The sequence below is a fragment of the Malus domestica genome, chromosome 03, assembly GCF_042453785.1.
Source record: "Malus domestica chromosome 03, GDT2T_hap1".
In the NCBI taxonomy this organism is placed as follows: domain Eukaryota; kingdom Viridiplantae; phylum Streptophyta; class Magnoliopsida; order Rosales; family Rosaceae; genus Malus; species Malus domestica.
The window spans coordinates 13,483,617-13,550,007 of NC_091663.1; the positions used below are offsets into that span (position 1 = coordinate 13,483,617).

At 37.0% G+C, this 66,391-nt stretch overlaps 6 protein-coding genes and 2 long non-coding RNA genes across 11 annotated transcripts; 2 read left to right on the forward strand and 6 right to left on the reverse strand.

The window, feature by feature from the left end:
• Window positions 1–1,240: 1,240 nt before the first annotated feature.
• Window positions 1,241–1,902, reverse strand: LOC103424054 (stress-response A/B barrel domain-containing protein At5g22580-like). Its single transcript, XM_070819567.1, has 2 exons — window positions 1,751–1,902; window positions 1,241–1,484 (listed from the first exon to the last, which is right to left on the reverse strand). The coding sequence occupies exons 1-2, from the start codon at window positions 1,900–1,902 to the stop codon at window positions 1,241–1,243; spliced, it is 396 nt and encodes a 131-aa protein (XP_070675668.1).
• A 4,007-nt stretch (window positions 1,903–5,909) lies between these two features.
• On the reverse strand, window positions 5,910–12,731 carry IPT (tRNA dimethylallyltransferase 2). Its single transcript, XM_008362142.4, has 10 exons — window positions 12,311–12,731; window positions 12,121–12,200; window positions 11,125–11,193; window positions 9,484–9,556; window positions 9,200–9,321; window positions 8,445–8,519; window positions 7,564–7,983; window positions 6,949–7,024; window positions 6,658–6,821; window positions 5,910–6,511 (listed from the first exon to the last, which is right to left on the reverse strand). The coding sequence occupies exons 1-10, from the start codon at window positions 12,537–12,539 to the stop codon at window positions 6,359–6,361; spliced, it is 1,461 nt and encodes a 486-aa protein (XP_008360364.3). The 5' UTR covers window positions 12,540–12,731; the 3' UTR covers window positions 5,910–6,358.
• A 1,124-nt stretch (window positions 12,732–13,855) lies between these two features.
• Window positions 13,856–15,277, reverse strand: LOC103424343 (two-component response regulator ARR17-like). The gene is made up of 5 exons (XM_008362435.4): window positions 15,130–15,277; window positions 14,650–14,726; window positions 14,466–14,543; window positions 14,114–14,184; window positions 13,856–13,985 (listed from the first exon to the last, which is right to left on the reverse strand). The coding sequence occupies exons 1-5, from the start codon at window positions 15,275–15,277 to the stop codon at window positions 13,856–13,858; spliced, it is 504 nt and encodes a 167-aa protein (XP_008360657.3).
• A 2,172-nt stretch (window positions 15,278–17,449) lies between these two features.
• LOC103424074 (uncharacterized) lies at window positions 17,450–19,004 on the reverse strand. The gene is made up of 4 exons (XM_008362151.4): window positions 18,603–19,004; window positions 18,142–18,252; window positions 17,831–17,911; window positions 17,450–17,740 (listed from the first exon to the last, which is right to left on the reverse strand). Exons 1-4 carry the CDS (start codon window positions 18,852–18,854, stop codon window positions 17,666–17,668), a joined length of 519 nt encoding a protein of 172 aa, XP_008360373.1. The 5' UTR covers window positions 18,855–19,004; the 3' UTR covers window positions 17,450–17,665.
• Window positions 19,005–30,975: 11,971 nt separating this feature from the next.
• LOC139194070 (uncharacterized) lies at window positions 30,976–32,676 on the forward strand. Its single transcript, XR_011578787.1, has 2 exons — window positions 30,976–31,604; window positions 31,807–32,676. It is a non-coding gene; the product is annotated as an uncharacterized lncRNA (long non-coding RNA).
• A 1,637-nt stretch (window positions 32,677–34,313) lies between these two features.
• On the reverse strand, window positions 34,314–47,581 carry LOC103424084 (chromatin-remodeling ATPase INO80-like). Of its 4 annotated transcripts, none has more exons than XM_070818325.1 (23): window positions 47,199–47,581; window positions 46,919–46,997; window positions 46,348–46,732; window positions 45,798–46,230; window positions 45,485–45,685; window positions 45,218–45,328; window positions 44,426–44,847; window positions 44,201–44,309; window positions 43,995–44,075; window positions 43,750–43,922; window positions 42,172–42,297; window positions 41,442–41,603; window positions 41,302–41,359; window positions 40,492–40,722; window positions 40,181–40,327; window positions 38,386–38,937; window positions 37,978–38,235; window positions 37,749–37,856; window positions 37,241–37,335; window positions 36,978–37,134; window positions 35,292–35,489; window positions 35,012–35,170; window positions 34,314–34,924 (listed from the first exon to the last, which is right to left on the reverse strand). In XM_070818325.1, exons 1-23 carry the CDS (start codon window positions 47,256–47,258, stop codon window positions 34,697–34,699), a joined length of 4,533 nt encoding a protein of 1,510 aa, XP_070674426.1. In that variant the 5' UTR covers window positions 47,259–47,581; the 3' UTR covers window positions 34,314–34,696. The 4 variants fall into 4 exon arrangements, with proteins under 4 accessions (XP_070674426.1, XP_070674428.1, XP_008360382.3 ...); XM_070818327.1 differs by having other exon boundaries at window positions 46,884–46,997; XM_008362160.4 differs by having other exon boundaries at window positions 46,910–46,997; window positions 47,199–47,470.
• A 3,859-nt stretch (window positions 47,582–51,440) lies between these two features.
• Window positions 51,441–53,121, forward strand: LOC139194197 (uncharacterized). The gene is made up of 2 exons (XM_070818582.1): window positions 51,441–51,857; window positions 52,304–53,121. The coding sequence occupies exons 1-2, from the start codon at window positions 51,576–51,578 to the stop codon at window positions 53,036–53,038; spliced, it is 1,017 nt and encodes a 338-aa protein (XP_070674683.1). The 5' UTR covers window positions 51,441–51,575; the 3' UTR covers window positions 53,039–53,121.
• Window positions 53,122–61,112: 7,991 nt separating this feature from the next.
• On the reverse strand, window positions 61,113–63,420 carry LOC139194071 (uncharacterized). The gene is made up of 4 exons (XR_011578788.1): window positions 63,189–63,420; window positions 62,875–63,012; window positions 62,198–62,255; window positions 61,113–61,306 (listed from the first exon to the last, which is right to left on the reverse strand). It is a non-coding gene; the product is annotated as an uncharacterized lncRNA (long non-coding RNA).
• Between the last annotated feature and the right edge of the window lie 2,971 nt (window positions 63,421–66,391).

Consider the following 66,391-nt stretch of genomic DNA (forward strand, 5'->3'; position numbering starts at 1 on the left):
TGCAAACAAAAATGCGGTTTAGCCGAGAAAACGCGGTTGAATTTGGCTTCGAAATAGGTGTTTGAGTGTTGAGTTTGTCACAAATAATTGTTGAAGCATTTTGAGAAATTGAAGTTGTTAACCAGAAATGGAGAACTAGAAGGACAGGATGCAGGAGGCAGATTTTCTTGAATGCCTGCATATCCAAATGCACTGCACTGTTAGATTGTTTTCAACTTTTCAATAGAGTTATAAGGAAGCAAAGAAGATCAAGATAACAGAGAATCTACTTTGCAATCTTTTGAAGAATATTACTTTGTGATTTCAAATTTTCTTGTGGACTTTTGGCAGGAATATGTATGTAGTTTTTCAATTGCAATCGCACTTTTCCGTGGCCCAATGGAATGCGACACTTCTCCATCCTTTATAGATTCTGCTGCCTGATTTCCTCCTTTTCCACCCACTACTGTTGGCGATGGTATGCTTTTTGATGGATCATCAGAGCTCTATGTTTGGTCGCTGTTTTGTTTAATGTTAAAACATGGCTTTTTACTGAATACTATAATTAATCACATACGTTCGATCATGGAAAATTACAAGTCACGATTTGTAGATGGTTATACATATTTGAAGTTTACCTTAAGATTTTATAATAAAATGGCACTCTGATGAGTTCTGAGTAGGGTTTTTCTTTTGGCCATTATTTTCCTCAATATCTATCCAATTTTTTAATCTTTAATTTTCTGTTTCTCGCAGACAAATTGTTTGCATGGGACCGTGAAGCATTGCTAGTAATTCCCTTTCTTGAGCCACGACAACTAAAAGCAACAAAGTCAAAAGTACATATATCATCTTTTGCTTTTTCATGGACAAAATTTTAAGTGCAACAAGTATATATATGTTTGTGCTTATCTCCTTTCTTAAGATGCTTGTATCTTTTTTTTATGTACTTGAGGATAGAGATAAGCATGTACACCCGATTTTAGCTAAGTTTATCTCTTTTTCAAAACGATGTTAAGTGTAATAATAAACAAAATCCCTTCAGTTAAGCTACATGTCCATTCGTGAATCCTCAGGTGAGGCAAAATGACCATAACATAGTTTCACACAAGTTGAAATTACATTAAAAACCATTGACATCGCCATAATTAAACAGAACCCATAATTTAATAGAAAAAAAAACTAAAAACTACACGCAAGCAGAAGCAGCATACTTCATCATATTCCGTTCCATTGGGTACATAGTTTTGCAATTTTTAAGTTACTTCTGATCATTCAGGGTAGCTGGTGGTTCCTCCGCCGGTGCCTTGGGTGGTGGCTTGACAAGAGTAGCCGGGAAATCAAGCAGCACAATCTTTTCTAGAACTGTTGAAAATGTTGCTGAAAATTCTTGATGTTTAGGGTGGCCAACAAACACAGTATAATCTTCCTTCTTGTCGAATGTCGTCAAGAAGGCATGGGTAAACCCTTGCCTAAGCATCTCTGGGCTTTCCAAGTCCTGTCCCCTAAGAGAAAGAATAAAGCACACCGGCGAGGATCGAACATATGTTCGCGATCAGTAACATTGTTTTGTCAAGTGACTTTTAATGATCTTATTTTACAGTTATAAAGCATCATATAATTTATTGTTTTGATTTTAAATGGGGTGCCCATGGGGAAAAAACTGTTTTGCTTTTAGTTTATGTGTGGGAATGTTCACTTAAATGACAGCCTGACAACATAAACGTATTAAATATCAAATATTTAATAAGAAAAGTAGAGAATTAATTACCATTCAAAGGACTTAACAGCATCAATCTCAGCGACCATTTTCTCCAGATCTTTCAAAATCCCCTCCACCACGACATCTTCCTTGAACTTAACAATCACCAAATGCTTGAACTCCCCCATAATATTTTTTGCTAGTTCTACTGCACTGCCCATGAAGCTGAAAAATGAGTCCCCGGAGTCCACAATTTATAATACCCTACATAACCGTTGTTTGTGTGTCAACCTCCACAGTCCTATTCCTACCTGTCCACTGTCACACCCAATGACCCTGTTTGGAGGATATCAATCAGGCTTCATTCTTGGGACAACAATATCTCTTACCCAATATTTCTATGGGGCTATAGTCCCACTAGTCAGCAACCTAGTCGCTTAACCTCACAGTATAATTTTGTCCAGTTCTATTGTCACAACTTTGCTTTTGCGCATGAATATGATGATTGTGTTCCTTTATGCCCATTTTGTTTGAAATTGCACGACTCTTGTGGGACTTGGTATGTTGAGGGACTATTATCACTTTGCAGAACTACTGTGACTATTCTAAAATGTATATTAAACATCATTATTTCCTCCTTGTAAGGTATATTTTTATACATAATATATATATGTATATATATTTCCTAGTTCTATATTTCATTTTTTTTCTTACTGCTGGACTTTTCTCCATGTCCTAGCCATATGCTCCAGGGTGTATTATTGGAACCTAATATGCATGGATGATATGTCACATACTCATCTTTAAGGAATCCTATAAAGGTGATATAAAGTGTATTTGTCAATCCAATGAATGATTAATTCTTATATCTAGATACAATTTTCGGGAAAATGAAAAGGAGGGGTATTGTAATACGGTGACGTTGTAGTTTTCTCTGCATTCAAATCATGTGCAATTGTGTGGGTTATATAAAAAATTGTAAGTTAAAAAAGTCGTTGGGCTTATTGCAAGTGGCTGACAAACACGTCAGCGCTAGGTCCTCGCAACTGACATTTTGTTGCGTGGCATGTGGTGCATGCATCGGAACGTTGTGCGTGGGCACAAATTTGTTGCGTCCACGCTCACCGATGAGACTCACCTTTATCCCAAGCTCAATTTATGGGAAGAATCTTGGCCGAAACGAATTTTTTTCCTCTAAGGATAATTTTAGCCCAATTATTAAAATGGTTTGGGGGCCGACCATTCGAGGTTTGGAGAAATTTTTTTCCAAATTCCCGGAACACCATCTCAACATTTTACCGCTAATGTACTAGAAACATCGAAAAAATCTTATTAAGATTAGAGAAGTGTTTTGTGATAGTTTAGAGGTAATGATTCCTTTTCAATTATATTAAAGGCTTTAGTGTAGTACACATAGGGTGCGTTTGGTACGTGGGACGGGACGGGACGGAACGGGACGAGGCGTTCCGTCCCGCGTTTGGTACGCCAAAAATGGGTGGAACGGGCTGTTCCACGGAACAGATTTTGGGTGTTTTTGCGTCCCACCTCCCCCCCTGGAACGGGTTTGTTCCACGTCTGTGGAACACACTGTTTTACCATTTTAAGACAAATATACCCCATGTATTTTTCAAAAATTACACATTCGTTCCGTCCCGTCCCGTCCCGTCCCGTCCCGTCCCGTTCCGTCCCGTCTCGTCCCGTCCCGTTCCGTCCTGTCTGCGTACCAAACGCACCCCCGATTAAGAGCATTTGAAGAATAATAAATTCTTTAATGTTACTTTGACGTTGGAACATTTATCTCGAAACTTGTCTTAAGACCATAATATCAAACATTTGTCTTGACCCATTTCAGATTTTTCCAACCCTTAATCATTTGCATTTGGCATTGTCTATGATCGTTCATATGCATTATATCTGTGTAATTAATTGGATGACTATTTATGAACTTTTGTTGTGATTAATGTAGCAGTTGGCTCTACCTTATTTTTCCAACATACATTCATTCCGGAAAATAATGCTGTTTTCTTTAATGGATGGATGCATAAGGCCACTGGGGACGGATACACTCAATTTTTTGACATAAATGTACATGTAGATTACATGTTTATCAATTAATGATAAAAGGACTACGCGGTGAAGCTACTAGATGGTCTCCAATAAAATAAAATAAAAAACAAACAAAAACAAAAAACATCCCACGTTCCCTACTCTGCATCCACTCTTTTAACATGTGGTGGCGTGCAAATCAAATATTAAGACTTGATCTCGTAATTATTGAGTCCACACTACCCTCCCCATGTCTAAGGTATTGCATAATTACTTCATTAATTTGTTTTACCCCATGTAACGCTTTCAAATTCATTACTTCAATGGCGCAACTAAGAATTGTCAGGGCGGTTTTGTTCAAAGTTAACTTAATTTACACTATTTACTATGTAAAACTACTAATTTACCCTTCAAAGTTAACCAAGTTAACTCTATACGTTATTTCTTTATAGAAAACTATCAATCTACCCTTCAAGGTGTATCATATGTAATTAATGAGTGTTCATTTAAGTATACAACAAGTCCCTAATAATTTATTGTAAAAAATGAAATGCAAAATGAAAGTTATCTATTTTCTATCTAAGTGGGTCGTAACGTAGGCGGTCTAAGCGGACATCTTAGCAAGTCTAGATGTTTTTTCTTAATTTTCAAACTCCTAGGCATTAATCGGGATGGTGGTCAGCCACCTAACACCTAGGCGGTGCTAAGCGAGAATTTTTATAATAATGTTGAGGTGATAATTCAGAAATTAAATTGACAGTTCACCATATTACATTCTTAAAATAGATCATAATTTCCAAATTTTCATATCATCAGACCAAAAAGATAGCTTCCATTTTGATTGAACAAAAGTAGAAGTAGAGGCAGCCCCTCGTGCATGGCTAGTCTTTAAAGGAAATCAGCTGCCTTGCTTTCTTTGTTGAACAACTGCTCCTTTTGAACAGAAAAGGAGGGCAAATGCATTCCAGACTGTCTGCACCACCGACACTGTAATGACCATTACCTACTATAACTATAAAGTTATAGGTTTCTTAGCTTCAATAATTTTCGGCCCGCTGTGATCACCATTCAACAGGTCATGGTTTTTTTCTGTGTTTTTATTTATGTTGTTTCTTACGTTTCATAATTTAGATTCCTGCACCGCAAATTCAAGATCTCTGCATCGCACATTCCGAAATTAAAGTGTGGAGTGTTTTAGATCTACAGAGTATTGCTCAAAGCATGCCGCAAAAGTGACCATATCACATATACCAACTGTAACTTTGCCTGCAAGGATAGGTGTGACTTGCTTGCATTGAAACACACCATGGAAGAACGAGCCACCCTCGAGCAACGGTCGGCCGCACATATTGCACGGCCTGGTACATCGATGTCTAGCCAATCATCTGCTCCTATCTTGAAGCGTGGCAGACCCATTGGTTTAAAGAATTCACAACTCAGGAAAAAGAAAACCACGACAGACACTAATGAACCTGGTTCAAATCCTACCATCACTAAATTGTCCATTCTAACGCATGAGGTTATTTTAGATTATGGAAGTGTCCTAGAAGAGAGGAATCCTCCTACCATGGGTTTTACCATAACTAGGTTTTGTGAGGTTTACTTCTATATGCATTATTCTGCTAGTTTTGAGACTCATTAGCTAATTGTGCCGACTAATTGAGACGACTTCATCAACTTGGTCTACATCATCGATGAAGATCTGATAGGACAACCACTTGAGTATTTACACACTCAAGGAGTACTGTGATATTAATTACAGTACATGTGTGATTGTGTAAATTATAAGTAAATTGTCTATAGGATTCCTACGTAATATAGAAGATCTTATTCCTCTAGATATTTGTTACTTGCAAGGCAAGTAGGCTTACTAAGTTTACTACAAATGAAGGCACGTAGTGATGGGAAACATCATCACAAAAATTACGTAACCCTCTTTGTTCTCTCTGCCGACGCTCTCTCTCTCTCTCTCCTCCCCACTCCCTTTTCAGTAAAATAGGTCACAACAATATATTTTTATGTGTAAGAACATTTTATACATATATCAATATATAGTGACCCACTAAGAGATCGTATTCTACAAGAACTTCCTAACGGTTTTCCACATTTTTAGTCATGATCAAATCTAACAACTAAAATACTTTCTACGTAGCAAATGTTATTCTGTAACAACCACTCAACATAGACAATGATCAAAACTTTTAATAATAACGGGTGATATAAAAATTTTGATTTACCCACTTCCTCTCTCTCCAGTGTCTCCACACTCTTCTCTCTGCATCTCTCTCCACTCTCCTACAGTAACTCACATCACTAACTTTTATCTCTGCATCTCTCTCTACTCTCCTCAGTAACTCGCATGCATAACTGCAATAGTCCTCATGGAGGCCTTCTTATTTCCACCTCATAAACTCCTAATCCATCTAATTTCCCTTAAACCCTAGCAAGGTTGAGTTGTAATTTCACCTTCTGGACTCCACCTTTCTTCCTCGAGGATTCGATTCTTCTGAACTCAATTGCATCGAGATAGTTCAGCGTTTGCGCTGGCATAGTGACACAAATGAGAAACCATAATATAGGCCTTCATTTTCTTTTCCTCCCCTTTATGTCGAAAACTAGGTGAACAACTCTTTAACTACGATCTATATGTTGAGGCAGCTGATGCTGCTCCGGTGAGAGAAACCCTTGAGACTTTTTAAGCTGACAAACTCGTTTGCGATGGACACGACCCTGCCTGTGTTGTTCCCACTCGTGTGCTCCCCTCAGGATCTTGTCACCACAGGCCTAGCAATGGAAAGTCATTTGCACACCAACTTAGCCCAAGTCAACTAAACGACGCATCTATATAAGCACCACAAATAAACTACAATGCGGGATGGAGAAATTAAGCAAACAAAAACAGTGCCCCTGGGCAGTCAACCAGTCCTAACCTTGCATGTATACTGAGTCCACAAGTCCCGCTGCATCGTATTCACTCCAGTGGTATCTGGGGTATCTGAATCAGGAACCAAACTTGAATCCTGATTGAGGAAAGATCTAATCATTTCCACAGCAGGTCCTACCACTTCTGTAGCCCATGTATTATCCGCTTTGCCTATATGTATCAGAAACGAGAAAAGAAAAAAAACGAGTAGAAGAACATTACGCCAAGTCCCACTGAAAAACAAGAGAAACAAACGAATAAAAAGAAACTAGGAAAAAGATAAGACACAGAAGCATACAGGATATGGATTCTGTTGCATCCAGTAAATGTATGTTCCATCCAAACAGTGTCTTCAGTCTATTTATCCTTCGTTTCTGTGAAACAATATAATTGCATTACAAATGTTCTCACTTTTGCTTTCGAAACAGTTTAAGATTGTAGATATATAATCATTCAGAATATAGATTAGCTAAATGAAATATAGAGTGGGGTCCTCCCTTCACCGCCCCCATGGAGATGGTCTACAGGGTTCGTTGCCAATACGCTCCATAAAATGTTTGAGGGAGGAAAGAAATTCAATCAAGAGGAAAGACCTTTGAAGTGCAAGGGATAACGTACACCTCAAACAATCTAGAATTGGTTGTTAAAACACTCTCACAATATCAAGGGCATCATATTCATTAAAGGATTTCCACCGATGAATAACAGCAGAAAAAGTGATCAGATAAATAAGTTCTGTTCATAACTTGGGGAGTATTTTTATGAAAATGTACACTGGCCAGAAGTTATGAGAGTTAAGTCAGACTACCAGAGGCATGCTTCTATGGTGCAAACAAACATTAAAAAAGTGAGAAAAATATCACCAGAAATTCATGCATAAAGAATTCAGGTAAATGTGACAAAATCAATTTACCTGACGACGAACTAGTCTTCGGGTGTTCATTTTCATTTTATCAATAGCTTCTTTTAACACAATTTTGGGTTGGCTGTCACTGAAGGACTTCAAGATTTCCCTCATGTTCTCCATCAATTTCTTATCAGCCAGGTCTACTGATTTCAAGGACGTGGACTTATCTATCAAATGATTTCCTTCATCACTGGATTCAACAATGTAAGCTCTCAAAAAGTTTTCAAACTCCCGAACCCCAATGGCCTGCCGCAAACCACGAGTATAATCTGCATTTGGGTTGAAAATTTCATCGACTTCATTAAGCAACCCAGCGTCTATCATGCAATCTACTCTTTGGTCCACATATTGGTCCAGCACAGGGAGGGAAGCATCCACACATATAAAACGGCAATTGTATCTGAAATTATCAACTCGCCCCCAGTTCTGCCAGCCACATGCAAAAATTAAAGATCATGTTGTTTTCATCTTATTAATTTTATTCTATATAAAATATGTAAGGAACATAGGGAAGTCCAATCTCATCAAAGCAATTACACTTCCAACTTCAAGTGTGGAAAGAAAGTGAATTTTTATAAAAAACAAAAAAAAATAAAAATAAAAAGAAGAGGAAAGCTAATATATGAGCAACCAGGAACTTGGAAGTTGTACACAAAATAAAGGGCAACAGAAATGGTCCATTATGCTCAAGCTAGAATAATATCTCATTATCTTTAAAAAATGTCGAAAGAAAATCATAATGCATTGATTAATGAAGATGTCCTATGATCTGAGGTAAAAAAATAGCTCCTCCGTGAAGGAAACAGATATATGTATCACATTGCATATAACTAGAATACTGAATACCACAGAATATATGAAAAAATAGGAAAACAAAGCTTACGCACTTTGGCAGCATTTCCCTGAAGAAGTTGGCTAGGAAGAACACCATGGTGAGCATACAGACTAAGGTACTGACTAATCTGCAAAAGATTCAACATAAGATGTGGAACTGAAATACACCTGTTCTGCCACAGGGTATCAGATACACGATACTTAAGAATAAACACCACATAAAAGCAATTGAAAAATGTATGTTTGCATGACTCATTGCATCGAATATGGGACTCTTAAATAAGACTTTAGGACAAATAAAAGAATTTCTACTGGAGTGTAAAATAATTTATAACATTTATCCCAAAGTATAAATTTGAGAATATAAAAAGAAAAAATAAAACTAACAATCCTAAAATTCTGGACATGTAACGAAGTAATTGTTTCAAAAACAATCTAATTTGAAGGCACCTGTACTTCCCTATTTGATCATCTATTGAATAAAATCCTCGTATGAAAATAAGGTTGACAATTGGAGTCACCCTAAAGACATGAAAATAATCTAAATTTGACTATCATAACAATGGTTCTAGGAAAAATGGTAAACTGTGTCTCAAATCTGCAAAATGTGGCATATCCTTAGAGCTTGAATGGTTACCATGAGTATTTCTTATTTTTTTTTGGAAGAAAAAAATAATGCCTGCAGTAGAAGGACTAACCCATTATTTCTTTCACCGTAAGGATACTAGATTACCTAGTAAAAGATTTTAAAATCATCACATACTATATATTCAGCAAGACGACAGTACATATTATGCCACAAACTTACTTTTCTATGGTTCTTTGGATGGATTCTGTTTGCTGCAACTGGATCAATGGCTTTAAGATAGTCATAGTCATAACTGGAATTGTCTACTTCAATAACCAGCTCAGCCTGTGGTTGTCCATCTCCTGGGAGCAAAACAAGAGATAAATAAAATAAAAGGTCAATATAAGTGTATATTTTCCTGTATAACCCATTTCCTTAGAAAAGCAAATATATAATAAATAAATAAATATGAGATTTTCTTAATGGTGAAAATACAATTTTGAAGTACAAAAGTTGCTATTTACCTGGATAATCACCTAAACAGCATTCATCAATATCTTCTACTGTTTCGTCTAAAAGGAATGGACTAACAAGAGCCTGGAATTGTAATATGAAAACAGAAAACAAGACAAAAAGCAGAACAAGTGAGCTGGGAAACACATAAGTTAAATGTTAAAATTTTGATTCATTATTTTAAAAGAAATTCCATGTCACCACTGAGATTAGTCCACCATAAATTACACACTCATAAGGTCACACAACCCTTCTCTTCATGTGGAAAAGCAAGTGGTCAGTGCTTAAGCCCCGTTTGGTTCCAGAAAAGTAATCAGTGTTCAGCTTTCATTTTCACTATTAACTAAACAAGGATCTATTGGGAAACATGTTGGAACTCTTATCAAGAGGGATTCTGGCTTATTTTATGAAGCCAGCTACCAACAAATACCTGTGCAGCACCAGCTCAAAGTCGAAGACATGGCCCGCCCTAAATACTTTGTGCATGGCCTTGACTGTTGCATCATCATCAAAATCCTGAGAACCATGTTCAGGAAATCTGGAAAGATTCAGATGTGCAAGGCCGTCACTAATTATAATTTTGGGTGGAAGAAGTGAAGGTCTTGTGCTTTGTGTGATAATAGAAGATTGGTTTTTAACTGTTTATCAAACCGATTAAGTTGAGGGACTTTGTTTTGGTGTTGGCAAACATTTTTCAGAAATCAAAAATAAAAAAGGATGCTATTATTAGCACTTCAAAAAACTAATTGCGCACTCCACATAAGTGTATTTTTCTTTCTAAATATAGAAAGTTTGGAGTGCACAACGAGTTTTTTGGAGTGCCAATAACAGCACCCATTAAAAGAAATTTGAAAGCCAAAATTTGTAAAAATCCGTAATAAAGTCATCTATATTGTGAACATATAAGATATATAGTATTACAAGTTCTAGCACTTACTCTACTTAGCATGGTATAGTTATTGAAACCCCTTCACTTATGTTTGACTCATAATTAGCACAGAGTTCTTATATTAATTTTAGAAAAATTCTGAAATCGTTTACAATAAGTATATGATTCTATTGGTCTAGTAATCGTTGAAGTGTACTTAAAAACCGAATTTTGGTTCGGTAATAGATAGCCATTTACAAAAAATATGTTTTGGTTTGAATACCAAAAGCCAAGCAAAACCAAACCAACTAATTGACCTAGTCCTTGGAGAAAACAAGAAGAATATGGTAAGAATGATGATGATGATGAGCGAACATGTTATTCTACCAATCAGCAGCTCTTTTAAAAATTTCAGAAACAACAAATGAAGGCAGTTTTGGTTCACTCTTCTGGATAATGAAAACGGATTTCACCCTATGAACCAAACGAGGCCTTAGCTTTCTCTGCGTTGTATCAATTTTTAATTCTTGAATTCCTGAGTATACTTCTTGGGTCTACAATTGGCATTTTTCAAAAATAGGATAGTAAACTTCAGATCAGGCCAAATGTCGGTATACTCTAGAATAAAGAATATGCACCAAAGAGATGGCTGCAACCATATTTTGCGCCAATCAACTAAAAGTCTTGAACCTAACAAAAATTGAATATTATCGTGAGCACGATCTATTTACAATAAAAATAGCCATAAAGTACTAGTCACTGACAAAATGAAACAGTTCTCTACCTGGATATAGTAATTGGTACCACCAACTATGACCGGCAAGCAGTTGCGAGATAATATGTCATTGATGAGCTGTAAACCCATATGCGGAGTTGGTTTAAACAAATACAGACAGAAATATAAATGAATATTTGAAACATGAAAATAGAACCGAAAGAGTGCAATGAAACAGAAAACACAGGATGGTACAACGAAATCCAAAAAGAAATTCAACATGGTATCCAACAATCAAAGAAATTCAACATGTAATCAAACAATCAGAATCTGCTTTTGCAGTTCTTTCAAAGAGGAAAAAACTGACCACAGTCAGATATAATCCATATCCTTGGACAGTAGGTTCCTAGCGAAAATAAAGTCTTGGATATTGAAAATTTAGACCATTTGCTAAGTCAAAGAAAATGGACATGATGAACTTAACCAACCCAGAATCACTATATTCAAAGAAAACAGCTCAAAATGACCTAAAGTTGGTCTGCGCATAAGTTTGGAAAGATTGGATTCTACGAGATTGGGTTCTAATAACTATTCGTGCAGTGTTTTTTATTTAACTTTCATGCGATTCATGATTAAGACATAATATCATAATATCAAAACAATAAACCAACTGGAACTTAACAACACAATGTAGACAAAACCAAACCTACATTGTAGACTTCCTAGAAAGTACTCGTAGCTCACAACCCAGTTGGTACCTCGCACCTAACACAAAATATCAACTCTTTCCTCTCCTTCCTGGATCTTAGGGACCACGGAATTGTTCTAAAGAAATCTCCAACACTACACTAATAGCAAGAACCAATGTCAATCCTTCAGCAACATAAATTTGGCAAGTGCCTTGATTTCGAATGAAAACCAATCTTCTGGCAAAGACACCTTTTTCATCAAGATTGGACTCTAAAGTGTAACAATTTATTACATACAACGGGTATCTAAATACACATGCATGAAACAACAGCAAAAACCACCATAAATACAAAAACCAGAATTGGATTTGCTTACAGGAATGGCAGAGTCCCGAAACTCTTTCGCTGTGAACTCAACATTCGGGCTTACAGTTCCCAGCAGATGATGAGCCACTCCTACATTTTATATGCACCAACCCATTTCCACAATCAAAATTCCCAATTCAAATTTAGTTTCTTTTTCAAAAACAAGATAAAAAAGTGAGTGGGTGGAAGACGGTGAGGACCTTTTTGTTCGTGCAGAGGGACCTTGTTGGTGAGAACATCCAAGCCACTGTAGACCTGCATAGAATCAGCGTTGATGACCTCCACGGGGAAGTGGGATGCCAAATCAATGGCCAGCTTTGACTTCCCTGAGCCTGTGGGTCCCATTATCACCACCACCTTCGGCTTCTCTTCAATGGGTTCATGGTTTTGGGGTCTCTGGGTTTCAATGGCAGCGTCACTGCTTTCCATCTCTCCCTCTTCTCTCCGTCTTCCCAGACATCGCCCTCCGCAGTCAGGTGCAAACAAATTTAGACCATTTTGAGTCTTGACTCTGGAATAGTAGAATTGCTTTTGGGCCCAACTCTAATTTCAAATATTCCAAAATTTACCCCTATTTTTGTAACCATCCCGGAAAGATTTTGAACCAGTGATTTTCAGTGTGGAAGGACTTGAAAAACAAAACTTATCTCCACTTATATACTGTGGTGCACCGTTCTGTTTTTTAGACACATTGAAAAATCTCTCTTATGAAAAACGAGACAGTACATCACATATTATTATCTAATGTAGGAACATTTGAGCAAAAAAATTTCTCCAACTGAATAATAACATGTAGTGTATCACCACGTGTTTTAGCCACACTAAAAAACCTCTTACCGTTCAATCTTATTTATATTACAATTCATCACATCATACACTACGCTACATAAAACAACATTAATATAACAAGAGTAAAGTTGCATTTAACACATAGCCGATCAAATCAAACAAAACAGTTTAAAAGCCGATTCGAACAGATTTATTTTGGTTTGATTTGGTTTTGATACTTCTGAACTTGACCAAACTAAACCTTACTGACCATATATTTTTAATTATTTATTTTATTTACTTTTACATGTCAACATATTATGAGTTATTTGAAGTCTTACAATACAAATATTATAAGTGTCACCATAATTTAAGTTTAATGACGGTTAACAGTTTAGAAAATTTGTTTGCTACATGAGATTTTATTTAATTGAAACTTAGTCCTTGTTAACTTGACAAACTTAAATCTTTTCATCAATGTGTGAGATGTGTGGTTGCTCATCAAATTAAAACTCTTGAAATTTGACTGTTTTCATTAATGTGTTGGAAAACAAAACCGTTTAACAATGATTTGGTTCGATTTCAACCGTTGTGTTGGTCAAAACCAAACCAAACTGAATTGTTGAAAGCTAGTTGGTTCACTTATATTTTTGGTATAGAACAAAACTAAACCAAACCGTGTCTATTGTCTACCCTTGCATATATACGTTGATCTCAAGTTGTGTGACATGTTAAGAATTGCCGGCCCAACCAGAAAAAGATTGGCTTTACTTTTGTACAGTAGGGGATGATCGAAATCGAGAGCACGAGTGCAGAGATGAATACTCTATGTTAAGATGGTACTGAAGGAGGCAGGAAGGCAGCTGCAAGCCATGACAGAGTTGCATTGCATCTAATAACAAGTTTAAACTAAGCCTTCTGACATTCTTTTCTTGTATAAAAAATCTCTGTAATTTGTATGGCGAAATATAATATCATCATCTTCCCAAACAAATTCTCCCTTCGTCATTAGGGTTTCGAAACTCGCTTAAATGACATTTCAGTTTCTTGACATCTGCTTGCCGGAGCGGCTTCAGCAAGAACTCCTCAGCCCCTTCCTCAAGGCACCTATGATCTCACATGGAAAATTTTAAAGGATCAATAAACTTGATATTCCCTGAGATATTTTGTTCTATAAAAAAACAAGAAAGAACAAGAGAGAAAAAAATATGAGATTTCTAGTGCAAGTGGCTTACTTCTCGATTCGACTAGGAATGTTCTCAGATGATACAACAACTACTGGTATCTCCTTCCCTTTTGGCGATTCCTGTTTGATTACAAGGACATATTGGCAGGGTTAGATTAGTTTTATTATTATTAAGAGGATGAGTAAATGGTCGAAACTATTACAATAATTTAAGGAATAAAGAGTTTCGAACTCGAGACATATGGGTGGAAACTTAACACCATATCCACTAGGATATTAGACCACATGCAAAAATCGACCAGTTTTCTATTTATGCAATATCTGGTTCTAATTTCTAATTGTATGGAAGATTTTCATTGCAATTAGATTTAATCCTAATTAAATTTAAGAATTAACATTACCTTAACTCTTTTTAGTAGCTCATACCCTGTCATTCCCGGCATACAGTAATCAGTGATTATCATGTTTACGTTTGAAACCTGCAACATATAATATCAATTCCCAATATGTAAAAATTGAAAAATAAAATAAAAAGTAAAGGTATCTGAGATTGATAAAAATTGTACATGAATTTAATTGACTTACGGTGTTGGCGAAGTTCTGTTGCCCATCTGCCAAACCCAACAGCTCCAGTGCTCCATGTCCATCCTCTGCAGTAGTCACTGCCATCAGAGGAACCCAAATATTGCTAAAATTGTTAATGCTCGTATAAAATAAAAAATAGATCTTCTAGAAAATAATATGGCAAAGTTCAGATCGTATCTCAAACAATACTCGTTAGTTTGATTTAAAGTATTTATCCATGCGCCCAAGATTCTAAATTAAACCCGCTAACCTACTAAATTGTTCCCAAATTTGTCACCTTGATCAACCATTAACATAGACTCATATTAACTTAAAGAAGGTATCCCTTTTGTGAGTTTAAAATGTTGTGGTATAATTCTCTATGAATGCAAAGAGTCATATACATATATATATATACACACACACACACAAAATTATATATAAACTGTAAAATAGTTTGATGAAAAAAAGGTTATGAAAGGGCAGATGATGGTAGTTTACCTTTGCATGCAGACTTGATGAGTAACTTCTCAATGATTTTACGGTCCACAAAACTATCATCAACAGCCAAAACATGTGGTACTTTTTCATGTTCAAAATCCAACCCCATTGATGCCGCAGAAGATGAAGAAGAAGATGCAGCGGCCATCTCGAAGATCTCTCAATTCAATCTCAAAACCTGCCCGTGAAATTAACCCCGACTCGAAAAACAAACGATGCACTAGTACTATAGCAGAATAACATTGTTTGGGTGCATTTATATGGCAAAAGGAGGCATACAAAATCAGGGAAATATCAAATTGTCACAGATATTTAGTCATCTTTTTAGGTGTTTGTGATATGATACGATATCAACAACGAAGGAAGGAGTTTAGTTATAATCCTTTTGAGATTCACTGCTTATTCGAGTTTATGCTGATAATCCACTCCAGCTCATCCAGATTTTCCACACACAAAAAAAAGAAAAAAAAATATATATATATTTAATCTAAAGTTTGGGATTTTATATCCTAAATTACACTCAATATGTATATTGAGGAGAGAAAACGAGGATTCATTGCCCTTATGTTAATCGTGGTACGCAGAGGAAAAATCCACAAGGATACTGAGAGATCTAGCATCATTAATTAATTATTAATCCTAGTCTTTTCCTGGCGAAGTTAGGACCAAAATTAGGGTCCAAGCAAGAGAAAAATAAAATCAAGCAAAATTTTAAATTAGAAAACAAAGACATTATTCTTTTAGACTTTAATTAGCACAATGTGATGGATTTTAGGCAAAAAATAGATATAAAACGAGATGTTCATAAGCCTAAAAGACGGAAATGAATCATCGCGAAAAAACATATGGTTGTTCGGTCAATTTGTTTTTTGAACTTGTACTCTATTACCAATATTTTACCTCCTGAACTTCATATTTTAGCTAACTTTACCCTTGATACATGACCAAAAATTTCCCTAAACAATTGTAATGGTCAATTTAGGCACAATCCATTCAATTCTTTTTGTTAAAATTGATACATTTTAAGGGAGTACATCTAACAAATAAAATTACTAAAGAAAAATAATAATTAGGGTTCCGAGTCAGACATAAAATTGAATGAAATGTGGGCAAACATAATAGTAGGGGAAAATTGATTACTTACAAGTTTTAGGAGCAAATCGGCAATTAGGTACAAGATTAGGAGCAAATTAGGAAAATAGTAAAAAAAAATAGTTAACAATTTTTCCTAGAACAATTATCAAACCCAATTGTTCGGTTTCACTTGGGGTTTTGGTCGACCAAATCGTTCTTGTAAAAGGTTCAACTGCAATTTGGATGTATAAATAATTGAACCAAACCGGACCATGACAATTCCTACAAATTACAATAAAAATGATGTTCCTTGAGCATGGCTGTCATGAGGGAATGCATGGAAAGAGGCTGAGGATGGGTAAGGACTTAATCAAGAGAATTCTGCCAACAGGCGTGTGGGATTGATGTTGCTGGGGAAAGCCACTGTATGGTTTCATCTTCGTTTGTGTTTGATGTACGATTATTTTCATATTGCAAGCATCAAACATGACAAACGATCGATGATGATCCTATGTTCTCCAATGGGGCAGGAGAAAAAAACATCACAGGACAAAAGCAGGTTAATAACATGATTCTGAATTCCGTCGGCAACATCAAAATCGGAACAAAAGGGGTGTATGTATCCTTCTTCACTATCTTCAACTAACCAATTTGTTTCTCATTAGTTTGGAAAATGTTGTTTAGCTTCTCAATTTATTTCGTCCGCAACATCAAATACGCTTCATTCAACTGTTAATAAGGAAATCTAGGATAGCTTCAGATTTGTAATCAGCTTTAAGTATCAACAGTTTTCTCTTAAGCTAACAATCTCTTAATTATTTTGTTTCTTAACTAGCTGCTGTTTACCCTGCTCCTACTGCTCTCTTCTTTCTAATGATAGAGCAAACGAATGGTGGAAAAAGAGCTACAAATAGGTTAGTATAACAAGGGCAATAGAGGACCAACCAACTTCTAGTCTCATAGTACTTCTCTTCCCAATGTCGGCAGAGGTCCGAAGTTTGAATTCCATCTCCCACAATATCACTTGTATAAAGAAGAAAAAACATGGCCAGAGACAGAAGAGCGACAGAACTGCATGGATCATATTAGTCACGTTGGTTTTGGCTATGCTTAGTTGCAGAAAACTGAAGTTTTTTGTTTTTTGAAACAACATCCGGTAAGATACCAATATTCTTGATGAAACATCACTTTTGTGATTAAGATGAATGGCTGAAAAATTAGCATAAGCAGACAAGGAAAACCTCCCTTTTCAATCCACAATTTGATTTAGCAGACAGACATTTCTCATAATTCTATGGCAAGCAACATCGTTGGGGGTACTTCTGTCCATAACAGAGAACCATTCTTGATAATAACCGGTGAAACGAAGAGACAGAAATCATAATTTGTATCAGAATGTAAGCACAAAGATCCTAATTACAGCACACATGCACAGTCCATCTTAATGCTTAATCAGCATATCTTAACGCAGATTTTCAACATGTTTGTTCAGCTCCTCCAGCTTCTTTATCCTCATTCTCTCACTTTCACCCACAAGCTGATATAAAGCACGCAGATAAGCAATTAATTGATGTATGGTAACAGTAACAGTCATTAGAAATTAATTTATGAAGAATGAAATGCTCACCTCCATCAATTTGGAAACTAGTTGAGATTTCTCTCTGCTCTTCTCGTTTAAAGCCTCGAGAGCTTCCTTGTATTCTTTCTCCTGTGACCATTGAACATTATATAGAAACATGAAAGGACTTAGTCTTGCATAAGTAATCTCATTCGGACGTGTTCAACATAATACCCCAAACAAAGTTGTGTCATACGATGAGGAAAAAGTAAAATGCAACCACAGAATCAGAATCTCCATTTTCTTCTTTAACATTAGTTTTTTTTTCCGTACTGTATAAGCAGCTGGAAGAACAAGTAAAATTGTCACAAAGTTTTTACCTTCCTCTGGCAGCTCTGACCTAGCGGCTTTAACTCTTTGTTAATGATGTCTATCCTCTTGCGAATAATTGCAACTTCCTTTCTCATTGGATCTATCAGCGTTTCAAGCTCCTATAAGATAGATATAATAGTTTTGAAGCAACCTCTATATGTCATGATCAACTAGTTTGAGATGAACAAATTAATAAATTGAGAAAGATCATAACATTACATTCTCGAACAATCTATGTTCATTGCTTGGAAGTGGAGAAGATAGAACTTGTAATTCACAAGGTAAACCATTTTATCGATGTCCCCAGAGGGACGCAAGGTAAACCATTTGAATTCTAGTTAGTTATACAGTTCAAAAAATTTCATTTCAGTCATTAAATGGATCATTCTGAGAAAAAAAAATTCTTTTAATTTAAAACCATAACTTTAGTTTATATAAGATTCAGTGGCAATTGTAATTCATCACTTACTTCCTGAATCTCAGACAAGCGCTTAGTTGCTTCCTCGACGCGTCCCAGCTGAGCCTGAACCTTGTCTTTCACCTCCAACTTCTTCCTCTCAATCTCTTCCTCCTTTGCCCTGAACAAAGCCAATGCAGACCTTGACATCTCTTCTTCCTTGTCATCAGCTACCGGACTCCCATTGTAACTGACGATACCGGAGTTCTTCACTAGCTGCACCTGCAATTGCTGCTGCTCCCACATCTGTTTCGGCGTCGCCATTGGTTCCTCTGCAGCTGCAACACCCTTACTTCTCTCCCTCTTTTTTTTTTTTTTTTTTCTCTCTGTCTTTTTCTCTTCAAATGATTGCTATCTTTCTCTCCTGTTGGAGTTGGTTCGAGCAAAGCTGGCTTTAAAGGTATCCAAACCCCCCAACTTACTTTACAACATGAATTATTACAATGACCTCAAATGACCATAATGCCTACCTTATAATCATAAAAGTTAAAGAGCGGATTTACCTTTGTTGAACGAAGACTTACTACTTATTAACCTCTAATCTTCTTTCCACCTTTACTCAAAACCCTACTTGATAACACCATCTAAATCCTTGCAGTGAATAAAATTGTACTGTAGGAAAATTATGCCTAAGGCATCATATTGTTCTTACCCACGAGCTACAGTTTTTACTTTTAGAGGACATGTTATTAACGTCAAAAATATTTATATGATGCTCTAGCTAGCCTGTCTACGCTCAGGTCTGCAACACTAATTCTTTTTCAATAGGAAAACTATTTGTAGTGTACCATATTGTTCTTAACTACACACTACACTCATCACTTTTATAGAGCGTTGTTATTAGTAGTCCAATATATTTAGGAGTAAAATTCTCCTCTCCTATTTTCATCCACTTGCCTCCCCTTCTCTCACAGATTGCTTTTATCATCTGCTATAGCTAATTTGATTTTACTCATGTCGCAATCACAAATTCACTTTCAATAAATAAACTATAATATTCATGTTTTGGTAAGGCAGCTATTTTCTTAAGTTGGTATACTGGCAGCTTCAGCTAACCAACTTCAGTTCTCATTCCTTTATGTATAAAATTACAAATTGTATATATTTCTGCTAATATTATATTGGCCAACTGCCCACTTCTTTACGTACGAAGAAATGCAGTATAGTGTATGTAAGAAGAGAGTTACTAAATTATTACGGCTATTTATAGTAATACTAAAAATGATTTCCTTGTACTAGATATGATTTGAATAAGTGAAAATTGGTTGAAGGGTCTAAAGTATTATTTGTAATTATTATTTGTCTCTCAAGAGTGGTGCTTGGGGTGGAAGTATTGTTTTGAGGAGTAGGCTGTAAGGTCTCACCTACGCCCACACAGCAAAAACTGATGAGAAGCCTTAGGGGACAAGACAGATTAGGAGAGATTCCGAGCAGCTAAGCTGTAGTTAATTATCCTTCCAGCTTGGGCATACAAGAAAGAACAAAGTCATTTGCAACTGCTAATTATATTAAGATTTAGTTGAGGTGAAACAAGAATGTTTAGAAAAACTACACATAATACGTTTGGTGTACTGCGTCAAACTGATAAGAATATGCGAAACCATTATTATATGATTAATTCTCGCACGATTGTTAACAGAGCCTGATACAGTATATTACAAGTGTAAAAGTTTGTTAAGAAAATTTGATTGTGAATTTGTAATTATCATTCTTGGTTTCCAACTTGATTCTGAAGAGGCATTTCCAGGCACATATATCTGATCTTGCTTTAAATTTCAAAGAGGATAAATTTAAATTTAAAGCATTTCCACTGTTTTTTTATCCCATGGTTAGTAGGTAGGATTTGGGACCATTATGATGAACACTTGGGTGTGAGTACACGTCATGCTGAAGACTTTCCGTCGGACATTTCCATGGTGATGAACTGCTGATTGTTAATTAAATCAAATATTATCAAACCTTTTCTTCTTTTGTTTTCTACACATGTGGACTATATGATTAGTAGTAGAAGATCAACTTTTATGGTTTTTAAAATGTTTTGAGTCAATCTAGCAATATTGTGTAATACTGAAAATACTATCAGGTGACATGATCAATTAACTTAAAATAATATTATATAGACATATATTGTTATAAAATATAAACTTAGTGTCAATTCATGTTATAACATATGGATTAGTTAACGTAAACCGATGAGTATTTGGTGGTAGCGGGACTAAAGTTTGAACTTTGGCAAAATGTCTGCTCGTATTGGCTGGTGATTTTCTTGCTGCTTCCCATTAAGAATACAAAATAAGCTCTTTTTTGCCGGGACAGGGTGATAGTGAGCAGTTGAACCCAGCAAGGTCCAAATGGACTGCAGGTGTACCCAACACAAGAGAAAGTGGAACCTGCTCCATGGCCACCTTTTATTTTATTTTTCATTAATGGAAATTTCAAATACGGAAAATTTTCCAATATTGCCAACATGATGATAGAATTAATCAAAATCTAGTTACTGGTGAACTAGATGTTTTATGCCATTAATTCAATTTAATTAAAAAAATTGATGATCACTGTACTAAAATTCAAATTGAAATAGAGTTCAACATCAAATCTTAAAAGTTAATTTGGATTTCTTAAGATACATTCAATTTGCTATGTATTGTCTATGAAGAAAAAAATTGTGTTATATGTATTTTGTTTGAAACATTCATTTCAATTTAGGGTTAAAGAGGTTAAACTGCCTTAAATATCTACTAGAAACCATATTGTATGGTTAGAATAATACTTGGTTACTCAACAATGAGGATGAATCCCTTCTCAAAAGGATTCATAGCCAATTCACAAAATTTTGTATTTATGATCGATATCGTAAATTTATCAATCATTTTGTGAAGATCTATCTCTGTAAAAAAATCAATAAAATGTGAGATTGTTTGATCATCAAACTGTATAAAAACAGATGGACAAATTCAGTTAAAGCATTACGGAAACAACCATAGTTTTGATTTATTTTTTGCAAAAATGATTTTTACATAGTGATTTATAATATTAAAGATACCCCTTATAACCATTAACTTTCGTACATTGGTCACATAGATTTTAAGTCCCAACAACTCCTCGTCCTTTGAGTAGCCAAATTAATTTTGTATTGCATATTCTATAGTATTACTGCAACTGGTCCCTAAAGTTGACTCAAGTCATTAAAATGGTCTCTCACTTTCAAAATCAATTAATTTTCACCGGCAAGCAGCTCCCATATGGTCGAACCCGTGCTAACTACAACATCCAGAAAGAGCATGATAAGGATCTGCAGAGGAGTTACTGAACCTTGTTTGATGTCTTTGGCTCACAAGTACAAACAGGACAAAGAAATATGGCAATGGTCCCTCAATTTTAACCAAATTGGAGTAATGACCCCTCAACTAAAAATCTATGACCATTGATCCTTAACTCATCAAAATATGTAGCTTTGGTCCTTTTCGTCAACTTCGTTAAAACTTCCGTCAAAATTAGTCACGTGCCACGCACGTTAGGTCAAAATCAAGGGCCAAATATGGGAAACTAAATGAAAAAATTATAGAAATTGTCCATCAACTTTAACCCAATTGGAGAAATAATCCCTCAACTTTAACCCAATTGGAGCAATGGTCCCTCAATTTTAACCCAATTGTAGCAATAATTCTTTCAACATGACTCGTTTTGATGGAAGTTCTAACAGAGTTGAAAAAAATGACCATAAATGCACATTTTAAGGAGTTAAATGACCATTGGTCATGGATTTTTAATTAAGTGACCATTGCTCAAATTGACCATTGCTACAATTTCCTCTTACATTTAAGGGCAGTGAATAGCAGGAAGAACAAGGACAAGTAGGGGTGGGCACTTAAAACCGAAAATCGAAATCGAGACACCAACCAAATCTGACCACACCAAATGGCTTGTCTTTGCGGTTTTGAAACCGAACCATAAAATAGGAAACGGTTTGGTTTCGGTTTTGGCTTTTGAAAACCTCACCAAAACCGAAATCGAACCGCACCATAAATATTAATAAGCATTTAATTAAATGTCCATATTAGATGTCATGTTTTAATAGGTTGTTTGTTATATTCCATACATTTAGTATGAATCCAACCACACTAGAATATCATCAGTCATCACTTTCTTTCTCTTCGACATAATATCACCACTCATGAGTAGGGGTGGGCACTTGAATGCATTGTCCTACATTGAATATGTGACCAACGGGTAAATGTTCCACACAAAGAACGTTGAGAAATCGAAATTGTAAGGGAAATAATGCACAGCTTCCTCAGAGATTTGAGGGTGCAACCATGCAAGTCTGTTTGCTGGGCAATTATAATATACATCTGCCATGAGTCCATGACATTGGATCATTGATACATGTTATCTACTGCACTAAATATGCATGTAAAGTTGCAAATTGTTCATGCATTTCATCTTCCCTAGCCTTAAAATTTTTGTGTGGCAATTGGTACCTAGCTAGCTAATAAGGTTGCCTTGTGAGGACTTTTTACTGGTTTTTAATGAGGGATTAGTTTCATTTTATACACTAATTATGACATTTTGTAGCGGTTCGATTAGCTAGTGCTTATGTTTAATTTGCACCCTTTAGGAGCACTCTGTATGATGTCTAGATTGGGAAATGCTTATATGTTCTAATGTATGATGTCTTTCATTTCAAGTTCTGATTTATGATCTTACTAGAAACTACTTTTCTTCTAGATAAGTTTTTTTTTTTTTTAAAGTTCTTTGTTGATTGCATTCATGTAAAGCTAACAAACGTCTTTTGTATTTTAAGTTGTCTATTTTTTTCCTTAAAAACCGAACCAAAACCGTTTGAAACCGCACCAAACTGAACCAAACGATTTGATTTCATTTCGGTTTTGGTTTCAAAACTACACCAAGCAAAACCGCAAAAAGTTTCAGTTTCATTCAAAACCGCACAGAATTGTACCCACCCATAAGGACAAGCATATGAACCAATATCCTCTTGCATTTAAGGGCAGTGAACAGCAGGAAGAACAAGGAGAAGCATATGAACCAATACTTGATGAAGCATATGAACCAATGAACCAATACTTGATGAAGCAAATGAACCAACATTCTTACTCTTTCGAACTCTAGACGCCGCTGCTCCCATTCGCCAATTCCAACGAGCAGAAAATATAACAGATTTTGACGGCAAGGACTACATTGATGTCCGGGACTTAATATGAGAGACGGCATTAATCGATTTTGAAAGTGGAAATGTTATAACTGATCAACTTGATTAGATATAAGTTCCATCAGCATCAGGACAACACAAAATCTTTGTTTGGAATTTAAGTTGACCCAATAGATTATGCGACAGAGAACTGCAAGTTGATTTCATACACAATTCCCCTTGGTCGAGGACCTCGGCCGGAGATGTGTAGACGTTCCGGGGACAGGGTTCACTGACAAATACACCTACCCTTTATACAGCTAAAAACCAGAAAGAGTAATACACTTTGTTGATGCACAAAACCGGAGGTCTTGGTACAACGTAAATCCGACCGTGAATCTGCAGAAATGTAAATAACAGAAGATGTATCGTGGTTCACCCCAAGGTTTGGGCTACGTCCATACTGATTGTATTATATTTCTCTGAGAGGATAGAGAGGATAGAGAGGGAGAGGGTGAGAGCTTCTGAGAGCTTCTGAGGGTGAGAGAGGGGATCTCAGGCCTAGGAATTGGCATCCCCTAATTGTGAGGGTGAGGGGTCCTTTTATAGAATAAGGACTCCTCACTTATTACATATTTGTCCCCTCCTTTATTACATAATTACATTTAAGTCCCTCGAGTATTTGTACGAGATCTAAATACGAGGCCCTAAATATGGTATAAACAGTAGTCCCCCAAGTCTTCAGTCAAAAGAGTCTTTTGGCTGGAGACTTGAAATTCAGTCCATGTGTGGGCCGAAGTAACTAGATGTTGTCTTGAACTGATGCTCAATATGAGGCAGTGCTCAATCTGAAATGATGCTCAACTAGAAGTAGCACACGCTGCGAGGTTGCTCAGCTCGGGGCTTATATTGCCTTGATTGGCTCGGCTTGCAGTGTTTGAAGGTGAGGGAGTCCCTTTTATAGAATAAGGGCTCGCTCCTCAATACAGGAATGATGGGCTAGAGTTGATGCTCTCTAATGATGGTGAGGGAGTCCCTTTTATAGAATAAGAGCTCGTTCCTCGATACATAAATGATGGGCTAGAGTTGATGCTCGCGACGAGGCGGTTGCTCAGCTGGCGGCGTTGCTCTCTAATGATGGTGAGGGAGTCCCTTTTATAAAATAAGGGCTCGCTCCTCAGTACATGAATAATGGGCTAGAGTTGATGCTGCTCTAATGATGGTGAGGGAGTCCCTTTTATAAAATAAGGGATCGCTTCTCAATACATAAATAATGGGCTAGAGTCCCCCAAGTATTTTTCATGAGGCCCAGTTGAGGCCCAATATATGGTACATAATGTAGTCCCCCAAGTCTTCGGTCAATAAAGTCTGTTGGCTGGAGATTTCAAATTGAATCCATGTATGGGCCGAAGTGGCGGTTGTTCGGAGGTGGTATTTGTATACCCTGCATTAAAGCTTTGTAAGTGAAGCTTTGAAGTTGGAGCTCTGTAAATGAAGCTTTTGAAGCTAGAGCTTTTGTAAATGAAGCTTTTGAAGCTATAGCTCTGTAAATAAAGCTTTCGAAACTAGAGCTTTTGTAAATGAAGCTTTCGAAGCTGATTGACATGAGTGATGCTCATGAATGTTTAATTGACATGAGTGATGCTCATGGATGTTGATATGAGTGATGCTCATGAATGTTGACATGAGTGATGCTCATGAATGTTTATGTATGATTGATATGAGTGATGTTCATGAATGTTTGTGTATGATTGACATGAGTAATACTCATGTATAATATGAAATACTGGGCGTACTTTTAATCACCTGGTTGGTGGCATGAAGGAGAGTACGGGTTATACATTTCATCACCTGGTTGGTGGCATGAATGGCTAGTTGCCAAATGATATTAGAGTACGGGTTGTACATTTCGTCACCTGGTTGGTGGTAATAGCGGCAGGTTGCCGAATAATTGTGGATTACTGGGCGTACTTTTAATCGCCTGGTTGGAGCTATTTTGGGCTTATGGGTCTTTGCCCTCGACACAACATTCCAGCCCATTTATTTTGGGCTTTTGACTTTCTTTGTTTTTTTTTTTTTTTTGCCCTCTGATGGGGTTTATACAGATGTCTTTGAAAAATAAATAAATTACATCATACAAAAACAAAAAAAGTAAATCACATCATTATGGTGGGATGTTTATTTCTTGCTTTTGCTTTCTCTTTCTCTTCTCTCTTTTGGCAGATGGCAGATGGCAGACAAGGAAATCACGTAGAGTGTCTATTTTCCCCTTCTGCTTTTGCCGATAAAATCAGTGGAGTCTTTAGATTGCTTACTTTCTCTTTTCACTTTCTCATAAATCAAAGAATGATTTCATATGCATGAAACATTTTCTCCTTTTGCTTTCTCAGAAATCAGAGAATGATTTCACATGCCTGAAACACTTTCTCCTTTTGCTTTCTCAGAAATCAGAAAATGATGGCTTTTTCCTTTTTGCTTTCTCAAACACATGATTTCACACGGTACCCCCTCATGACAGTACGCATAGTAGAACTCAAAATCAACGGCAAGCATAATTGCATTGTTAATCAGATAAATTCAATGAATATACCTGACCCAAAAGGGCAGCAACATCATCTCGGTCTTCGTCTGAATGCAGAAAATGCCTGATCTACGTCACCTTAAACTGAGAAAGCACCTTAGCTCCTCCTTGTATCTCTTCTCGGCTGCGCGAACTGGTCGGAGGATGTGAACGGCGACCACCGATTGGACGCAAACAACGCAACTTTTATGGGAAATTTGGGGTTGGAGATTGAGAGAAGATGGAGACGCTCAGTCAGTCACTCTCTTCCTTCTGCTGTTTCTTTGCTTCACCTTCATCTTTATCTTATTCTTCCTTAGTCCTCAGATGGACAAAACAAATCGCCTATGATCAATCAAAACCCATTAAACAAAGATTGATCAACGATCAGAAACGATCGAAAATAAGACCTAGAAAAACCCCAACTCATGCACATCTGTCGTACGCCTGAGAAGCAAGCCGCCGATCGGAACGCTGCGTCGGTTTGGAGAGAGAGAAGACTCAGAGCCCGACCAACTGAAAAGTGAGTCTGTCATTTCAACGTATTTGCACTGGCGCAAGGAGTCATTTGTCTTCTTAGAGACGGGCAGCTGCTCGAATTTGGTTGCACCGGTGTAGGGAGAATATAGGGTGTTACCGAGACGGCCGACGGGGGAGTCAGAGGGCAAGGCGGGGAGGGACATGGGGTCGGAGCCACAATCGGGTTTCTGGGTCCGAGAAGGTTTCCTCACTCGGGAAATTAAGGGAGCACTACCCCAACCTACATGCTTCACTCACAAAGCTTCAACATACAAGCTTCAACAAAAGGAAAAATTCAAAGAACTTAGTGAAGAAAGCCTTGGTGTATTTAACACAAAACGTTGAAATGAAGCAAGGCTTGTTTATTGATATCTTCGATAAGTTACAAATATGTACATATACATGAATCAAAATAAACAAACAAGAGGGAGCATTCTCAAAGGTTGCTTAGAAGAAGTCTCAACAGTCGGTAGAGCCTCAGAAAGAGGAGGCAGCAGAGGGTAATTATTCGGAGCCTCAGTACTAGGCACAACCCCAGAAGGAGAAGGCACCGAAGGTTGATCATTTGAAGCTTCATTACGCAGTACGGCCCTAGAAGACGAAGGCAATAAATGCCTTTGGAACAAACCCACAAACCTCTGATGATCAAGTAAAATCTAACCATCAAATTCCTGCAGCTGGTTGAGCTTCATTTTCATGTTTGTAGCATAGTCATGTGCGAGTCTGTGCAACTGTTTATTCTCATGCTTGAGCCCTCTGATCTCCTGTTTGAGACTTATCACTTCAGCCGCCAATGATTCAACTTGGCAGGTTTGAGCAAATAGGCGTTGGGCCATATTAGACACAGAACCTGCACATTGAACACTGAGAGCCAGAGAATCCTTAACAGCCAACTCATCAGACAGTTTGGAAAGTAGTCTGTTATCTTTGGGAGTGAGAAGGTTCCTGGCCACCACCGCTGCGGTCATATCATTCTTCATCATAGAGTCCCCAACGGTAAGAGAACCAGTAGGGGATAAGAAGGATGGGCGCCATATGTTGTCTTAAGAAGGCATGGCTGCCTCTTCACCAAAGTTTAAGTCAAAATGACAGTCGGATGGGCCAGACATTCTCAGAATTGATGAAAGAGAAATGAGGTGCAATAAATTAAGGGGAAAATTCCTACAAGCAATAACTCTCTGAATGTACTTCTTGCACACAATTGGTGCCCTTATAAAAGAAAGGGCAACATGGTCGTTGGTTCAAAAATCGAAAAGGCACCACTTTCCGGATTCCGAAGAGGCACCACTTTCCACATGCAACATCAGCTCCTCGGGTACCTCAGATAACTTTGCCAAAGATCTCTGACAAAGTTTAGACACATAAATTTTGAAGGTCCAACTACCCTACTATTACCCACAAGGGTAAAGGAACAGCATCACTGCTTGATAACAAAAAAGTCGCAATGTGTGTCAACCTCCGTGCTCCATGGCAGGGCAGACTGGCAAAAATGCCCAACTTTTACTCACATTCGAGAAAACACTCCCAACAAGATTGCTTGCTCAAAAATCGAAGAGGAATCACTCTCCGAATCTCGAGAGCCAGACTCCCAACAAGATTACTTTCTCAAAAATCGAAGAGACACTGCTCTTCGAATCTCAAGAGTCAGACTCCCAACAGGATTGCTTCTCAAAAATCGAAGAGGCACCGTTCTTTGAATCTCGAGAGCCAGATCCCCGACAGGATTGCTTGTTCGAAAACCGAAGAGGCACCGCTCTCCGAACTTCGAGAACCAGATTTCCTTGGATAAAGCTTGTCTACAATCTTCACACGCAACATCAGCTTTCCAAATACCACATACCACTTTTCCAAAGCGCTCTGACAAAGTTAAAACATGTGAAGCTTGCAGCTCCCACTACATTGCTACGACCAAGAAGAGTAAAGGAATAACACTACTACTTGTTGTTAGGGAGACTCATATATATGTCGACCTCCATCCTCCACAACCAGGCAGACCTGCAAATAAAAAAAAATGCTCAACTTTTCTTCACATCCGAGAGGGCACTCTCAGCAGAGTCTCTCGAAATACTCAGCTTCTTTTCCTCCCGATAATACCTTTGCAAACAAGCCACACCAGAGCAAGAGTATCTCATATCATCAGGGTTAAAAGCAAGAGTATCCCATATCATGTTTTTTCCCTGTCTTTTCCTTTGGCCTTGTTCTTACCTACAAGACAATGAGAAAGAGAGCAATTAGTCAGCACTTGGAATTAAGTTTCCAGTCAGGAACTGACTGCCTGGAACCTTTTGCCTGATTACTTACTTGGCATTGCTTGCGAGTACTCATCTTCAACATCTTATGCTTCCAGAGAAGATACCACATCTGCCTGAGAAACAGATAGGGCAAGTGAGAAGGATACAAGAAGCATATGGAGACAAGCGCAACAGAACACGTGCCGATTCATCTATTACTTCGTCAACAACAAAAGTATCCCATATCATCAAGGTCGAACGCACTCTTGATTTGATGGACTTGTTTTGACCCTTAAATTCTTGAGTCGGCCTTATACTCTAGAGGAAACCAGAAAACCCTCTAGCCCAGTTCAAGAATAAGCATGTGGAAAGTTACTTCTTCAAAAGCAAAAGTATCTCATATCATCTCTTCTCCGTTTGCTTCTCCTTATCCTTGTTGTTGTTTACGACACAAGAAGAATGAGAACAATCAACCGGAAGCCGAAGTCGAACCTCCGATCCAGGTTGCTTGCTTGGAAGTCTGATTGCTTACCTTGTCTGTTACCTCTTTCGGCAAATCTCCTAGCTCGGCGACTTGGGGAACTCCTACTATAGGGTTTTGTATCGCACTTGACCAAGCCCGAAACTACAAGTAAGCTTCAAGTGAAATTGATGCATTACCTTGTGCATCTTCATCGGTTAAAGATACCACCCCTGGATGGAGGAAAAGTACTTCAAGATAAGATGCCACATCTACGTACGAGACATATAAGGTAAGTGAAAATGATACCACACTTCGGTACTTAGAAGTTTCGTGATTACTCAATGGCTGAGATCTTGCAAGTCCCCAACCGAGAAGCTTCCCTTACTAGGGAACTCAGGGGAGCACTGTTTGTACCATACTTGACCAATCCTGAAACTACTGAGCACCGGTCAACGTTATACCGTCAAGGACCCAGAAGAGTTTCCCTCAAACCAAGAGGCCAATCACATCGCGACACGTGTTGACATCAGAAGCCAATCATAGCGCGACACGTGTCAACATCAGAAGCCAATCACAACACGACACGTGTCAATGTCAGAATGAAACTAGAAACTCTATTCTATAAATAGAGATCATTCTCTCACAATATTTTCTAATGTCATTTGTACTAAATCATTCACTAGTACTCATAAAAGGAGAGCTTGAACCTATGTACTTATGTAAGCCCTTCACAATTAATGAGAACTCCTCTACTCCGTGGACGTAGCCAATCTGGGTGAACCAAGTACATTTTGTGTTTGTTTCCCTGTCTCTATCCATTTGCATACTTATCCACACTAGTGACCGAAGCAATCTAGCGAAGGTCACAAACTTAACACTTTCTGTAGTACCAAAGTCCTCACTGATTTTGTGCATCAACATTTACTGTTTATACCATATTTAGGGCCTCATATTTAGACCTTGTATAAATACTCGAGGGACTTAAATGTAATTATGTAATAAAGGAAAGGGGCAAATATGTAATAAGTGAGGAGTCTTTATTCTATAAAATGACCCCTCACCCTCACAATTAGGGGAGGCCAATTCCTAGGCCTAAGATCCCCTCTCACCCTCAGAAGCTCTCACCCTCTCCTTCTTTATCCTCTCAGAGAAATACAAAACAATCAGTGTGGACGTAGCCCAAACCTTAGGGTGAACCACGATACATCTTATGTTATTTACATTTCTGCAGATTCACGGTCGGATTTACGTTGTACCAAGACCTCCAGTTTTGTGCATCAACATTTGGCGCCGTCTGTGGGAAACAACACGAAACGTTATGTCGGTTCTCTCTCAATTTTTCATCTCACCACCGTGAAATCTTCACAACCTCACCACTGTCCACCGTGGATCTGCAAAACCCACCCAGAAACACAAAATCAGCTGACTCACTTCCTGCTTCAGTCCCATCTCATTTCTCTCTCTACAAAATACACAGATTTAAACAAAAAAACCCAATTGGTACCACCACGACTTTCACATCCTGATTTCCAGATTTCAACAGATTCGAAAAATCCTTCTCCGGGCGAAGTTCTCAGACCCAGTTCCTGGAGTTCCACGCGGTGTGAACCTGGTGAGACTACAAAAAGTTTGAAAACTCCTCAAGCTGAAAAAATTCCACCAATCCCGTGATTCCCGCCTCATAAGGATGCAAATCCCAGTTCTTATCTTCCGGAGAACCATTCAAGTTCAGATGCTTGAAGGAAGAGTAGGAATAAAACCGGAGTTTCGATCGTGTCCCCTAACAAAGCATTCCTCTGTCTCCCGCATACTTCTCTGTCGCCAAAGATTCGATCTTTTTTCTAAGTTTTTTTCAACGCAGCCGGATCCAGCCGCAGTGAGAAAACCCAGATCGAAGTACTTTCGCAAGCAAAAGGACCTCTCGGACCCAGAAACCCGATTGTGGCTCCGACCCCATGTCTCTCCCCGCCTTGTCCTCCAACGCCCCCGTCGGTCGTCTCGGTAACACCCTCTATTCTCCCTACGCCGGCGCCACCAGATTCGAGTAGCTGCCCGTCTCTAAGAAGACAAATGATGCCCTGCGCCAGTGCAAGTACGTTGAAATGATAGACTCACTTTTCAGTTGGTCGGGCTCTGAGTCTTCTCTCTCTCCAAACCGATGCAGCGTTCCGATCGCCGACTTGCTTCTCAGGCATATGACGGATGTGCATAAGTTGAGGTTTTTCTGGGTCTTTTTTTTCGATCATTTCTGATCGTTGATCAGTCTTTGTTTAATGGGTTTTGATTGATCATAGGCGATTTGTTTTGTCCATCTGCGGACTAAGGAAGAATAAGATAAAGATGAAAGTGAAGCAAAGAAACAGTAGAAGGAAGAGAGTGACTGACTGAGCGTCTCCATCTTCTCTCAATCTCCAACCCCAAATTTCCCAGAAAAGTTGCGTTGTTTACGTCCAATCGGCGGTCGCCATTCACATTCTCCAACCAGTTCGCGCAGCCAAGAAAAGATACAAGGCGGAGCTAAGGTGCTTTCTCAGTTTAAGGTGACATAGATCAGGCATTTTCTGCATTCAGACTGAGACTGAGATGATGTTGCTGCCCTTTTGGGTTAGGTATATTCATTGAATTTATCTGATTAACAATGCAATTATGCTTGCCGTTGATTTTGAGTTCTACTATGCGTACTATCATGAGGGGGTACCGTGTGAAATCATGTGTTTGAGAAAGCAAAAAGGAAAAACCATCATTTTCTGATTTCTGAGAAAGCAAAATGAGAAAGTGTTTCAGGCATGTGAGATCATTCTCTGATTTCTCTGATTTCTGAGAAAGCAAAAGGAGAAAATGTTTCATGCATGTGAAATCATTCTTTGATTTATGAGAAAGTGAAAAGAGAAAGTAAGCAATTTGAAGACTCCACTGATTTTATCGGCAAAAGCAGAAGGGGAAAAGAAACACTCTACGTGATTTCCTTGTCTGCCATCTGCCATCTGCCAAAAGAGAAAAGAGAAAGAGAAAGCAAAAGCAAGAAATAAACATCCCACCAGAATGATGTAATTTACTTTTTTTTGTTTTTGTATGATGTAATTTATTTATCTTTCGAAGACATCTGTATAAACCCCTTCAGAGGGCAACAAAAAAAAAAGCCAAAAGCCCAAAATAAATGGGCTGGAATGTTGTGTCCAGGGCGAAGGCCTATAAGCCCAAAATAGCTCCAACCAGGCGATCAAAAATACGTCCAGTAATCCACAATTATTCGGCAACCTGCCGCTATTACCACCAACCAGGTGACGAAATGTATAACCCGTACTCTACTATCATTTGGCAACTAGCCATTCATGACACCAACCAGGTGATGAAATGTACAACCCGTACTCTAATATCATTTGGCAACTAGTCATTCATGCCACCAACCAGGTGATGAAATGTATAACCCGTACTCTCCTTCATACCACCAACCAGGTGATCAAAAGTACGCCCAATACTTCATATTATACATGAGCATTACTCATGTCGATCATACACAAACATTCATAAGCATCACTCATATCAATCATACATAAACATTCATGAGCATCACTTATGTCAACATTCATGAGCATCACTCATGTCAACATCCATGAGCATCACTCATGTCAATTAAACATTCATGAGCATCACTCATGTCAATCAGCTTCAAAAGCTTCATTTACAAAAGCTCTAGCTTTGAAAGCTTCATTTACAAAGCTACAACTTCAAAAGCTTCATTTACAAAAGATCTAGCTTCAAAAGCTTCATTTACATAGCTCCACCTTCAAAGCTTCACTTATAAAGCTTCACTTACAAAGCTTTAGTGCAGGGTATACAAATACCGCATACGAACAACCGCCACTTCGACCCATACATGGATTCAATTTGAAGTCTCCAGCCAACAGACTCTATTGACCGAAGACTTAGGGGACTACATTATGTACCATATATTGAGCCTCAATTGGGCATCATGAAAAATGCTTGGGGGACTCTAACCTATTATTTATGTATTGAGGAGCGAGCCCTTATTTTATAAAAGAGACTCCCTCACCATCATTAGAATAGCATCAACTCTAGCCCATTATTCATGTACTGAGGAGCGATCCCTTATTTTATAAAAGAGACTCCCTCACCATCATTAGAGAGCAACGCCGCGAGCATCAACTCTAGCCCATCATTTATGTATCGAGGAACGAGCTCTTATTCTATAAAAGGGACTCCCTCACCATCATTAGAAAGCATCAACTCTAGCCCATCATTCATGTATTGAGAAGCGAGCCCTTATTATATAAAAGGGACTCCCTTACTTTCAAACGCTGCAAGCCGAGTTAACCAAGGCAACATGAGCCACGAGCGGAGCAACCTCGCAGCGTGTGCTACTTCTAGTTGAGCGTCATTTCAGATTGAGTACTGCCTCATATCGAGCATCAGTTCAAGACAGCATCTAGTTACTTCGGCCCACACATGGACTAAATTTCAAGTCTCCAGCCAAAAGACTCTTTTGACTGAAGACTTGGTGAACTACTATTTATACCATATTTAGGGCCTTGTATTTAGACCTCGTATAAATACTTGAGGGACTTAAATGTAATTATGTAATAAAGGAGGGAGCAAATATATAATAAGTGAGGAGTTCTTATTCTATCAAAAGAACCTCTCACCCTCACAATTAGGGGAGGCCAATTCCTAGGCCTGAGATCCCCTCTCTCACCCTCAGAAGCTCTCAGAAGCTTTCACCCTCTCCCTCTCTATCCTCTCAAAGAAAAACAATACAATCAGTGTGGACGTAGCCCAAACCTTGGGGTGAACCACGATACATCTTGTGTTATTTACATTTCTGCAGATTCACAATCGGATTTACATTGTACCAAGACCTCTGGTTTTGTGCATCAACATACTTTTATATACAACCCTTCTCCATCGAACGATTTGAAAGCCAGAGAACCCTGAACAAATTATGAATATGTTGTACAAACATCATACAGCTCTAACTTTGTTTTCTGCAACTCTGCCCCCGTCGTTTCCAGGCACAATGGGGCCAGTGACATAACGACCTGGAAATGATGCTCTTGCTCATCACGCAATTACAGTCATCTACTATACATGATATTACCAAGCAAAGGGACTGCCTTCTGATTGAGATGTTTCGCCAGGATCTGCTCTGAAACTATGAGATCCAAACTAATTCCTTGGTGGATACTGGGTCTGTTCTGGAACCGCAGAAAGTGTGGCAGTAAATGCCGGCTCAAGATTTTCGTTCACACTCTTGTTGGACCTCTTTGGCCTCTTGGGTTTCGTAGCTTGTGGATCGGTATTTGGTAAGGTATCATCCAACTCATATCTATCAAGTTCGTCCATGCTTTGTGAATTCTTCGGCCTTGTAGTTTGCCTGCCAGTTGCAGCTTTCCTCTGCCACAGATACGATAATAAGCATTACATTTTGCCAGGTGTTAATCCTAGGTGTAAATACAACAGGTTCCAGATAAAGTTCATTACCGTTTTATTATTAGATTTTGCTTTTTCCGCATCTGGAGAGTCCTCATAACCGGTGCCCTGAGGTGCGGATGCAGGGTTTGTTAAATCTTCTAAAGAGGCATCCCCTTCTGCATCCACCCGGATACCCTTTGTTTGTTTCTTTTTTTGTCTATCCTTAACCTGAAAAAAAAACATATCATACGAATTACAATTTACCAAATTGTAGAATGCAACATAAATTGAGTCACAAAATGAGTTAAAAAGTTTGAAGGAATTGAAAGACAGACAACTTAAACTGCACCTGCAACGGAATTTCTCTTAATTTCTGCTCCAACTGAGCATCATCCAGAAGTAAAGATACAACATCCTCAGGAGCCAAAAGATCACCCTGAACATGACCACCCATCATTACAAGCTGCTGGACAGTATTTTTCTGACTTGCTCGCTGCAGAATCTTCTCTTCAACTGTTTCTTTACAAATTAGTCGGTAGACGGTAACCTGTACCATGAGTACACGAGAACTTACAATTATATTTAAAAACCAAAAAATCATTTAATACCGGTAAATGCTACTAGCTTATAAATGAATTGACCATTTTATCTGTAGAGCCATTTGTTTGTAATGTGCTTCGGAGATGCCTTGCTTGATTATAAGGTGTCTCCCTTGTCTTGTTCCCTATTACATAATCTTCAATAAAGTTTTTAATTTGGCTTCTTTATCGGTATGCCCCCACGAAAGTCCCACAATAAAGTTTATCATATTGTGCCCATGTTACCCTTTCCATCATAAGAACCGTTAGTTTGCTAACGTGGCATCAGATTTTAGAAATTTCACAAATTATAATTTTCGTTTAAAAATATTGAAAAAGAAAAAGGCATACCCCACCCTAGGCATCCCCATCTCATGTCGGTGTTGGCAAACCCACCCCCTCCCCACTCCTCCCTTGTCTAACACCCTTTCCCCATTCCCACACCACACCCCCTCCCGCCCAATACCCCCTTCCCCACTCCTCTAATGCCTACTCCAAATTACCCAGTTGTGTAAAATTCAAACCCAACGGAAAGATATCAAGAAGCGTAATATGTCTAATCACAAATTAAAAAGCCATGGTTTTTGGACATTAGGACCACCGAAATGGATCGTCAGGGTGGGTTAGGATGCAATGGCTTGGGCGATGGGCAGAGCTCAGAGGATAGGGTAGACGCTGGCTGCAATAGGGATGGGGGTGGGTGGTGGAATCGATAGTGGAAGGGGGTTGGATGCTGGCTGCTATAGGGAAGGAGGTTTGGTCGCGGCGGCCAGGGAAAGGGTCTAGAGGCTTATTTTCTTAAATTTTTTAGAGAATTGTTATTGGCACTCCAAAAATCTTATTCTACACTCCAAACTTTTTATATTGAATTGCCAATAACACTTCCCACTTTTTAACCTTTATTTATTTTTAAAAGGATTTGATATTTTTTTTGCTTTTAATCTACTTTTTCCTTTTTTTTCAGTCATTTTTTGTGAATATTAAAATTTAAAATAAATAAATAGAAATAATATTATATGATCTAAATGAAGCTATACCGTTGGATCTGTGGGCCCTACATGCGTGCCACATAAGCAAAGTAACGGTTTTTAGATGAGAATGGACTCAATGGAGTTGTGTGGGACGCAAGATGAAAGCACAGGGTAAAGTGACCCATTTGCAAGTTCAGGAGGGAAAGTGGGGTTTTTGTCAAAGCACAGGGAGGAATATTAATTTGGGAACTTTAACGAAAAGCACCAGGTACTGTTTATTTTAACGAAAAACCACATTTTTACACTAAAAAATCAATCCTGATACTATTCACTTTACCCTTTATTCTGTCCTTACCATTAAAACTCAAAGTTTTTAAGCCCTTTTCATTAGTTTTCCTTATTAATTAAGCCTTTATCGGTCGCTCAAAGAAAACCAAATTTGGAAAACAGAAAGTCTATGCCTGGATTCAGCAAACAAAAACTCACATCTTTTGTCTGACCCAACCGATGAGCTCTATCCATTGCCTGTAGATCCAGGGTTGGATTCCAATCACTTTCATAAAATATGACAGTATCGGCAGCTGTCAAGTTAATGCCAAGTCCACCAGCTCTTGTACTCAGCAAGAACACAAAAATATCACTTCTGCAAGAAGACAATCATCTATTATAATAATGAATAAGTGTGTATTCATAGGAGTTGAGAACAGACGCAGCTCATCAAAGCCTTCATATGATAATGACATCCCTACCGTTGCTGGAAGTCCCTAACCATGTCGCGCCGATCCATAATGGTGGAGGATCCATCAAGTCGTAAGTATTTATATTTCCTGTAGTTCATGTAGTCCTGCACATCTAGAGTTATCAGCAAGAGAAATACAATATGTACTATGGTACGGTAAAAGTTTCCAAAAGGACAGGCTGACTAGCAAATAACTCAATTAACTTAAGCCTGATGGAACATCTAATTCAAGTTTGTCAAAACATCTTACTTATCAACAAGTACAAAACTAAAGGGTAACTACCCTATATAAACATTTCCTTAGGCACATAAAGACGCATCATGTATACTGACTAACATGATCACACCTATCTTAAAACTCAGATGGTGATTGGGGAAGAGGAGGAAAAACTTGACTTTCTTTTTACAGTGATCCTCATCGTATATAATTAAGTATGGTTGAAATGGGAACCAAATTAAAAAATCCAATGTGAACCCACAAACCTAGAGCAACTAAGGTCCAATAAGAAGTGAATTACCTCAAGAATATTCAGCATCTTCGTCATTTGAGCAAACAAGAGAACACGGTGGTTGTCTGCCCTCAAGCGTTTCAACAATATATCAAGCGTCTGAAGTTTCCCAGAATCCTATATATAAAGTAGAAAAGCTCATCTTTTTGACATTTCAGTATAATCCAAAAACACAGAAAAAAAAACGTGTTCATTAGAGAATATGAAAAGAAACCAAAAAAAGGACAAACAGTCTTACGGTGAGCAATTTTGCTGGGTCAAAGCTTTGCATGGGAGGACAAGACCCAAAAATCTTGTATGTTAACTGAAGAGCAGGATGTGAAACAGGCAGTTCAGAATCAATCTCTTGTATTAAATGATGTGGAGTCTCAGGTTTTCTGGGTCCACTAAAGTCGGATGTGCGTGCAAACCCAGTAAACAACCTCTTCACCCAAGGGTATTGCAGTTCTTCAATCATTTTGTAAGCAAAGTTTCTGTCTGAGCAACAGACAGTGACCTATCAAAATTATACAATCTTGATCAAGTAATATCAATCTAGTGTTAACAAAGATAACGACAATTTTTTTGCTGTTCCTTTAGGGTCATTCTGAATAACTAAAATAATTACATAGGAAAAATAAAGTAAAATGAATAAATATAAACATACTGGGGGAGCTCTAGTTCGTGGGATGAATGTGTATGCTGAATGAAGAAGCCTAGTGTTAGAGAGTAGCCTATCCCTAGGAGAGACAACCAAAGCCTCGAATGGATCATCACCAGGTCCTGTAGCCAATTTCTTTTGAAGAAAGTTAGTTACAGATCTAGAAGGCATCAGCAACATTCGTGTAACAGCTCTCACTTGTCCACTTTCAAGATGACTGCATTCAGAATCATCATTCATGGTTTCCATTAGTGAGTCCACAATTCCATCCAAAAATTGTCGGTACCATCTCACAATGGAAAACATCAGTCGCTCCATAAAAGAACCAGTTCCTAGAAATGCCACCTCAGCAGGGGACAGATCCATCATACGAGTAAAGCCAAAAGTTCCACTTCCAACAGATGAGCTATCCTCTTGCAAGAGTGTTGATTGATAAACATTTCCCGGTGAAAATATGTTAAAATATTTCTCAAATGATTCTTTGTAGACACCATGTCGAACTGCTGAGCAAAAAGTTTCAGAGCTCCGAAGAATTTCTTGATAGAAAAGTTTAGGGATCTGGATGAAACAAAGAAATTCCATTTTAAAATTTTAGTCAGTAAGTTACTGGAAACTAAAAGCAGAAATACCAGTGCATGGACGCAGCTGGTTTAATTTATTTCTGCAGGTGAATAAGTATATTGCAAATGCTCCTATAAGATACACAAGTGATTATTGTGCTAGCAGTTTTGTGAAAAATAACATCATATTAAGCAGGTATTGAATTTCCTCTTCAGACATCATTAAAAGATATCCACCTTCGAAATACAGGTCCAATCTGCATAGGTCATAAGAACATGAAAGGACATGATTTCTAAGAGGTTATACATAAGAACACGAAGGAACATTTTCACATAGCTTTGAGCTACTTGAAAGTACAAGTTCATGGTCCATCATATTGTTCGGATTAGCTCGGTACCTAACAGCTTAAACTTTTGAAAATAATGGTGAACCAATAAGCATATCATTCTGCAAAGCATAAAATATATAGGTTGCATTTCACGTGTATGGCTTTAGTGGTGGAGAGAGAACCCACATGTGAAAGGAAGTGTTCGAATCAATGTATAAATAAATTCTTGGCTCACATAAAACAGTTTTAAGAATTCGATAAAGTACAAATGTCATGATTGACAAGAATAAGTTCGGTCATGCAATATTAGTTTGTGTGGTATTAGTTTAGGGATGTTGTCTTTGACTTTTTCAATTTACTCTAATAAATCATCACTTAAGATTACAAGAAATGGGGAACCTGTAAATTGGAGGTGTAACCATGAGACTTCTGACTCAGTGTCTCAGTACATAGCACATACAAATCATTGAAATCAAACGGCCATTTCATTTCCCCTTGCACTTTCTGACCAGCTCTAATGTCTCCTTTAAACATTAAAATCTGGATTTCTAAATCAAGTTACATAGCTCACACAACCAACAACATACAGAAAGTACAAGTGCAGATCACGTTAGAATTACATGTTGTGCCAGAAAAATGACATCAAATGGTGTTATGCCTGCAAATTACTCATCAAATAATGGAATTGCCCCCGAGCCTCCCTCTATTTCAATTTTCCCTCCTTTACCGCTCACCACAAGACCTACGTACCACCCTCTCTTTCTTTCTCTCTCCCCTTTTTTTCAGTGACCAGTATGTCATGTGTAGTGTGCAAGCAAAGTGATTATTTCACCTATGCACTAAAGAAAAACTTAAAGAACATAAAAGAAAACTACATAATTGAGTAACAGGAAAAAGGATCTAAGAAAGTACCGAGTATGTTATAGGATTTTGACCTCCTGAGTAGTGCACATCCTCCAACTCCCCAAATGGAGGAGCTAGAAGAGAATTTGGTATCTCACTAAAGTATAGATATGTAACTCCTTCGTTCCTCTCAAATAACTCTGGATGGTTGCAGACCTATCATTGCACAAATAGAACACTTGATGTGGACAATATTATAGAAAATAAAACAACATAACTAAAACACATTTAATAATTGTTTTGCACGGTTCGCACCCTATACGCTACGTAAAATTATGACAAAAGAAAACCGCTATGGATACCAAGTTAGATTAGCATACCTTTCTCAGCTGAATGACAATATTCATCAAATTCAAAATTTTCTTCTCACTAAGATGACCGTGATTGCTGTCAAACAACTCAGCAAGAGATATTTTGTTCTTGATGGCTTGATAAAAAGCTTGTTGCCGAGGGCTCAACTTGCAGTGCACAGTAACCTCAGTTTTCCTGGTCAGCTCAGAAACCACATCTGCTTTAACTCGGCGTAGCATGAATGGCTTTAATATGGAATGCTGTAAGGAGAATAACAACAGAAGTAGTCAGCAGTGTTCCACAAAACAAAAAAAAAAAAAAAAAAAAAGCAAATTTCACATTTCATAGCACAGGTCAGACATTGGGCCTGCAGAGAGGTGTGATGCAACAACGCTGGGATTACTACAAAAGATTAAACCAGTATATACACTGATTACGTACAGTCAACGGATACAGGAAGATGGAATGATGGAATAGGAAATGATATCATAGAAGCCTCGTGATTTCTTCAATACAGATAGTTATAGTTGGGTCTATATTGTCATACAAAAAACAAATCAACCCTTTTCTAGTCAGAATGTTCCATAAAAGTTTCTTTGACACACTAGTTTTAGTCAGAATTTTAAAGTGGATTATATACATTTTTTTCTATTCACAATTTACAGGTCTTGCAAGCAGGAGATATTTGACAGACCAGCATTTTCCAAAAATATTAAATTACGAACACTAGATCAGACCGTTCAAATTAGGAACATTAGATCATACCGAAAGGCCAGGAAGACCTACAATCAATCCAAAAATGTACTAATGAATACAAGTATCAGCGTCAGGGTACTAACCAATCTGTTAAGCTGGTGCTCGTTCAAAGTACCCCCATGTTCAGCATGGTTTTCAATTCTGGTAATATTTGAGAAAATAATTAATTAACAAGAATACTTTATGACTTTGCGGGTACGAATTTCAGGTCCAAGATGCCTACCCTTTTGAAAACCACTCATTGAATTGTTCATGGCTGTCAAATAAGGTTGGCATAATGAAATGTAGTAGAGCCCACAACTCTGCCATATTATTTTGTATAGGTGTACCGGTAAGCAGCAAGCGATTTCGACAATTAAAGCCTAGAAGTGTCTTCCATCTTATGCTGTAAGATCAAAATATCAAATGAGATATGGATGAGCACACACAATTTTAAGAGATAAGAATGAAATAAATGAAATCAAACTGAATGGGATTTTTCGAGTGTCAGCAGGTGTAGTTGAGTATTACTTAATAATATGGCTGGTCCAAGGATCAAGGGGAACCAAACCAAAATATTATTACAGCTGCAAATCTAACTAGAATGTAAAACCAATGAGTTGTACGAAACTACTTCCATAAGAGATTTCCATGCTGGGACAACTAAAAACACATCATGTACACCCCTGGACGCTTCTTTGGATGCTCAAATAACAAACCTTCATTTACTCAGAATATTTGGCACTCTAAAATTAACACGGTTTCTTAAATAATACAACAAAAACACCCAATAGACATGAAAATCTCAGGATATTTGGCACTCCTAGATAAAAATGGTTTCTTAAATTTGTTTCTTCTTTATGGCACCTGGTCTCACTTTATCATACATTCAATATGTCACAATAATGGAAGACCACGGACTATGATTATGTTCAAAATCCTTAATAAACATCAAAGAAGATTTCAGTCCAAACCTGTTGGAACTTTTGATTGCTTGGGCTTCATCTAATACCATATACTGCCATTTCACACGTTTAAAATACTTTCCATCAGCCACTAGCAGCTGGTAGCTGGTAATGAGAATATGAAATCCAGCATCCCTGCAAAGAAATTCAAAAAGAATTAATCATTTAACACGACAACAGGAAATAAAGCATGGGATTGCTCGGGTGGATGATTAGCATGCTTTACCACATATAAATCATAAACAAAGAAAGTGCCTTTCAAGGGGTGCAGCATTCTTTAGTAGAGTTGAGTTCCAACTGCTTGAGTGGTCCGCAAGGACATTAGCAAATTCTGTTTTTTCTTTGTTTCAATTTTCGGTTTCTTTTGATTTTCAATATGCATGCACAAAAAAATCAAATCAATATGCATGTATTTACTTGTGTGCTGTTGTTGGCACTCCAAAATAGTCAATCTACACTCGCCCCATGAGAAACTTAGGGGAGAATAACAATAGAGAGAAGTGCACAACGACTTTTTGGGATAGCTCACTTTTACTTTTCTATGATGTACATAGTTTTGTGCTCCAACAAATTTTGCTACTTTGGTTGCCCAAATCCCAAAGAATAAGTCAATCCCCTATTCCGTCCTTATTTTCTTCCGCACAAGGGATAATAACACAACAATTTCAAAAACCATTGCTGTAAACTTCCTTATAAGGTTAGCCATAGTAAATTGTACAGTCATACTTCAATGGTTAAAACATCTAACACAAACAAAATTACCAAGATACAGAATTAATGAAATAGGACACCATCCAGGGCCAGCTCATGGGTAAAGCCACTTAAGCTGTCACCTAGGGCCCCCCCCCCCCCTTCAATTAAGGCGTACTTTTGAGAAATAAAAGTTTAGTAACACTCTAATTACCGTTCTCTCTACCCCTCTCCAAATCCCATTTGTCACTAATCTAGGCTGTAACAACTGTGTTAGCTTATTTCTAGGGATGACTTCCAAGGCTACTGATTGACAGTAACTATATGAGGGCTTTTTTAATTATTGACCATTTCATGCATCAATGAAATACAATGTCCTAGCAAAACAACCCTATTCATTTCTTATTCAATGGCTTTAAAAGTGTAATTTCCCATATAAGCAACAGCACCAATGAAACACAATGAACTAAATCTCCGTTCCCATACCAATATGATAATTGAGATTAACTAAAACAATGTTCTCTTTTAAAAAGCTATAAGAAGAAATTATACAAATCTGGCTGTAGTTACAACCAATTTACAGGTTCTACTGTTTTTTTATTACATAGTGTTCTCTAAAACCTATATAATTCTTTGTTTTATCAGTATTGTTTTCTTTGTTCACAATTGCCTTTTCTTAAAGTAAAGAAAATAGGATTTACTGATTTAGGTAAGAAACTTTTGGTATATAAAACTTTGTTAATATATTCCAGGTCAACACAAAATTTTCCGTCTAAGGGCGTGTTGCAAGCCTGCTCAGACACCGTCTCAAGCACTAATATACTTCCAAGACTGGCCAGTTACCACCATTATCTTCTCTTGAAAGGGTAAAATAATAGCAAGGGCAAAGAAAATTACCTGCGGTAAAGTTTTTTAGAGGTGATCTTTTTCCTAAGTACCTGACGCTCGTTGACTCCTCCCCAGTATGGAAGAGTTTTTAAGTCAGGGCAGAAACGACTAATTTCATCTGCCCAGTTGTTCAAGACAGAGGCAGGAGCAACAACCAGAAAAGGCCCCCAAATATTTTTCTCCTGAATAGGTCAAGAAATCCAAGTTACATCAAAGACAATCATTATGCATAAAACAGCAAGTTGAACTATTACCTCAGCCAAATGAGCCAAAAATGCCATGGCCTGAATGGTCTTTCCAAGGCCCATTTCATCAGCAAGGATGCCATTTAAACCCTGATAAACGGAAGAAAATAAAAGAAAGAAATAAACCCTCTAAACAATAGATCAAGAGAAAATGAATCCAGGAAATTAAACTGTACGTGTACATATTATGTGTATCCATTTGGGTACAGACTAACCTGCTCATAACAATTAACCAGCCACTGGAGACCTTTAAGCTGATATTCTTTAAGGGATCCTTTGAACAACTCCGGTGTCTGAACAGTTGATGTTACAGGCATTGTGGAACTGCACATATATAAATAGAAACATTATCAGTTTGGCTGAAAAAACCTTGCCTCCAATTTCCTAATACAGTCCAGAAGAAAGGCAAGACTAAAACAATAAAGGAAAGAGTAACGGACGGGTTATGTAGATCTATGCTACTAGCTCCAGCAACATCCTGTGCTGCCTCAGGTTCAGCATCTTCACATAGCTTCAAATACTCATTATCAAATTCACTGGTTATCTTTTTCTGCTTTGAAACTGCCTCTTGAGCTGCTTTAAAAGCGGCCTCCTTCAGTTCAGCCTCCTCAGGGTCTTCTTCCTCATTAGTTTCATCATCTGAGGAGCTCAAAAATGCTTTTTTGTCCTTTTTTTCCCCCTCACCTACAGGCAGATCTTCAGATGGCTGTGAACTTGACTTGTTCTGCATAAAGTGACTGTAAAGTTCCGTTTGCTGTATAAGAAAATTGAGCCTTTGCTGTTGTCTCTTTGCTTCTCGAAGCTCCTGTTCGCGCCTCAAAGCTTCAGCTGCTTCTTTCTCCTCTTTCTTCCTCACTTCCGCCTGCAAGTGTCCATATTTAAAATTAAAATAAAATATTACCAAGTTTTTGTCAAAGAAAAAAAAAATCAAATATACTATTTCTTTCTAGGATTGACTCCCAAGAACCCATTACAACCAAATAACGCATGATAACTTTCCATACTAATAATAATCAAAATTATAGACAGTTAAATCTCTAAAGGAATGATTAGACAGAAGATCTACAGAACTTTAGCCATGAGCTTTGAAAAAATATGAATTTCAGGCCAACTACACATCATTAGAGATGATTAAATTTAAGACCAATAGGATTAAAGGACATGCATTTTTATATTTTCATGCATATACTTCTTGTACTCGATGCACTTCACAGAGGAGAAGGGAAGGATACCATCTCTTTATCTATTCTCTTCCAAAATAGTAGCATATCTCTGGCTAGTTTCCTTGTACGAATTGCGGCACCCCTCATCAATTTAAGAGATCTACTGACCTTCAATTTCACCTACAAAGAATAAAAGAGTAGACAGATTCAGTATAAGTACTACGAATGCCATCTGATGAAAATCAAACCCCAAGTTTGGGTATCGGAATCCACATCTCACATTCTGTGAAGGGGAAACAAGTAGAAGACTACATAGCACGTACACATTATTAGTACCTCTCTTTGACAGTTCTCTGATACCCTCTTAGCATAACCTAGTTGCCTCTGGTGAAAACTCGAAAAAATCCTATGATGCCTTGGCATGTCTCTTCTTACTATGTTTGCCCAAACTTTCCCAATCTTGTCCATTTCCTCCTTCTCAATCACAGAAGGGTCTTTAATAACCTTTTGCTTCTTTGATAGACTTCGCTCAATGATCTGCAGGACAAAACATTAATGAGAAACCAGCCCAAGATGTCACATGAAAAGGAAGACACACCCATAACCCAGCCAATGCCCACCAGATAATCATAAGTGAAGGAACACAAACCTCATATGTGTCTCCTTTCTCCAAAACTTTCACATAGTAGACCTGTAAAACACCACCTTCAGACAAAATATATCTCTTTATATTTCCAGCTGCACCCTCTGGGATGGAAGAGTTTAACCCAATATCAAAGACCTTGAGGCTGAACTTTTGAGCTGAATTCGAAGTGGGCAATGCCTTAAGTCTAGCTTGAAGGGATTCATACTGGGGATGGGGATCGCCCATCCCTGCCTGGCCTTTAGGGCCCAACCTTTTGTCTCTAGTCATCATTTCTGCCAAGGATCCCAAGTCCAACGTGCCTCTTAAGTAAACTTCCTCCACCCGAAAATCTGAAAAGCTCGGTAAGTGCAAAGATGACACCAGCTTATCATAAATTGGTGGAATCCTGTGAGTTATACCATCTCCTATATCCAGATAAGGAGGTTCATACATTATTCTGCATGAAATACAGAGATGAAAATAAAATAAGCAAATAATTTAATATAATCATCATACATATGCTTAGCAATTGGAAAAACCCATGCTGAAATGGAAACTAGAGGAGAAAGCAAACCTATCGGTGCCACATTCTGGTGCCAAATCTGCATCATGGTGGTTCACTGATTTTTGAGGATTAGAATCATTGAGCCACTCTGACGAGGTTTCCATTTCATATAACCTCCCCTGCTGCTCATTGCCCAGTTTCCTAGATTTTAAGCCCTTATTACCCTTTGGAACTGGAATCCCCATCTGAATTGGTGCAGGACTTGACGAGGAATCCTTGAACCTCCTTTTGTACTTCTGAATGTGTTCTCCAAGCATTGATCGATACCTTTCTTCTGTAATGCGTGTCCCGTAATAACTGTCATCGTCCTCACAGTCACTAATTTGGGATCGCCTTCTTTTTTTCACTGAACTCAGTTCTCTGTCAGACATCATCCCGTTACCAACACTTCCATCTACACATGCAACCGGCAAAAAATCACAAACATGCACATCTATAAGTCCGCTAATCACCATTCCAACCGACAACAACCATATACAAATGTATATCACACATGCAAATCTTCAAGAAAAAAATCAAATATAATTGGTCATAAAAAGCTTAACTCCAAAAACTAAGACAAACTGCCTACTTTGGCTACCTCTGCTCTCATCCTGACTACTATTCCCATAATAATTGAAATCGTCATCCGGTCGTGGAACTTGAAAGTTCATCAAAGACTACAATGTGCAACAAAAATCAACAAACTTTAGTTCAAAAATATAAAATTCAACATTCCGAATTCAAAAACAAGTGAATTATATACACTAAAGCGAAAAATGTACCAAAAATTACCAAATCAAAGCAAAGCAAAGAGGGCAAGAGCGTGGTAATTCGAGCAAACAAAGAAAACCCATGTGAGAACAATTGAAGTGACAAACCTCAAGATTGAAAAGGTTGGAGTATGAGAGAGAATCCTTGGGTTGCCTCCGGTGGTCCATGTGCTGTGGGGCGAACAGACGACCTAGGTCTTTCCAGAAGGCGCGAACCGGCGGCCGTCGGCGATTAGGTCTTCAATTGGACACAAACCCCTGCTTTCACAGCCCTAATCTGCACGGCGGCTCTCCAGTCTCAGCCCATCCGCAATGGTTCAAATAGCCAGATTGTTGGAGAAAATATATGCTTCCTTGGTATGGTATATAATTAAAGTGGATTTTTTATTGGCTCCTTCTGGCCATCACAGCCACTGTTTTCCCTGTCACCGCCCACGGGGAAGGGGAAAGGAGAAACGATAAATTCGGACGATGGTCCCTCGACTATACCTGAATTGCATTTTGCTACTTGAACTTTCTAATAATTGCTTCCATTCTCTAATTAGCTCTCGAAATTTTTTATCATTATAATCGGAACACGAGTGGTACATTAATTATTTTTATATAAGTGATGAAAAATTTTAATATTTGAATTATTAACTTTATAACACACATATTTTAATATTTATTCAATAACACGTGATATACCACTTCGTATTTCGATGACACTGAAAAATCTCATTCTCTCGCTGCTCAAGTGATCATTTTGGTTCAACTCTGTCAAATTTTTCATAAAATTTTAGACATTTTAGTGTGGGCCCGTAAAGTCATACCAATTTTTTTATTAAAAACCTATTAAAAGTAAAAGAAAAAGGATTTGAGAATCCAAACACCACCAAGTAGCATCCCACTTTCTATGCACCACCACATTGAAACCCTAAAAATCCCCGATGCCTCGACCTCTTTCCCGAGCTGCCCTGCAAGAAGGTTAATGACAAGAGGGCGGTCCGGATTGGATCCGTTTTATCTTTAATTCAAGATCAAATTAATTATAATATAACGGTTTTTCTTAAGTTCGGTTTAACAAAATCTCTAAGAAATCTTCATCAAGCGAATATGATGTTCAACCGTTTAGTTTTGGCAGTTTTGGCCTAAAAATAACCATTTTTTTCTTTTATACCTTTTCAACTTTGTTAGCCAATTACAACAACGAATTTTTGTAATTAGGTACATATTTTTTATTTTCTTGTACATCATTGTTCTAAAATCCAACATCACCAAGCTCTCAAGTTTAGTAACTAATACAACTCAGGGGTCGATAACTTTGATGGTCCATCATCAAGCTTCAAGTTCCACATTTATCTAATTATGATCCATCAATGCAATTATGTATTTTTTAAGTATAAACAGACACTTATTTATATGATTATGTAATAAATTTAGTTAAATCCGCCTAGACCCCCACCTAGCTGCCTAGATACTAGGCCCGAGTCCGCCCCCGACTAGCGCTTATTAGCTTTTAGAACCTTGCTTGCAACTATAACTTCCTTGTTTTACAAAGAAAATGAAGGATTATTATCACAAATGATCCTTGAAATTAACTTATCCCATCAAAATAGTTCCTAAATTTGAAAATCGATTAATTTGGTTCCTAAAAATAGGTTCCACAAATCTATTTGGTCATTCCGTCTCTTCTCTGTCAAATACTTTGTTAGTATGTTAACATGCCACACAAATGGCACCCACGTCCCCAATAACATAGAGCCACATAGAAATTTTTTTTTTACCATAAAATTTATTTAAAATCCCATGTAAAAATAATTATAAATTCAATTACATTATTAAATAATTTAAAAACTAAGGATGAAGTAAGGGCTTGGGAGATAGATTGTCTGCCCTCCCCTACCCATACCCTCTCCATACTCTCCTGTTTTGTGCGGTCACGGTTAAGCCATATCAACATTTACTTTTTGTCTGATTATTTTTATAAAAAAATTAATATAAATTGTTGACGTGGCTTAACCGTGACCGCACAAAACAGGAAGGCATTAAGAGAGTATGGAAAGGAGATGGCAGACAATCTATCTCCAAGGGCTAGATCTCCCCAGGACAAAGAAGACTAAAAGACCCGTCCAACGCTTCTTTCGTGCAATAACCCAACTTGTAGCCCACAACTCTAAGTCACAATGAAGGCTTCAAAAACAAAAAGTGCTTCGTACTCTACCACATCATTAGAACATATAGCCGTGATGGAAAATGAGAATGAGATTTAGTCCGATTTGCCCTCCAAATTGTATGTTAATTTATTTGTTTTTCAAAATTTAAGGTGTCACATAAGAGTGTTTTATAAGATGAAATTATTTTGTACCCTAGACTCAATAGATTTAACTAAACAACATACTAACTTCGCACACAGTTAGACTCAACGTCCTAACTAACAGGATTTAAAATCCAATCATAACTAACACAGATTCAATCTAAGATGATTATTCAATCACACAAATGCAAGGACTCCTAAGAATTTGATTATGTACTAATATTGGTCATCTATTCACAAAACATACAAGTCTCACTAGTCAATAGAAATAAATGTTAAATAAAAAATATAACAAACTTAATAAAATCAACGTCTCATATATATATTGAAGCATTTCAACAAACACTAAAGAAGGAAGTAGATAAGATAGAGAATTTAACACAGAGTTTGATAGCCTGGATACATGGAAACCTAAGATGATCCAAATTAAATGACAAGTATCCAAGTTTTAGTTGTGCTTAGATTTTAGAGTTGAAAAACCAATAATTTGAGAACGAAAACTGATAAATAAGTCAAACAACCAACTGATGATTGAAATGGATCAAATAATGATTCGTACTATTAATTTGCAGTAAAAAAACAAAGGTTCAATTCATATGAGAGAAAACGAGTTTTCGATAAAAATTCTAAAGAGGGAGTTTCTCTCACTAAGGCTTAAATGCAACTGAAAACTCCTAATGAAAATGATGCATACTCAACCTAAACATGAAAGTAACTGAGCAAAAGAAAATTACCTTATATGTGAGGTTTTAAGGTAAGTAAACCGATTCTAAAAACTTACACAAGAACATGAAGAGAACACCTGAATACTGCAATTGGACAAAACAGAGTATATGCTTTGAGTTGGAATAATGATCAAAGTTGCGCATCAACAAGAATGTTTATATATATATTATTTGTTTTTTTTTTTTTTTTTTTTTTTTGTATATAGTGTTGGAACAATTTTGGACATTGAAGATAAATCTAAGAACACACCCAAGGTTCGCCCGTATTTTATGGAGTTGAGCATAAAAAAGGATTTGTGGTTAAAATGGAATAAGATGAAGTATGAAAAGGGGCACCTATTTTACACCGTGCAATCATAGTTCCAAAAGAAGTCTTTAAGTTTTTGAAAGTATTTCTCAAAATGTGAAATTAAGTGAAAAAAAATTATGAATTAAAGAGTCGTAAAGAATTTTAAGAAAAATTATTATATTATATTAGCAAGGTTATTATTTTAGTATATTAATACACAACGGAGTTGGGAGCATAAAATTTTATTATTTAACTAAACTTGTTAATTTATTAAATTTTATTTATTAAAGTTTATTGTGGGTGGCAAGAGCTTTTAAGCCAAGCCCCAAATTGACTGTCGAATATCCAGCCCAAGTGGATCGCTACCAGAGATTACTTGGTAAAACCCGCTTTTGTTTTTTTTATTCTGTTGGATCCACAGGGTATCCAAACAAGGGTTATTCTTAGAGCACCTCCAGCGGGGGAGGTTGCTCGGGGGCCAGTGGGTCAAACAGTAGCAAATTGCTGGGGGGATGACCTCCAGCGTATGGAAGCCCGAGCGACAGGCGAGGCCCGAGGAGCAGGCCCGTCGAGGATTGCCAGCCCGAGAGCCCGAGGGCTGCGTCAGGCGCGTGCGTTTCACGCGCGCGTGGGCGCGAGTCGTCCGACAAAAAAACAGGGCAGAGGCCCGCGATTTCAGTTATCAAAAGTTACCGTTGGGGAAGCCACGTGGCTTCCCCATGTCCGTTCGATTGAAACGGTCCTATTTTATGGACCGTTGGATTTCCAACGGTAAAAAACATTTAAAAATCTAATTTAATTTCATCCGTTTGATCTAAGATCAACGGTCCACGTTATTAGGCTTTGTAAATTAAAAAAAAAAAGAAAAAACAGTTTAAAAATCTAAAATGTTACCGTTGTGACACGTGGCACAATATGGAGTGTTGGAATTTAAATTTTTTTAAATCCAACGGCAGAGATTAATTAGGTGAATAAAAATTTTAAAAAAATGTAAAAAAATCCGAAAAAATCCGAAAAAAAATTATGAAAAATTATAAAAAATTTTGATTTCACTTCACCTATAAATACCTTCTCATTATCTTCTACCCTACACCACAATTTCATATTTTCTCAACTACTTTCAACCACATTCCTATCTTTCTTTCAAAGTTTCAATCCAATTTTTTTCCAACAAAATGACTACTCAACCAGGTACGAATTGGACGCTTCTTGAAGATGTTGCGTTGTGTACTAGTTGGGTTCAAGTTACTCATGATTCGATTACGGGTAATGAGATGCAGTTGCGAGAAATGTGGAGTCTTATTCATACCAATTATCTTGAGAAAATGGGTGGGCAAAGAACTAAGGAATCGATGTCCAGTCGTTGGAAATTACTTAGTCAATCGTTTAGTACGTGGAGAGACGCCTTGGCACAAGCTAGTGGTAATCTTCGAAGTGGGGAAAATTTAACGGATCAGGTAACAATATATTATTTATTTGTTAGCTACTTTCATTATATTTATTTGTTTGTATTATTTATTTGTTATCTTCTTTCATTATAATTATTTGTTAGCTACTTTCATTATATTTATTTGTTTGTATTATTTGTTACCTACTTTCATTATAATTATTTGTTAGCTACTTTCATTATAATTATTTGTTTGTATTATTTATTTGTTACCTACTTTCATTATAATTATTTGGTTGTATTATTTATTTGTTACCTACTTTCATTATAATTATTTGTTAGCTACTTTAATTATATTTATTTGTTTGTATTATTTATTTGTTACCTACTTTCATTATAATTATTTGTTAGCTACTTTCATTTATAATTATTTGTTTGTATTATTTATTTGTTACATACTTTCATTATAATTATTTATTTGTTACCTATTCTCATTATAATTATTTGTTTGTGTAGGAACTTCAAGCACAAGCTTGGTATGGTGCCAAAACCAAAAGCAAAAACAAAACATTCACCCGGTTTGAATGTTGGAATATTGTCAAAGATTGTCCTAAATTTAGAGTTGTGCATGTCGGTCCAAAAGTTTTCATGAACAGCACCCCTCTACACTCTACACCTGAGCATGCCTCGCATGATCATGATGAAGATGATGAAGAAGTGCCTGAAACGCCCCCCGTTGAACAAGCGTCGGGGTCGACCCGTTATCCAATTAGGCCTCAAGGTAAGAAGGCTTCAAAGAGAAAAGGTAATGCTTCCAAGAATGATTATGCAAAGTATATGGAAGATCTTGCCCGCCAAGGTGAATTGAATTTGGCCCGGGAAATGGCTAAATTTGAGGCTGATAAGGCTAGAGAGGATGCAAAAGCTGCAGCTTTTGAGAGAAAATTTGAAGCTGATGAGAGAGAAAGAGAACTACTTCGGCAAGAAAGGGAACATAGAAGAGAAGAAAGAATGGCTGAACGAGATCGTGACATTATGAAGGAGCCTTTAAAAGGGAAGTCTCCAGACTCTAAATATTTTTGGAAGTCAGAGAAAGCGGATGTGTTGCGAAGGAGGCGTGCAAGAGAAGCGAGAGCAAGAGGAGATGGTCCTAGCACCACAAGAGAAGATTATCCTAGCATGACAAGAGAAGATCATCCTAGCACCACAAATTGGTTAGGTGATGGTTATCATCCATTCACGAACCCATAATTTTCCAATCAATTCGGGTTGTAATTTCTTATTCGGGTTGTAATTTCTTATTCATTGAATAGAGTACTTTATGTTGTTTCCAATTTATTGAACTTAGTACTTTATTCAAAACACATTTAAACACACCAAATAAAATAACATGAACACACCAAATAAACACACCAAATAAAAACAAACACCAAATAAAATAAAATTACATTTCAACTCACTAAATGAACTAAAAAAACACACCACATAAAATAAAATAAACACACCAAATAAAATAAAATTACATTTCAACTCACTAAATGAACTAAAAAAACACACCACATAAAATAAAATAAACACACCAAATAAAATAAAATTACATTTCAACTCACTAAATGAACTAAAAAAACACACCACATAAAATAAAATAAACACACCAAATAAAAACAAACACTAATGAACTTAAGTATCGTCAGCACCCCTAAATTCCCACTGGTGCTCTATCAAGTCAAGTTGGCGGGCATTGTGCATATTTGACCTTTGAAGTGCAGTATATCGTTGGATGATCCTTTCATTGTAACGTCCATCCCTTTCTAATGGCTCATGTTGCACGGGCTCATCGGTGGCGTCATGAGCACAATATATACGTGTTCTTGAATTGTTCATCGTGTCTGGCTCATATTCATCAACGGCTTCATAATCGTACTCATCTTCCACAATCATGTTGTGAAGAATGATGCACGTCATCATGATGGATCGAAGCGACTCTACATCAAACAATCTGGCAGCACCCCTGATGATCGCCCAGCGAGCTTGGAGGATACCGAATCAACGCTCCACATCCTTCCTGCACCCTTCTTGACATCTTGCAAAGTGTTTTTCCTTTGCACTGCGCGGACGTGGCACTGTTTTGACAAATGTTGACCACCTTGGGTAAATGCCATCAGCTAGGTAGTATGGCCCGTCGTACATACGTCCATTGACCTCATACGTGACTTTTGGTGCCTTTCCTTGCAGGACATCGTTGAACACTGGGGATTGGGCAAGGACGTTGAGGTCATTTTGAGCTCCCGGAACCCCGAAAAAGGCGTGCCAAATCCATGTATCAAAAGATGCCACCGCCTCCAAAATGATACTTTTTGATCCTTTTCTGTCCCCATAAGCGCCTTGCCATGCACTTGGACAGTTTTTCCAAGTCCAGTGCATACAATCAATGCTTCCAATCATCCCTGGAAAACCTCGCATCTCGCCTTTCTTCAGAAGCCTTTGCAAGTCCATATGAGTAGGTCTCCGGAGGTACTTTGCGGTGTAGATAGATTCGATTGCCGAACAAAACCTCATGAGGGACTCAAGAATGGTTGATTGTCCCATCCTCGTTATCTCGTCCACTTGGTCTGCAGCTGCTCCATATGCAAGCATCCGCAAGGCAGCAGTAATTTTTTGCTGAGGCAGGAGACCCATAGCACCAAAAGCATCCGGCTTTTGCACAAAGTAAGAATCATGGTTGCAAACAGCGCCCATGATTTTGTTGAACAAATGTCGTTCCATTCTAAAACGACGTCGGAAGTATGTTTCAGGGAATGCACTGTTACGGACAAAATAATCGTCCAAGAGCTCCTGACCTCGTCGTTGCCTGTTTCTATCAATGTTTACAGCACGGTTGGGCCTGCAGATATGAGCCACAGCTTGGACGACTCGACGGGATTGTGAGGCTCTTGCCATTCTTGATTCGTCATCTCTCCGTCTACGCTCGTCATCCTCTTCCATCTCATTTTGGGCCCAATCCCTAACATTGAACATTCCTTGTGATTGGTTAAACAATTCTTCCTCTTCTTGCTCGATTTCCCACATCATCTTTGAAGAAGAAGAAGAAGACATTGTAAAAAGGAAGCAGAAACTATGAATAATGATAGGGATTTTGGTGAAGAAGGAAGCAAAAACTATGAATAATGATAGGGATTTTGGCGAAGAAGGAAGCAGAAACTATGAATAATGATAGAGATCTTGAGAAAATTGGTGTGAGATTTATGAGGATGGATGGGGGATTATATGGAGGATTCAGAAGGGATTAGGTTGTAGATAATGCCACGTGGCATGCCGTGATTCGTTAAAAATCTGGTGGAAATCTATCCTCAAAGATTGTAATCGGATTGTGACACGTGGCACGACGTGATTGGTTAAAAATCTTATCAGAAATCCATCACCAATAATTGTCTTTTTAGATAATGACACGTGCCTTGACACAACGATTAAAAATCTTATCGGAAATCCATCACCAATAATTTTCTTTGCGGATAATGACACGTGGCGCAAAGAGAACGATTAAAAATCTTATTCGAAATAACAAATATAATTATTTTGAATTATTTTATAAATACAAAAATACAAAAATTTTATTGCTATTGGCTTTTCGGATAATGACACGTGGCGCAACGAGAACGATTAAAAATCTTATCCGAAATTACAAATAAAATTATTATGTATTATTTTATAAATAAAAAAATACTAATATTTTATTGCCAATTGCCAGGGCTATTCAGTGCAGGGGTTGAGATACAAAAGGTAATTGCCAGGGGAATGCACTATTCATTAAAGGCAGTTACTGTTCACTAGGTGGATTAAATAGTGAATTGCATGGGGGGAGGGCTCCTACACTGGAGTTGCTCTTAGCTACACTTCCTAAAACTTAATTTTAATATCATTTTCCTTCTGTCACTCAAAAGTCGCCACTTTACTTCTTGAAACTCAAAATTCGTTCCATTTTGACTTGTGGACTCCTTCTTCTCCCTGAAACTCAAAAGTCGCCCCTCAAAACATATGTGAGACTAATCAATCAATAGGATTATGCCACATCTGCGAATGAATTTAATTATAAATCTTCATTATGTGGTTGAACAATAAAAAAAATATTAAAATTGAGTTTTATAGAGAAAAATGATGAAATTAACAAACAATATTATAAATCTCCACTATGCGTTAACATCCTACATAATATAAATAACATAATTAAGACACTATGGAGCAAAATTTTGAGTTTTATAGAGTAAATTGACGACTTTTAAGTTTCAAGGAACAAAAAATCATCTCTAAAGGAGATGTCAAAAATGTCACATAGACATGTAACAGTAACAAATGATGTACCATTTACTCAAACCGAGATGTCAAAACTGACATGGACAAGAAGGCAAAACTGACATGGACAAAGAAATGTCAAATTTAAAGCTGCCTTCAAATATGGTTTTTGCTATTTCTAAAGGCATTTCACTTGCCTTAACTTAAATGTTAGCATATTTAAGTATTATTTTATTCTTTTTAAACCAACAACAACCCAACTTTTATTATCTTTGTTTAAAAAAAAAAACATAAATAACCAATACATTTTGGCATATCGGGTGGAAGGAAAATATTGACAATATGTCAAATTGCCAAGTCAGCCATCAAATTGAAATTTGATGTTTTGAATTTGACATCTCCTTTATTGATGCTATAATGAATCTAAAAATTGAATTCCAGAGGATAAAGTGGAGTGAATTTTAAGTTTTATAGTGTAAAGTTGCGACTTTAAGTTACAGAGGACAAAATGAGGGGGGGATGTAGTCAAACTTAAATTTGAGAGTATTTTAAAGGACTTTAAAATCCTAGTGTAATCAATTAAAAGATTTTAAAGGATTTTAGAATCCATTCAAATCTAGGTGTAGTCAATTAAAAGATTTTAAAGGATTTTAAAATCCATCCAAATCTAACCAATTTAAAGGATTTTAAAGGATTTCAATAAGTTGTGGATTTTGTGGGATTTGAGAGCAAGAAATATATATAACCAAGACTAAAAAGAATCAAACCTCACTCCAGAGGATTTCAAATCTTTTTCCATCTGGGCAGTCATCAAATCTCTACCAACCCTTGCCACACACAAATAACCACCATATACTTTGGTGGAATCTCTTTTTGTAAGCATTTCACAGTATTGCACACAGTTTAAGCTAGGTTTTTTGACGAGTTCTTGAATTCTCAAGTCATAAGGGAATCACATTGATGCTCAATGGTTAGAACTTAGTCCAGTGTTCAACACCTAATAGTTGATCCCTACTATACAAAATATTAGTTTGAAGCATTCAAGGATATATCATACATAGGATTAGGATCACAGTGCTGCAAACAAAAAATATTAGTAGTGCATGTAATAAAATACGAATCTGTACATCATCTGTTATGCTTCTTTATTTTGACATTCAGTAATTCTTTTATTTCTTTCAACATTTTAGCACTTCAATCATTGAGACTTGAGACCAGTAGGTGGTACAAAATGTGTAGTCTGCAACAATGGAAAATTGAAGCTAAAGACAGGCTTGGTTGACTGTAAGGTGTGCAAGGGTGCAGGTAACAATTTCTTATACTAGTTTCATGTATTATTATGACCCTTAGACCTTAGTTAGGCATGTATGACCATTGAAGGACATGATCGATCTAGGATTTTGGTTAATACTACTCTCTCGCCATTTTGATTTTTTAACGTCTGTGGTACTACAATCACTACTGAAGTACCACAGCGTACGTCTGTGGCAAAAGGACAGTCGGTGGTGATGGTTGTTGGTGGTGTAGTGCTCAAAAGCTCACCAAAGTTATGTTGATCTATCAATTGAGAAATAGATAGAGCTGTGGTTGTGTGAAATGGGACCCAAAAAGGGAGGGGATAAAGTGGCTATCAAGTACAATAGGGCAAGGGGAAATATTTTTTCTTTTTTTTTCAATAAAAAAAATTATATGAAAATCCACCACAATCCACCAAAATCTACAAATTAAATCCATTCAAATTATTTAAAATCCATATGAATTTTGTAGGAGTCTAAATCCTCCTAAATCCTATCAAATCTAGTACTTTTAAAATCCTTTAAAATCTTAGGATTTGATAAGATTTTAATAGACTTTAAAATCCGGATGTAATCCATTAAGATTTTAAAAAGGATTTTAACAGACTTTGAAATCAACATGTAGTCAAGTTAGGATTTACCAGGATTTTAAAGAATACATTCAAATCCATGGGTAGTCAATTACGTTTTTAAAAAATCCATACAAATCTAGGTATAGTAAGAATACCAAAGATTTACTAGGATTTTAAGGAATGGAGGATTTTGATGGATATGAAAGTGGGTAATAAAAATACCAAATGCTATCAACAATCCAATCCTCCCCCCTCCGATTTCTTTCATGCCAGACAACAGAAGAGTAAAAGCCATGCTCACATGAAAGGCAGGTGTAGTCAAATTAGGATTTGATAGGATTTTAATAGACTTTAAAATCCGGGTATAGTCGATTAGAGTTTAAAAAAAGGATTTTAAAAATTTCTAAAATCATGGTGTAGTCAAATTAGGATTTAAGAGGATTTTGAAGAATATACCCAAATCAAGGGGTAGTCGATTAAGAGTTTAAAGAATGCATTCAAATCTAGGCATAGTGAGAATGTCAAAGATTTATTAGGATTTTAATGACTGAATGATTTTGAGGGATTTGAGAGTGGGTGGTATAATTACAAAGTGCCATCAAGAATCCAACCCTACCCCATGTGATTTCTTTTCACGTTCATCATAGAAGTGGAATAGCCCTTGTCTCTCATCTTCCTCTATTGTAAGTTTCTTCCCAATTTGTATAATTCTTGTTTGGTCATTTGTTTAAGATTGTAAAATTATCTGCTTTATGCCCTTTTAGCTGTTTGTTTACTTATGAAATTATTCAATCAAGCTATGGAATTTTGCAGATTGAGCTGCTGCTCAAGTTCGAAATTCAATAAACCGGTTCTGTGTTGGGATCTTGAGTTTCTCACTTTGTGCGCCATAACAATCAACTGTTAAGAGTTAGATTGAATATTTTCCCCTAGTTTTGTTTATTGTATTAAATTGCAAGGGAATTATTATTAAACTGGTGTTGTTTTTATTGTAAATGGATAATAGATCAAATTGTGGTATGTTGATATTCTGTAGTTTCTATTTACAATTACTTACAGAAGGTGGTGTTTTGTTCATGATATTTTCCTTTATATGATGCACAAGGTTTAACTAAAGCCAAAAAATTGCTAGAAGCATTTGTGTTACTGTAAGTTAATTGTAAAAATGAAACAGCTGAATTTGTTCTTGGGTTGGGGAATAGTTGCTCTGCTTAGAACACCAATTGGAAATTATCGTGATTGAGTTTTTGTGATATATTTTTATAGTCACTAATTAGTTAGCTATGAAATTATGATTTGATAATTGGTGTTGTGTGTATATAGGTTAATCATTTGATGATCATGGTTTAATTATGGTGTGTGTGTGTGTGTGTGTGTGTGTGTGTGTGTGTGTGTGTAGATCAGTTGTGGGAAGTGTACATAGATTAGATGAGGGTTTCGATGTAAAAAATTCATGGTTGGTGGTATTTGGGTGTGTTGTTAACTTCTTTATGATTTTGTTTATTTGGTTGGGTAGTTCATATAATGTCTCAATCAAGCATGGAAGCAAAAGGTGGGGAAGAAATAGAAGTGGACGAATTGGAGGAAGAAATGGAAGTGGAGCAAATGGTGGAAGAACAAATTGAAGAAGAAGAAGAAGAAGAAACTGATGAAGAAGAAATTGAGGAAGAAGAACTTTATGAAACCATCAAATATTTATTGATGGCAATTCAAGCTGTAGTCCAAGTGCTTAAAGAGTTTATGATTACATTTGGACAACCTATTGAACGTCCTTTAAATCGACGACCAATTACTATAGAAGGATACAATTATGTACATAAAGTATTGAAAGAGGATTGCCCAGAGGATTTTCGGCAAAGGTATAGAATGTATCCTAATGTGTTTGTGAAGTTATGCACTATTAGCAGAGAAAAAACACTCTTACGAGATACAAGATTCATTTGCATAGAAGAAATGCTTGCAACATTTTTGCTTATTGTTGGACACAATAGTACATATTGTTTACCACATGATACATTTGGCCGATCACATTGGACTGTTAGTAGAAATTTTAACAAAGTTTTGAAGACCTTAAACACAATAGCATCAGAGATGATGGCCAAACATGGATTAGCAGTGCCATCTAAAATAAGGGAAAGTATGAGATTTTACCCTTACTTGAAGGTACGTATAGTGTGTCGTTTTTTATTTAATTTTTATTTTGTATTTTTCTAATTTATTCCAGATGATAAACTTAACACTTTTTTAGGATTGTATTGGAGCTATTGATGGCACACATATCCCAGCATCAGTGTTCGGATGCGATGTAAGCAATTATCATAATCGTAAGGATGTCATATCACAAAATGTATTAGCTACTTGTAACTTTGATTTGGAATTCATTTACATCCTTAGTGGGTATGAAGGATCGGTTCATGATTCAAGAGTACTAAATGATGTTTTGACAAGAAGGAATTGACTTAAAGTGTCACAAGGTATCAAATTATTATTTATCATTTTTATTATTTTTTAATTTCTCATTAATCCATTGAGTTGCATACTAAAATATAAATTATCAAGTAAATTTTTTAGGAGTTTTTGAACTTTAATCCCTCAAGAAGATTAAAATTTAAAAAAAAAACCCGGTGTTAGATTAAATATTGATTTTAGTCCCTAATGTGCCCTTAATTCAAAATAATTAATGTGCATTTTATTTAATGTCTCCCATTAAATATTTAAATTTATTAATACACAAATTTTAATTTATTTTTTGACCAAAAAAGAGTTTTTTAATTTATTAATTTTATTTAACATTCTTCAAACTTGAAAGACTCAATTAATGTACCTAAATGTTAGTACCGAAATATATTATATTGAACTAATATATTTAAATGTTAGTACCGAAATGTATGTACCTAAATATATGCACCGAAATGTATTAATATTAAATTAATGTACCTAAATGTATGTACCGAAATGTATGCACTGAAATGTTAGTACCGAAAATGTATTATATTGAATTAATGTACCTAAATGTTTGTATCGAAATGTATGTACTGAAATGTGTGTACCTAAATGTATGCACCGAAATATATTATAATGAATTTAATATACCTAAATGAAGAAGATAAAGTACATCAAAATATATTGTATAACAAAAATTAGTTTATCTAAATGTTCACAACAAAATATGACACACCCCGTCCCGAAGGAGGGCGTGCTGGCCGTCACGTGAGAGTGACGTAACCATTTACACAGTTCGGAAGCTTTAAAAAAATTTCCAATTACTAAGATAACACACCCGAGGGTGAGTCCTACTTTTGTGAATTCTATCAGAACACCGTTGGATTCCTCGTGGCCACCAAAGCTCTGCTAACTTGAACCTGGAGGGGCGCAAAACAAAATTAAGTGGGTCAGTAAAACAAAGTTTTTCGAAAACTTTTCATTTAAAACATTTCTAACCCCTCACCGTAAAACCTGTATACTTTTCCAGAAAATAGCATATATATAAACATATATATAAGCAAAAATCTCAAATCTCAAACCTTTAACACTTTTCAGAAATATATATATATATATATATATATAACCATATGAAATCTCAAAGCTTGAATCCCAAATCTTTAACATTTTTCGAGAAAAACATGCCATGCCATAAATCAAAATATAAATCAGGTGAAATAAGGAATCAATCGGAGACCCTGCAGTTGGTCCTATACGATTAATTCAATAGCTCAATATCTCACTAAGTCGGAGTCACCACAGTGACCTATACGGCCCTACTCTGCACATCACTCGGAACTACGTAAGGTAGTCTATACGATGAAAGGTGTAAAATACGCTCTAGTGCTTCTCTCATCATATCATCAGCGCGCATATCTAAGGTCACCCACCAGTCGGAACCCCTCTAATGGTCTGTACGACTGGCATGTTGGAACCCTCACATGGTCTGTACGACATCCACCTACTTGGATCCAAGGCGAGCGTGCGGTGTGGTGAATAATATAAGCACTAACACCTAGGGTGCAGGTTATGAGCTCAAAACATCTCAACAACAACAATTCAATGAATAAATGAACTCACCTGACTTACCTGTGCCTCCACAGCACCATGTAACATGTATGCATCATATATCAATCATATAACTCATATGAAATTCACATTTTCCAAATAATTCTATGCATGGCATTTTTAAAGCATATCTTCATATAAATTCATTTTCTGGGAAAAATCAATAGTATAAAGGTAATACAAAAACAAAACTGCCCACTCACCTGGAGTTCGCCCACAACTCCCTAGCACCGTACATCAAGGCGTCATGACGATTAGCGCCTAGAACAACAATCAAATCCAACCTCAGAAATTCTGCCGATAGAATACATAACTTATATAAGACACGTCACTACGTAGTTCGATCCGGATGATCTGCAATTCAGATTTCAAATCCGTAACTTCCAGAGGTCCACAATATACCTCTAGGACAACATCCTAAAATTTCATTACCATCCAACGGTCGGATCTCCGTCAATTTCCAAAACTAAGTGACGGTTAACATTCTATTTTATGAACTTACAACTTCAATTCCGGAAGATCCGTAAATCGGATTCCCAATCCGTAAGTTCCTATAATCCTCAAATATTACGTATTACAACTTATCAAAGTTTGATGACGATCCAACGGTCGGATCGTCAATTCACATTTTCACCTAACCACGAATCGTAACCAACTTAGGTTCAATTATTCAATTTACGTCCATCAATTATCAAAACAGAACCTAGAACCTTAATCACAAGCTAATAATGACATTGGCGGGCCATTGGCCACGCGCCGCCGCGCGGGCCGCCGCGGGTGGCGGTTGGCCGGCCCCGGCTTGCCGGAAAATTCAACTATTTCCAAAAATTACCAAAATTTGCAGATTTGAAGATCTCAATGAGTAGAACAACTTTCATACCTGAGACCAAGGCCAATTTGGCCTGGAAGTGCTTCAATTTCACCAAAACCGTGAAGAACCCTAGAATTTGGGTGTTTCCAATTCGACCTTCAAACTTGTTCCAACGCCTCAATTACCTCTTGGGCTTTGTTCTAGGTCCTAAAGGAATGCTAAATGTGTTAGTAATTGAAAGAAAACATTTCAAAATTTGGAGAATTTAAACAAAAGGGTCGCGGCACCCGTAGGGGTGTTCTTCGCGAAATCACAACGAAATTCAATGATTCTTGGGGTGAAACGTGAAGAGGGAAGGCCTAGATGATGATTAGGAGTGGTACCTTGACTCAATTCGTCGGAAATTTGGACGAAAATGGCGAAAACCCGCCGATTGGAAGTCGCGGGTCGCGCGACCGCACGGGTCAAGGACGACCCGTTTCTCCTGTTCCCCCATGCACCACTCTCCCTCCTTTCCCTCCTTTCCTTCCCCTGATTGGTCAGCTTCTTCCTCTCCCTTCTTCTGGTTCGCTCTCATCTTCTTCTTCTCCGATTGGGCATTTCTGCCCAGTCTCTTCTTCTTTTCTGTTTTCTGTTTCTTCTTCTCATACACATACACACACCAAAAACCTTTCCCTCATCCCAACCATCCATTTCATTCATCAATAAATCTGGGCCGTCCAATTTCATAAAAGAATTTCTATATTTTACTAAAATTATAATTCCTTAAAATTCCAAATTTCAAACGTTAATAACTTCTTCGATATAACTCCAAATCACGAACCGTCTGCGCCCACGCGTCCGTAACGACGAGTACTACGAGGATATGTCAAGAAAACAAATCTTAGATGGCACGACACAACGATTAACCTCGAATGATGTGCGTGCCTCAAAGGGCATTTTTGTAAAATCCTTTATTAAAACTTTAAAAATTCTTAAAATTAGGGACGGGCTGTCACAAAATATATTACGATGAATGAAATGAAAATAAAAATTATAATGAAATAAAATTAATACATTAAAAATTAGAAAGAAAAAAGATAAATAATTAAAAAATCAAAATATGATTAATAAATGAGGTTATTAATGTATCAAGGGACTAAAATTAGATTTTGATCTTACTCATGGTTTTAATCAAAAAGTCATCTTTGTCAAGGATTAAAATGAAGTTTTCTAAATTTTTTATAGTAGAATGTGGATTTCCAAATCGACGTCACTTCTTACCTCCTTATCAAGGAATCCGATATCATCTCCAAAAGTATAATGGTTCGGGTCCTGAGCCTAGAAATAAAAAAGAGTTATTCAATCTTCATCATGCTTCTTTAAGAAATGTTGTCGAGAGGATATTTGATATTTTCAAATTACGATTCCCTATTTTAAGGATTGCACCTCCATTTCCATATGCAACACAAGCGGAGGTAGTATTAACTTGTGTAGCAGTGCACAATTTTCTTCGCAAGGAGTGTAGATCGAATGAGTTTCCTTTTGAACCAGATGATGAATCTTCTTCGTCTCCACCATTGTCAGTTTCTAAAGGGGATATTGACCAAGATTTTCAAACACAAGAACAACAACAGAATATTGCTAATGAACGGAGATATAATATAGCTTTGGACATGTGGAGAGATGCCCACAATGATAACAATGTGAATGGAGGATAACGAGTCACAAATAATTCTAGTGTGGTAATGATGAATTTTTGATGATGTTCTTGTAATGTTAGGTTTTGTGGCTGCGTTAAGGTTTTGTGGCAATGTTTGAAACTTGGAATTTGGAATTTCATCTGATTGCTTAGCTACTATGATTACATTATTATTCTGTGTATTTGAATTCATGATTGTGCTTGCTGACAATTCAAATTTATTGTTAATGGATCTCCTTTATTTCAAAACGTTTATGTTTCTTGTGCATTATTTCATTTTATGTTGTAAGATTCAACTAATAAATCTTGAGAAATCTACGAAAGAAATCCATACAAATCAATAGAAATCTATATTAGAAATTCATTTAAATCTATCGAAATCCATATAGAATTGAGAATCTTTTAAAATCCTCTGAAATCTGTCACTTAAAAAAAGTCTATTAAAATCTTGTGAAATCCAAATTGATTACATCAACTTGAATCCACACTTGTGAGTACATTTTTCTTTCCTATTTCTCATCTACTTGGATTATTCTTTGCTTTCTGTTTGTCTGCCGAGAAAGTTAAGGAACCCATATAGAATATTGAAATTTCAACAATAACAAGCGAGCCAATTGGAATGCAGCGCTAATAAAGCCGAAATTTCAATACCATAATCTAATTCAGTCTCAAGGTCTGTTAGCTTTCACTCGTCAATTTTATTTCATTATTCTTAATTTTGTTTGCTCTTTGAAATTTGATTGTATGTGTAGAAAATGTAGTGCAGAGACAAATGAAGGATAACAACAAAATGAGAATTTGTGGAAGACTCACTTTCTTCATTAATACTCACGGTATATGTAGATTACAAACTGAATTATACACAATTACATTTAAATGCAAAGTTGTCAAGTAATTGAATAGGACTTTCATGTTGACTTAGTTTCTTGTTTAACAGTATGATCTACTTGGATTATTCTTTGGTGTATGTTTTTTTTTCCTTGAAAAATGGAGACAACTGGTGGCAAGCCACGGTTATCCACCTATTTCGGGACATGAGAAGACTCACAGAGGCATTTCAGCCTCATTTGGTCACAAATCTGGCTTCCACACCAGCAGCGGGTTTCGAAGTTCAAGATATAATAAAGGTCATCGTTGAATTGGTTTGCCTGAAATAGCTCGCAAACCTTGAGCGGCGGTATTGAGTTTCTGCTTTATTTGGCTACCAAATTAGATCATGCTTTTGATATATAAAAAATTCATGGGTGAATTGGTATTTGGGTGTTTTATGAATTTGGTTATTACGATTAGCATTTTTTTTTCATGACTACAAATTGGCGCGTTTTTAGCTGTTAAAAATTGATAATTAGTTTAATTGTGGTGTGCGTTTTTAGCTGGTAAGAATAATGGGAAAGAAGAATTAGACTAGGGCTTACTGTATTTATGGTCGGCGGGAGGAATTGAGGTTTCTTACTATTTTTAATTTTTTGTGGTGTCTTTGACATTGTCTATATTTCTTCATATCTCCTATAATTGGTATTTTATATATGGTGTTATGTTTGCTAACTTGTTTATGGTTTTGTTTATTTGATTGGGTAGTTTATGTAATGTCTCAAATAAGAATGAAAGTGGAAGAAGATGGGGAAGAAATGGAAGTGAACCAAGAGGAGGAGGAAATGAAAGTGGAGCAAATGGTGGAAGAACAAATTGAAGAAGAAGAAGAAGAACCGATGATGAAGAAATTGAGGAAGAACAACATTATGAAACCATTAAGTATTTGATTGATGACAATTCAAGTCGTAGTCCACATGCTAAAAGAGTTTATAATCACAAGTGGACAACCTTTATTTTTTTTAAGTACATCGATATTTTTACACTAAGGGGAGGGGGAGTTCGGCTATGCCACATAATAAGCAGCTTAATTTG

What these genes read in the sequence shown, in the direction of transcription:
- LOC103424343 (XM_008362435.4), bottom strand. Translation starts at nt 15,277, where the DNA reads ATGGCCGCTGCATCTTCTTCTTCATCTTCTGCGGCATCAATGGGGTTG. An exon ending in AACAGAACTTCGCCAACACC is followed by an intron (nt 14,544 to 14,649) that starts GTAAGTCAATTA and finishes TATATGTTGCAG; the next exon opens with GTTTCAAACGTAAACATGAT. An exon ending in ATTCCTAGTCGAATCGAGAA is followed by an intron (nt 13,986 to 14,113) that starts GTAAGCCACTTG and finishes GTGAGATCATAG; the next exon opens with GTGCCTTGAGGAAGGGGCTG.
- LOC103424054 (XM_070819567.1), bottom strand. Translation starts at nt 1,902, where the DNA reads ATGGGCAGTGCAGTAGAACTAGCAAAAAATATTATGGGGGAGTTCAAG. An exon ending in GCTGTTAAGTCCTTTGAATG is followed by an intron (nt 1,485 to 1,750) that starts GTAATTAATTCT and finishes TCTTTCTCTTAG; the next exon opens with GGGACAGGACTTGGAAAGCC.
- LOC139194197 (XM_070818582.1), top strand. Translation starts at nt 51,576, where the DNA reads ATGACTACTCAACCAGGTACGAATTGGACGCTTCTTGAAGATGTTGCG. An exon ending in GGGAAAATTTAACGGATCAG is followed by an intron (nt 51,858 to 52,303) that starts GTAACAATATAT and finishes TTGTTTGTGTAG; the next exon opens with GAACTTCAAGCACAAGCTTG.
- LOC103424084 (XM_008362160.4), bottom strand. Translation starts at nt 47,258, where the DNA reads ATGGACCACCGGAGGCAACCCAAGGATTCTCTCTCATACTCCAACCTT. An exon ending in CCAGAATGTGGCACCGATAG is followed by an intron (nt 46,231 to 46,347) that starts GTTTGCTTTCTC and finishes TATTTCATGCAG; the next exon opens with AATAATGTATGAACCTCCTT. An exon ending in TGGTTAATTGTTATGAGCAG is followed by an intron (nt 44,076 to 44,200) that starts GTTAGTCTGTAC and finishes TCCGTTTATCAG; the next exon opens with GGTTTAAATGGCATCCTTGC.
- IPT (XM_008362142.4), bottom strand. Translation starts at nt 12,539, where the DNA reads ATGGAAAGCAGTGACGCTGCCATTGAAACCCAGAGACCCCAAAACCAT. An exon ending in TTCGGGACTCTGCCATTCCT is followed by an intron (nt 11,194 to 12,120) that starts GTAAGCAAATCC and finishes ATGGGTTTACAG; the next exon opens with CTCATCAATGACATATTATC. An exon ending in TTCAGGGAAATGCTGCCAAA is followed by an intron (nt 7,984 to 8,444) that starts GTGCGTAAGCTT and finishes TGTGGCTGGCAG; the next exon opens with AACTGGGGGCGAGTTGATAA.
- LOC103424074 (XM_008362151.4), bottom strand. Translation starts at nt 18,854, where the DNA reads ATGGCGACGCCGAAACAGATGTGGGAGCAGCAGCAATTGCAGGTGCAG. An exon ending in GCTTGTCTGAGATTCAGGAA is followed by an intron (nt 18,253 to 18,602) that starts GTAAGTGATGAA and finishes TCTATCTTATAG; the next exon opens with GAGCTTGAAACGCTGATAGA. An exon ending in GTCAGAGCTGCCAGAGGAAG is followed by an intron (nt 17,912 to 18,141) that starts GTAAAAACTTTG and finishes CAATGGTCACAG; the next exon opens with GAGAAAGAATACAAGGAAGC.